Source organism: Pelodiscus sinensis, chromosome 28 (assembly GCF_052426305.1).
Source record: "Pelodiscus sinensis isolate ZL-2025 chromosome 28, ASM5242630v1, whole genome shotgun sequence".
In the NCBI taxonomy this organism is placed as follows: Eukaryota; Metazoa; Chordata; order Testudines; family Trionychidae; genus Pelodiscus; species Pelodiscus sinensis.
In genome coordinates, this window is record NC_143079.1 from 1,263,481 (window position 1) to 1,324,428 (window position 60,948).

At 55.1% G+C, this 60,948-nt stretch overlaps 4 protein-coding genes across 10 annotated transcripts; all 4 read right to left on the reverse strand.

Annotated features, from left to right (window-relative positions):
* Positions 1–4,924: 4,924 nt before the first annotated feature.
* Positions 4,925–18,122, reverse strand: GPAT4 (glycerol-3-phosphate acyltransferase 4). Of its 3 annotated transcripts, none has more exons than XM_075910648.2 (14): positions 17,981–18,122; positions 16,530–16,615; positions 13,753–14,532; positions 11,209–11,278; positions 9,630–9,927; positions 9,240–9,314; positions 8,776–8,865; positions 8,588–8,681; positions 7,963–8,078; positions 7,694–7,749; positions 7,417–7,502; positions 6,962–7,086; positions 6,801–6,880; positions 4,925–5,235 (listed from the first exon to the last, which is right to left on the reverse strand). In XM_075910648.2, the coding sequence occupies exons 3-13, from the start codon at positions 13,915–13,917 to the stop codon at positions 6,844–6,846; spliced, it is 1,212 nt and encodes a 403-aa protein (XP_075766763.1). In that variant the 5' UTR covers positions 13,918–14,532; positions 16,530–16,615; positions 17,981–18,122; the 3' UTR covers positions 4,925–5,235; positions 6,801–6,843. The 3 variants fall into 3 exon arrangements, with proteins under 3 accessions (XP_075766763.1, XP_075766761.1, XP_075766764.1); XM_075910646.2 differs by having other exon boundaries at positions 6,958–7,086; positions 17,981–18,120; XM_075910649.2 differs by lacking the exons at positions 13,753–14,532; positions 16,530–16,615; positions 17,981–18,122 and adding an exon at positions 12,343–12,428 and having other exon boundaries at positions 6,958–7,086.
* Positions 18,123–23,781: 5,659 nt separating this feature from the next.
* LOC102451702 (protein phosphatase 1 regulatory subunit 3C-B-like) lies at positions 23,782–26,358 on the reverse strand. Its single transcript, XM_075910777.2, has 2 exons — positions 26,208–26,358; positions 23,782–25,680 (listed from the first exon to the last, which is right to left on the reverse strand). The coding sequence occupies exons 1-2, from the start codon at positions 26,219–26,221 to the stop codon at positions 24,783–24,785; spliced, it is 912 nt and encodes a 303-aa protein (XP_075766892.2). The 5' UTR covers positions 26,222–26,358; the 3' UTR covers positions 23,782–24,782.
* Positions 26,359–33,278: 6,920 nt separating this feature from the next.
* GINS4 (GINS complex subunit 4) lies at positions 33,279–38,370 on the reverse strand. Of its 2 annotated transcripts, XM_075910932.2 has the most exons (7): positions 38,213–38,370; positions 37,261–37,347; positions 36,475–36,588; positions 35,960–36,057; positions 34,926–35,014; positions 34,362–34,452; positions 33,279–34,068 (listed from the first exon to the last, which is right to left on the reverse strand). In XM_075910932.2, the coding sequence occupies exons 1-7, from the start codon at positions 38,306–38,308 to the stop codon at positions 33,972–33,974; spliced, it is 672 nt and encodes a 223-aa protein (XP_075767047.1). In that variant the 5' UTR covers positions 38,309–38,370; the 3' UTR covers positions 33,279–33,971. The 2 variants fall into 2 exon arrangements, with proteins under 2 accessions (XP_075767047.1, XP_075767048.1); XM_075910933.2 differs by lacking the exon at positions 37,261–37,347 and having other exon boundaries at positions 38,213–38,354.
* Positions 38,371–38,849: 479 nt separating this feature from the next.
* GOLGA7 (golgin A7) lies at positions 38,850–59,243 on the reverse strand. 4 transcript variants are annotated; one of them, XM_006113246.5, is made up of 6 exons: positions 59,112–59,243; positions 58,511–58,643; positions 57,122–57,274; positions 51,403–51,504; positions 50,116–50,179; positions 45,422–46,718 (listed from the first exon to the last, which is right to left on the reverse strand). In XM_006113246.5, the coding sequence occupies exons 2-5, from the start codon at positions 58,619–58,621 to the stop codon at positions 50,132–50,134; spliced, it is 414 nt and encodes a 137-aa protein (XP_006113308.1). In that variant the 5' UTR covers positions 58,622–58,643; positions 59,112–59,243; the 3' UTR covers positions 45,422–46,718; positions 50,116–50,131. The 4 variants fall into 4 exon arrangements, with proteins under 4 accessions (XP_089629940.1, XP_006113308.1, XP_075767051.2 ...); XM_075910936.2 differs by having other exon boundaries at positions 59,054–59,198; XM_075910937.2 differs by having other exon boundaries at positions 58,511–58,638; positions 59,054–59,185.
* Positions 59,244–60,948: the final 1,705 nt, after the last annotated feature.

The following is a 60,948-nucleotide window of genomic DNA, read 5'->3' on the forward strand; positions in this document are numbered from 1 at the left end:
CTCATGACCCCCCCCAATGCCATGGCATGGCCCCCCACATGGCTGCCCTCATGACCCGCCCCCCCCCCCCCCCAATGGCATGGCCCCGCTGCACAATCCCCTCAACACCATGGCATGGCCCCCATGGCACCGCCCAGCCCCACCCCAATACCACCTTGCAGCCCGGCCCCTGAACACCCCCGACTCTGCAGTGACCCCCCCAGAAGCCACAGGCCCTACAATGAGCCCCCCCCACACACACACACAGCCAGGCTCCTGGCAGCACAGGACCCCCCGCCCCCCCCAGCTGAACGATGGGCCAGGCACGCTCTTTACCCGGCACTGGGGGTGGGGCAGCCCCAGGGTCTGCATTGCGGGAGGGCCCCATCAGGGCGCAGGCTGAGGCCGGTGGCAGGGAGACTTAAGGGCCCCCACGAGCCTGGCCCCGGTTGTGCCAAGCCCTGCTCCCCAGGGGCCCCAGAGCGGCTCCCTGGCCTGGAGGAATCCCGCCCCAGCGGGCTCTGGTGCTGGGCGGCTGGCTCCGTGCACGGCGCCCTCGGCGGGGACACAGCCCCGTACAGGAGGCGCGAGATGCCCCGCCCGTTGGCCTGCACCCTCTCCCCCGTCCCCCTGGCACCCCGGCTGCCAGACCCCACAGCCAGGCGACGGGCGGCGAGGGGCCGGCCCTGCCCAGCAGACACGGGGCAGCCATAGCACAGGCCCTCGGCCGGCCCCAGGCTGAGCACAGCTCCTGCCTCTTTACTGGGGTGCCTGGCTGGCTGGAGGCAGCACCCCCTTTCCTTTGTGTGCCAGCTCGGGACCAGGCTTCCCCACAGAATGAAGAGGGGCCGGGGCAGCCCTGGGGCGCAGGTGGGGCCCGCCAAAGAAGTCCCAGTGTGCCCGGGGAGCGGCAGGCCGGCTGGAAGCCTCTTACCAGGGTGCCAAGAGCAGCATCCCGCTCTGGTGCCTAGCCAGGAACACGGGCGCGCTGGTAGGTAGAGAAGCCCCGCCCAGGAATATGGGGCTCCCCTGCAAACCCCTCCAGCCGGCAGGGTCTTGGGGCTCCTGGCCGCCCGGCCAGGAGCTGGGGCTCTGCTCTGCAGAGGACGCCGGCGGGATATTTTTTTTGACATTTTCTAAGCTGGCCGGTGGGCTGACAATTTTTAATGTACTAACTGCCTGGTCCAGTGAGCTGATTAATTGGTGCTGGAGCGATCAATACAAAACAGAAAATTAAAACAATTTTAAAGTGATTAAGTAGTTTAACACCTGTCTGCGGCCACGTCAGCGCTGGGAGACAAATAAAGCAGGTGGCAAAGGGCCTCCTGCAGCCAGGGAGAGTGACAAATAGCAGCTGTAGCCAGCCTGTCCCAGCCCACAGCCTCTGCCTCCGCCCTGCCAGCAGGGCCGGCTCTGCCCCACAGCCCCTGCGCTGCCAGGGAGGGTTCACTCGCCCACCGCCCTGCTCATGTCTCCAAGCCAGGTGGCACGAGGAGGCAGAAACCTGCAAACCCCCTCCCCCCAGACTCCCAGGCATCGACTGGACACTGCCACAGCTGCACCTGGCCTGGCCTGCACCGGGGCGCCAGGGCCAGTCTCCCACCTTGGCACAGGACTCATGGGGCCAGCAAGCGATCCAATGGACGGAGAGTCGCTCCCCTGAAAAACCTAGTCCCCCCTTCTGTTCCCTGGGGCCCTGCTTCCTGTACCATGCACTGCTCGCCCTAGGGAGCTCAGCCTGCTGCCGCCCTGCGCTGCACACTGCCCGGTCCAGCCTGACGCTGACACCCTAGTGCTGTGGGGATGCCTGCCTAGGCACAGACAGGGCACTGCTATGCAGAAGCTCACAGCACTTGCATCTGAGCCAGGCACTGCACTGGGGAAGCTCACAGCAAGCTGCAGGCCTCTCTCCTGGCACTTGCTGGCTCCTCCCGTCCCTCCGGATCCAACGCCGCAGCAGCGTCTGTGCTTGGCCTGCAGCCCTCAGAGCGGGGTGGCAGGACTCAGAGCAGAGCCCTGACCCAGACAGGCCCTGGCCGGCCGGGCTGTGGGTGTACAAGGAGACTGTTTGCGGGTGCTGAGCACGGGCAGGCCGCCCTGGCAGGCAGATGGATGGTGTCTCCACTTCAATTCCACATCCCTTTTCTCCCAGACAAACCCCGTCGGATTTTCATAAATCAAAGCGCCACGCTGTTTAATAAAAATTTATTGACTTACAAGTGATTATTTATCAAAAGGCCATTAATAGCAGCCCCGGGAATGATGTGCTGCGGGGTGGTGCAGGGAGACTAATAGGAAATCAATGCTGGCAGCAGGGCAGAATGCAGACGAGGGGCCGAACGCCCCTGCGCCTGCCTCCCCGCTGCTGCACCAGCCAGAGCCGGCAGCGGCGCCTGGTGGGCCGCCCAGAGCACCCCTGTTTATTTATCGCTTACAAATGAAATGATCGATACTTTTAATCTAGAGCTAAATTTATTAACTTTCCCATCGGAGAGAGACGTATTGACTGGGGCCACGGGCAGGGGGAGCGCGGCAAGATGGATGGAGCCTGGCCCGGACACAGCTCGCCTGCCGGGCCTGCCCAGGCAGCAGGAGGGCACAGCCAGGCCGGCCAAGCGGCTCTCAGCCTGGGCAGACACTGGCAGCAGCGGGGAGCGGAGGGAAGGACCCCCCAACATCGCCCCATCCTGTCCCCTGCTGACCCAAGGGAGAGCCCCTCCCTGTGAGAGCCCATGTGAGCTAGGGGTGGCTGTCAGCGCTGCGGTGCCCGGGAACCGCCTGGCTAAGAGGGCACACTGCAGCTCAGCGGGCCCCAGCGCCCCTCCAGCCGCCCACTGCCCGGCCCAGCTCTACCCAAGAGGAGCAGGAGCCTGCGAGCAGGCACTGGCCCCAGGCCACACCCTGCAGGCCTACCAGACCCAGGCGTGGGCCCCAGGGCTGGAATTGTAGGGGGACAGGCCAGACCGAGGGGTGCAGCTGGGGGGAGCGCAGGCTTTGTTCATCCCCCCCCCTCCTCCCCACCCTGGGGCAGGGCTCTGGCCCTTGGGGAAAGGGCACCCCCTGCAGGCCCTGCCCAGCACAGGCAGCCAAGGGCGAGTGCCTCAGGCAACAAGGCCCGCGAGAGGGTCTTAGGGAAAGAGCCAGTGAGGCTTCTGCTCTGGCAGGCTTGGTGGGGCACCTGTCAGCAGAGGGCCCAAGCAGCCCCCGAGGGCCCTGCCCCTCCCTGTAGTGCAGGGCAGAGCCAGTCCCCATAACCCTCCAGCTACCTGGGCTGTGGCTTACTCCAACCCCCACGACACAGGCAGCTGGATGGGGCAGTGACCAGACATCTGCTAGGAGGGGCTTTGTCTTCCATTCCCCCGCCCAGCCCTGCCAAACCAGCGTCCCGACTGCTCTCACTTGTGGCCCCCTCACCTGAGCTCCTGCTGACCCCTCCTGATGCACAGGCACCCTGGGGACCCCGTACACTGGCTCCAAGGGGGTGGCAGGTGCTCACTCAGAGCCTGGGATGCAGGGCTGGTGCCTAAGCCTCTTTGCCTTGCAGCATGGCAAGAGGGGCTGGAGGAACCCCGCCGAGCCCAAACGCCTGGTGGCTCCCGGGGCTGTTCCTACCCAGCGGTTGCAGCCCCTTGCCTGCAGCAACCTGGTGCCTTCCCTCGTGCAGCGTCCGCCTGGGTGCTGGAGCAGAGCCCTCTCTGCGCTCCATGGAAAGGCCAGAGTGAGGGGGAGGGGCTGGCCCTGGCCCTGGCCCTGGCCCTGGCCCAGCGGGAACCAGCACCCAGCACTGCCCTTGGAGCTCTAGGCCCCCGCTGCCGGTGGTATCACTGCAGGGGCAGAGGGAGGCGAATGGGGCTGTGGGCAGCCTCCCCGGAAGGCCGCTGGTGCAGCACAGCACAAAGGGAGAACAGCCCCCAGGGCGCACAGAGCCAGAGCCCACCCCAAGCTCTCCTGGGGGGCAGAGGGAATGGCTCTAAGGTGCATCCATAGCTCAGAGGACCCGCACCCCCGGGACCAGCCGCTGCAGTGGAGCCAGCACTTCGACCCGTAACTTCCACCTGGCACTTGCCAGCAGCCTCAGCCCAGCGGGGAATTTATCCAGAGCACATGGCCAGGCTGCCAGCTAGGGGGCTGGTGCCTGGTGAGCAGGGCAGCACTTCTTTCCCCCAGGGAGCTGGGCTCCTAGCCGTGCAAGAGGCCCTGTGGCCGGGCAGCCTGGACTGCCCGCTCAGAGCAGAGGGGAAAGGGCTGTAGTACAGCCTGACTGATGGCTCCACAAGCTGGACGTCTGTGCCCACGGTACTCCAGGGAGCAGCCCTCGCCCCCAGCCAGCTGCAGGCTGCTCTCCGCCCCCGGAAGTGCTCATGCCAGCTGGCTCCCAGTTCCACGCCCTTTCCACATGATGCCATGGGCAGTGAAACGCCTGATACACTTGACCCCAGAACTGGTCACGTGTGTGGGGCTGCAAGAGAGGAGGGCAGGAAGGCAGCAGGTACAGGAGACTGGCAGCCCGTGCTCTGGGCGGGGGGTGAGTGTGCACACACCTCCCCTCCCTGCAAGGCCTGGTACAGACACAGGGCCTCAGCCTCACCAGCAGCTTCCCTTCCTGCGCCCCACTGCCCAGGGAAGAAGATACGTGCACCACCCCAGTGCTAGAGCAGGGTCCCTCTCCACCCTGGCTTCCCCCAGAGGTTGGAGTTGGAGGGAGGGCATGGACACACCCTTCAGGGCTCCCCAGGGGATTCCTGGGGGGACCCCACTGTGCAGCACCTGGGCACAGAGCAACGTGCCCAAGCTGGGCAGCTCAGAGACGCCATTCAGGAGCGTCTAAGGGACCAGCATACAAGGTCCCTTCCTGCCGTCAAGGCACCTGTGGGAGCAGGGAGCCTCTCCTGGCAGAAGCCTGGCCCAGAGCGACCCCCCTCATCCCCACACACCACGGCACAACTGTCGGTGTCCGTTTAATGCTGGCCCTGCAACGGGCTGAGCTGTAACAGTAACGAGAAGGCGTCTTTGCCGGCAGCCACTCAGGGCCGCAGGCAGCGCGGTGCCTCTGGGGCAGAGCCAGAGGGTGGAGTAGAGGGCGGAGCAGCCCATGTCCGAGGGTACATGGCTCCCGAGGGCCCGGGGCAGCACTGGAGGCAGAGAGCTCAGGACCGGCTCCGGTTCTCGTGGTTGCCCACGAGCGTCTTGCTGTAAAGTTTCTGCTGCTCCTCCTTGAACGTGTCCTTCACCTTCTCCCTCTTCAGACCCCCGTCCCTGGGGAGAGAGTGGGGTGATCAGACTCAGTCACTGGGTTGCCCCAACCAGGAGTACGTCTCAGACCAGCTGTCCTCACTTTCCAGCCACTCAGCCTCCAGGCTCTGCTGTGCTCGGACCCCACAGCAGCCGAGGGGCCGGGCGGCTCAGCCACTGGCTGAGAGACTTTGGTTCTCAGCCTCTGACGCCCTCCCCGGCAGCACCCAAGGGAGAGTGTGTGTAGCAGCAGGGTGCCCCTGCAAACTGGCATGCGAGAGAAAGCACATACAGCATGACGGGGTACTGCCAGGGCAGGCTCAGCACATAGAATCATAAGACTGGAAGGGACCTCGAGAGGTCATCGAGTCCAGCCCCCTGCCCTCAAGGCAGGACCAAGCTCCGTCTACACCATCCCTGACAGATGTCTATCTAACCTGTTCTTAAATATCTCCAGAGAGGGAGATTCCACCACCTCCCTTGGCAATTTATTCCAATATTTGACCACCCTGACAGTTAGGAATTTTTTCCTAATATCCAATCTAAACCTCCCCTGCTGCACTTTAAGCCCATTACTCCTTGTCCTGTCCTCAGAAACCAAGAGGAACAAATTTTCGCCTTCCTCCTTGTGACACCCTTTTAGATATTTGAAAACCGCGATCATGTCCCCCCTTAATCTTCTTTTTTCCAAACTAAACAAGCCCAGTTCATGAAGCCTGGCTTCATAGGTCATGTTCTCTAGACCTTTAATCATTCTTGTCGCTCTTCTCTGTACCCTTTCCAATTTCTCCACATCTTTCTTGAAATGTGGCGCCCAGAACTGGACACAGTACTCCAGCTGAGGCCTAACTAGTGCAGAGTAGAGCGGCAGAATGACTTCACGAGTTTTGCTTACAACACACCTGTTGATACAACCTAGAATCATATTTGCTTTTTTTGCAACAGCATCACACTGTTGACTCATATTCAACTTGTGGTCCACTATGACCCCTAGATCCCTTTCCGCCATGCTCCTTCCTAGACAGTCGCTTCCCATCTTGTATGTATGGAACTGATTGTTCCTTCCTCAGTGGAGCACTTTGCATTTCTCTTTATTAAACCTCATCCTGTTTACCTCTGACCATTTCTCTAACTTGCTAAGGTCATTTTGAATTATGTCCCTATCCTCCAAAGAAGTCGCAACCCCACCCAGTTTGGTATCATCTGCAAACTTAATAAGCGTACTCTCTATCCCAATATCTACATCATTGATGAAGATATTGAACAGTACGGGTCCCAAAACAGACCCTTGAGGAACTCCACTTGTTATCCCTTTCCAGCAGGATTTAGCACCGTTAACAACAACTCTCTGACTACGGTTATCCAGCCAATTATGCACCCACCTTATCGTGGCCCTATCTAAGTTATATTTGCCTATACATGCTGCTCCAGGCAGGGCTGTGGCCACCTGCCCTTCCCAGGAGCCCCCGAAAACGCTACCACGCCCCTGCAGGGGTCAGCAGACCCGTGTGCCCTCAGCGCCCACCCAATGCACTGCACTTAGGAGCTTAGCCCCTGAACCAGGCAGGGGTGCTCTGCTTCTGACTCACCACAGCAGATCCACAAGGCCTCCCTGCCGGGCGATTGCTGACTTCACCCGGTTGGCAAACTGGACAGCGTCCTCCTCGGGCTGTGGGAGAGCAGAGCTGTTCAGTACAAGCGGCCCAGCCCCCTCCCCACTCCAGGCATGGCACAGCCCTCACCCACCTGCCTGCTCATGGGGGGCAGGTACCAGACGCTGCACACGATGGCCCAGCTGGTCATCATCCGCAGCAGGTAGGTCACCATCCCGTACTTGCTGCTGTTCCAAAAGGCATCTCCAAACTGCGGGTCGTACTGCAGAGGGGGAGAGCCCGTGAGACCCACAGCAAGGCTGGTGGAGGTGTCCCCCTCATGCCTGGCCCCAGGCAGGCCCACACTGCCCAGACTACAGGCACAGCCAGATCTTGGCTTCCCCACACCCAGACTCACCAGGCAAGGCCCAGAGATCCAGGACCTCCTCCCTACTGCCCATGACTCCAAGCTAGACCAGGCCCTGGTGCAGGGAGCTGGGCCTGTGCCCTCTGCCTCCCCCTCAGCCCCCTGGGAAGAGCCTGGTATCCTCAGCACCCAGCAAGGCACCTAGTGGGGTAGGCTACACGCAGCCCAGCCAGGAGCCCCCCTCACCTTGATGGCTACCGGATAGACTGTGGCTCCAATTTCAAAGCTTCCCTTCTTGAACATCATCACGGAGGTGTTGTTGATGCAGGTGCCTGTGGAGAGAGGAGCGTAGCCCCTGTGAGCACACCCCGGAGCCCTGGCTGGGGCTTCTCAAGGACCCTTCCACGGGCTTTCCTGCTGCCCAGCGCCCAGCCCTGGCGAGGGCTCACGCGGCCAGGCTGAGGGTGTGGGCCACTGCCTTGCCCCAGAGGATGGGGTGTGATGCGGCCGGTCTGCAACTCACCTTCTGGGAAGATGAGGATGGGCAGTTTGCTCTTGTCCTGGACGTGCTCCGTCAGCCTGCAGGGAAGACAGTCACCGACTGGCATGGCGCCCTGGGGCCGCCCTGACCAGCCATTAGCCTCCAGGCGGCAGCGTGCGTGAAACGCCCCTGGAATGGGACAGCTCCCAGGCTCCCGAGAGCCACCTGGGAACCCAAGCCCACCCCTGGATAGCTGTCTGGGGCAGGCCCTCCCTCCCCCGCTGGGAGAACGCGCTCAGCCGCTGTCCTACCTTTTGGCCACGAGGTGGCGATCTTTGACCTCAGAGCGTTCGAACCAGACGTGGGGACACGCCTTCACCACAGCCCTCTGGATCATGCCCATGAGGCCCCCGTGGATCTGACCCACCTAAGCCAGAGGAAGACGACTCCTGTTACAGCCTTGGATGCAGGAGTCCAAGCAGCTCCCAGCCAGACCCCCGCTGCCCAGCAGGGTGCCCTGCTCCTCTCCGGGGGCTGTGGGGAAAGCCACCCTGGGGCGGGAGAATGTGCCAAAGTTGCCAGAGGGGGAGTCTGGAAGGATCCCAAACCCCCTCTCACCTTCAGGGCAGCCAGGCTGAGATGGCAACCAGCCCAGCCCCCAGCGCAATGGCCAGTAGCCTGGGGCCTCGGCAAGCTGTGAGCCCCCACACCAGAGCGGTACAGGCCTCAGCAGCTGGGTGCCCCGGGGTGGCCAGTCCCCGCCGGACAATTAGCCAGAGAGGGGCTGTACACAGGCAGCGCTGGGCAGCCAGTGCCAGGCAGTCAGCCAGAGAGGGGCTATGCTGGGCAGCCAGACCCAGGCCCCGACAAGCCCACGCGCTTTGCCAACCCCCACCCCCAGGCAGCACCGTGGCCTGCTCCGGGCCCAGCCCTCACCATGGCGTAGTAGCCGTCACTGGCCAGGATGATCACGTCAATGGGGGAGGTGTGATTAGCCACGCAGATGCCTCCGTTCCGGGGCCTGTTTTCCCTGAACAGAACACAAAGCCAAGACGGACGACATGGAAACAGCCTAGCCCGGCCTAGCCTGAGCCGGGGAGAGCAGTGGCTGGGGAGGCCCTTACCGGTCATGGTAGGTGATGATGGCAGTGAGGGCGCGCACGCAGATCCGGTAGCACATCAGGTGAACGTGCTTGCTCAGGAACTCCTTCCACCTGCCGGGGCAGAACAGAGCTTGTTCCCCAGCCGCACAGACCGTGCAGGTGAGACAGTGCATGTGCTGTGCTGGGGGATCTGGGACACAGGGCGGACAGCGACCTGAGAGCCCTCCACCAGAAGGGCCAGCGACTCCCCCACCCTCTGCCCCCAGGAGCAGAGGCATTTGTAAGCGCTCCAACCCAGTTCCGCTGGCCCCACCCCACCCCATCCGCCAGCCAGCCCCAAGCCAAGAGACAGAGTGAAACTGCTCAGCTAAGCTGGGCCCTGGTCTGCTCCTTTCAGTGAGGCTGCTGCACAGGGGCTGTGCTGTGTGTCCCACAGCCACTGAGGCATACATCTCCCCCGCCTGCCCACAGCCGGGCCAACTCACCTTCCATTGGGCAAATATCCCACCACTGTGGTGCCAACCACCAACAAGCTGATGCCTGTGAAGGCCAGGGCGATCCTGCAGGAGGGAGAGGGATGTTACAGGCTGGCCAATGAGCTCCATGCACCCAGGGATGGAAGCCTTGCCTCTCAATGGAGCCGCTGCAGACTGGGGGTCCCTCTAGGTCCTCGTGCTACCAAGAGGGCCCAGCTGAGACAGCTGCAGAGAGGATGGACTGAAGGGAGTGCAGGGGACTTCCTGGGACCCCCAGCCCCACCACTGCTCTAACCTCTAGGCCCCACTCTTCTCCCAGAGCAGAAGGCAGAGGCCATCAGCGGAAGCAAGCAATGTGCCAGGCAGTGCAGTGCTGGGAGGCCTCTGGGCGCTCCTCACCTGAGTGGCAGCAGGAAGCAGTACCGGATGAGCACGCCCAGCCCCCACAGCACCGTGAGGCGCAGGCTGATGTACTGGAAGTTGTAGTTGGTCCGGCTGAGCAAGTTCCAAGACTCCAGCTCCTCAGCGGAGAACCGCTTGGTCACCTCATCATCCATGATGGTCTCGATGCCCTTGCGGCAGAAGTAGAAGATATCGGAGAGCTCGAACTCGGGCGCGTCCAGGGCTTTGCTGCTGCCGCTCCGGCGGATCTCTTTGATCTCCTCCTCCAGGGACGTGGGCTCCTTTGCAATGATACCTGCGCCACGGGTGGGCAGGGGTTCCAGTGAGGGCAGCTTGACAGGCCTGTCTACCTGCAGGGGGGCCAGCCGACCTGCGCATGGCCCACCCACCCACCGGGGGGCCAGCCGACCTGCCCACGGCCCACTCTCCCATCCATCTGCCCCACCCACCCACCGGGGGGCCAGCCGACCTGCCCACGGCCCACTCTCCCATCCATCTGCCCCACCCACCCACCGGGGGGCCAGCCGACCTGCCCACGGCCCACTCTCCCATCCATCTGCCCTACCCTCCCACCGGGGGCCAGCCGACCTGCCCACGGCCCACTCTCCCATCCATCTGCCCCACCCACCCACCGGGGGGCCAGCCGACCTGCCCACGGCCCACTCTCCCATCCATCTGCCCCACCCACCCACCGGGGGGCCAGCCGACCTGCCCACGGCCCACTCTCCCATCCATCTGCCCTACCCTCCCACCGGGGGCCAGCCGACCTGCCCACGGCCCAACCACCCACTGGGGGGCCAGCCAACCTGCCCACGGCCCACTCTCCCATCCATCTGCCCTACCCTCCCACCCGGGGACCAGCCGACCTGCCCACGGCCCAACCACCCACTGGGGGGCCAGCCAACCTGCCCACGGCCCACTCTCCCATCCATCTGCCCTACCCTCCCACCGGGGGGCCAGCCGACCTGCCCACGACCCACTCTCCCATCCATCTGCCCCACCCTCCCACAGGGGGGCCAGCCAACCTGTCCCCAACCCACTCTCCCACCCACTGGGGGGCCAGCCAACCTGCGCACGGCCCACTCTCCCATCCATCTGCCCCACCCACTCGCCGGGGGGGCCAGCCGACCTGCGCACGGCCCACTCTCCCATCCATCTGCCCCACCCACTCACCGGGGGGGCCAGCCAACCTGCGCACGGCCCACTCTCCCATCCATCTGCCCCACCCACTCACGGGGGGGGCCAGCCGACCTGCGCACGGCCCACTCTCCCATCCATCTGCCCCACCCACTCACCGGGGGGGCCAGCCGACCTGCGCACGGCCCACTCTCCCATCCATCTGCCCCACCCACTCACGGGGGGGCCAGCCGACCTGCCCACTCTCCCATCTATCTGCCCCACCCTCCCACAGGCGGGCCAGCCAACCTGTCACCAACCCACTCTCCCACCCACTGCCCACAGGCAGGATCTGCCCTGGGCTCTGCCCTAGACATGAGACCCCCCCAGACATCCATCCCACCCCCATGTGGCCACAAAGACCCAGAGCTGCTGATGGGAGGGGCTGGCAGGCCCTCACCATTCACATAGGGCTTGTACAATGGGTGTTTCTTCTCCTTGGCGCCACGCTCTATCCGCAGCGTCGCCCACTGAAAGAGACAAGGTGAGCCGATTCTAAGCCCCGGCTGTGGGGACAGAGGGGTACTCCACACAGGCTGGGCAAGCCCCAGGCGGCCAGGCGGGACGGCATTGCCTATGAGAGGGCGCCGGTCACGGTGGCACGGCCAGGCGCAGAGCACGGGGAAGCATTTGCTTTGGGTGCTGGGTTACCGGAGGGACACCCTCAGAGCCGAAGCATTTGAGAGCAGAGCAACCCCTCTCCCGGAGCCGGGTGGTCCGCAGCACCTTGCCCAGCCCGAGAGAGTGGCCTGCTGCTTTCCGGCAGTCCCGGGCACTCTGCTGCTCCCTTAGCAGGGGGCCCTTGGCTGGACTCCATGTGGACTCTGATCACTTGCTCTGGCCGCTGGGCGGGGGTCTCCAGCACAGGGTGAGCAGGTGACCAACCTGGCACAGTCCTCCTGCATCTCATCTCCTCCCTCCTGGGATCAGAGGCTGCATTTCAAGGTTACTGATGCAACCAGCCAGCCAATAGCGCGAGGGGCTGGGACCCCTCCCTCCTCCCTCCTCCCACTAAGCTAACAGCTGCGGCTACTTCTCTGCAGGGCTGCTCATGGCCAACCGGACCGAACAGTCGCCAGGCAGCTGTCTGACAGCTACTGCCAGAGTCAGTGCCCACATCACCCTTATTCACAGAAATCTCCCCCTCGGCTGCTTCCCAAGGGCATCAGACAAACACACAGGCTGGATTTCCAGGCGGTCAGCCTGCCCTCCACGGAGCCGTCTCGATAGCGAGTCTGGGAAGGGTTCGATTCTGCTCCGAATGGCTATTTCACCGCACGCACGCAACCATGGGAAAAATAATCCCACATGTACTGCTAAGCAGAGGAGAAAAGGCTGCTTGAGAGCCTACGAGATTTGCTGTGTAAACTCTGACGTGATACTGACGAGCTGTGTTTGAACCCTTCCAAAGCTCCATCTCAAATCTCTAGTCCACTGTCATTCGGTAACTGGCCCCCGCAATTTTCCATAAGAGTGAACATTTAAATGGAGGCAAATTTAAAAACGCTCAAAAATGAACAGAATTCTCTCCAACCTGTCTCATCCCGGAAAGCAAACTGTGCACACCGACTCCAGGGTCCGTTCCCCTCCCCTCTCTCCCAGCAGGGGCAGGTGCTGGCTACGAGGGGAGCTCCCAGCTATGCCAGCCCCCTCCCGTCTCTCCCACAGGGGAGGAGGCAGGGCTGGCTGTGGGGGGAGCTCCCAATACGCCAGCCCCCCAGCAGGCTGTGAGGAGGGAGGACTGGACAGGAAGTACTGGGATAATGGCAGGAAGTGGTGCTGTGGCAGCCTTTGGAGAGGGTCTGGTCTGAGTTCAATCCTTTTGGCCAAGCTTTGGGGCAGGGCCCTTGCAGAGTTCTGATCGCGCCCACTGAGCTGGCAGCCCTGAACCAGCCCTAGGCCCTGAAGGGCTGGGGGAGAACTTCATGGCCAGGCAGACTCGTCCAAGGGCAGCCTCTGGTCCCAGGAGCTGAATCCTCCCACACAACTGGCTAGTTACATGACAGAGCCCCACCTTCCCCATGCGAGTAAGGGACTGGATGGGCCTGGACAGAGAATGACCTGGCTGCTCCCAGAGCCTGCAGGGCTCACTCTGGAGCCCCGTCGCCCCAGGGCAGCACGGCCACAGAGCTCCGCTTCTCTGCATGGAACGTTGCTACCAAGCAGCCTTGGCCTCCTCCTGGGAGCGCGGCAGAGCCCACGCCTGCACGGATCCTGTCTCGCAGGAGGCCCCAGCCCTAATGCAGCCAAGGGCAGGCAGGAACAATCTAGAAAATTCCACTTGGCATCTGAGGGCTACTGGCTGCCCCTCAGAGGCTGCAGTTCTGGAATCAGCCCCAGCTCCACACTGGCAGCAGGCCCCAGTGCCAGCCTGTTTCCTTGGGTAGGCGAGCAGATGGCAGCACAGACCACAGAGCATGTGGGCCAGGGCCCCTGCACAGCGGAGCGCCCAGCTGACACCCAGCTTCCTTCACTCATCTGTGTGTTCAAGAAGAGATGCTGCTGTTGCTGCCCCAGCCCTCCCCACCCCCAGGAATGAGGCACCTGCTCCTCCCCTGCTCCCCTTGGTCTCCCCCTCCCCGCCCCCCACTGAGATGTTCTTGAGAGGTGCTGACATCATTGACTCACCCAAAGGGGACAGACTGGGGCACTTGTTTACAAGGGCTCTGTCCTCAGCATGGGGGCACTTTGGAATGATCTAGGGAGCTGGATTTGGCTCGATAACGGAGTGTGGCAGATATGCTGGAGCCACTCCAAGGGCCCCTTCCCCCCAGGAGGTTTCTTGCACTACCAACAGCCCAGCCCTCAGTCAGCACCCCACACCAGGGACAGGGACACCCCCTACTCAAAGGCACATGCCCCTGCCAGGGATTTCCCCCAGGCTCATGAACAGGGCTCAGAGCACCCAAACTCCCCCGCAGGACAGCCCAGAGGCAGGACTCACCCGGAAAATCTTTAAGAGTGTTTTCATGTAAATCCTACGGATGCCAAAGGAGACCCCGAAAATGGCTGGCACGATGATGAAAACCAGCAGCAGCGTGAAGAGCACGGTCAAGGAGATCCCCAGCAGGTTAACAACCAGGCTGTCAAAGGGGAGCAGGAGGAACATGATGGAGGGTCCAGGCAGGGCCAAAGCCCAGCGACCCTGAGGCAGGAGAGAAGGGGTCTCCAAAGTGATCAGCCAGTCCTGCTACTCAGCGGCAGTTCCATGCATGCTCCGAGTCCCCAGCTGATCACGGACTCCATTCCAAAGTTCACATCCTTTTCTAGCAGCCCCCGGGAGAGGAATGTGAGGGAACCAAGCAAGGGGACGGTCAGGTGAGACGGCGGCTTGGGGGTCAGCACGGTCTGCGAGTGGCACTGGAACAAGGCAGCTGTGGGACTGGGGACTCCCCTCGGGGCCCACCAAACAAGTCTTGCTGCAGGCCGACCCCTGAGGGGCCTGGCAGCGGAATCCCCTTTGGCTTGCTCAGAGCAGGAAAGGTCTCGTCACAGGGGTGAGGTGGGCTCCATCCCTGCTCCTGCATTGGGGGAGCTCCAGGGTGCCTACTGCCTTTGCCACCGGGTGCCTCTCACGCCGACTGTAACAAGTGTCATTCTGGAGTCCTCTGGCAGCCGCCCACGCTGGAGTCCTCGCGGAAAGGGACGGTGCCTCCGCCCCTGTGAGGGCCCCCAAGCTGCGAGCTGCCTTCTTGGCAAGAGAGCTCCTCACATGCCACCACAGCTAGGGGAGGCAAGAACAAACAGAGTCAGGCCAATCAGGGGTGAGGCGTCAAGGCAGAGGGTCTCCTGAGGTCTGGGAGCAGCAAGGGCAGGGTTCCGGAGCCTGCAGGATCTCACTGCTGCCTCCCACTGGCAGTACAGTGCAAGGCGCTGGGAAGAGCCCTGCATTTCCAGGCCAGATCTGCAATTCAGATCAGCACAGGAGCCTTGCTTGCCCTGGGTCGCTGCAGAAGGCTGGTGTGTCTCCAGAGAACAGGAGCAATTGGAGTGAGGGACAGCCTCCCTGCTGACACAGTTTATCCCTCAGCACCTCCATCCTGAGGGCTCTCCCAGCACTTTATTAGCTGCACTTAGGGCCCACTGCCTCTCCACTGAACCCTGCCTCTTGGGGTGGGGCTTGCCAACTGTTTGACTCAACTGTTGATTACTCAAGTGAAGTAATCCCGCAGAGAGAATTAAAGGAGGCTAAACATGATTATCTGACCTGGAACTGGTCAGGACACTGCAACCAAAACCAAGGTCTGCGTCTTCGCATTACATCTCGCTGAGAGACGTCCCAGGTGTACAGCATCCTTTGTACCACCATGCTGGGGCACCAGCTCCGGTCCCACTCCACTCATCACTGGGGAGTGGTGAGGGAGGTTCCACTCCACCTACCACCCTGGCCTGACCCTGAGATACTCAGCGACTGAGGGGCACCCAGTCAGCTCTGCTGGAGGAATCATTCCCGGCAGCAGGAGAGCCCTCCCTTCCCCTTTCAGGCAACCTCTAGCCCCATCTTGGCTCCCCTGCTGCTTCCCACAGCACACTGGGGGCTCTGGCTGCTGGCCCAGCACCACTGTACCGGGCACAGCTAAGAGCATCCCGAGTGCTTCATGGAAACCACGTGCCAATAAACCCTGCTTCCCAGAGATACTCTGCTCCCCGACACCTGGCTCCCCAGGTCAAACCCCTCATGCACCAAACCCAGGAACCCCACCTGGCAAACTAACCAGTCCCCCAGCCAGCCTACCCACGGCCACGGGAAGGGGCCTGGGATGGAGAAGAGAAAGAATGAATAGGACTTACCCCTGCCCTGGCCTAATGGCCCAGTTCAAGTCAGGCCCTGGCAATAACCAGAAGCACGAGGCACAGCACAAGGCAGCCCTATTCAGCCACATTAATCTCCAGACTAGGGATGCGAGTGGCAGCAAGGTGGGAGGGGAAGCAGGTGCCAGTGCTGGGGGGAGCCAGCTTAAAAGCCGGTTCTCTCCAGCACTGTCTCAGCGGTGCCTAAGGGCGGGGAGGGGAGAAGGGGAGTCAGAGCTGCAGCGGTCCCAGAGCCGGCATGAGCTACTCCCACTGTGGCTCTGCAGTGTACATGTAGTAAAAGGTGGGCTGCCTGTGCACCTGGCTCCTACTACATTTAAAACTGCAGAGCTGTAGCGGGGTTAGTTCCTGGACCTGGCGTGAACTGAGACTGAACGCCTCCCCTTATCGACTGATCGTGTAGTTGATACAAAATGTATCAACTACACGATTAGCCAATTACTCACCTCTTAACATCCTTACTACAGACAGGGCGGTGGCAATGCCACTGGGGTCTCTGTGGTGCAACGCTCCCCCTGGAGAGCCTCCTGCGGAAAGATTATCTCAGAGGTCTGGACCAGAATGCACAGACTGCACAGCCTGAGTGAGCGCCAAGGGTCCATGCCCCATGAGACCAAAACCTACAAAGCCCAGGCTCTCCTCCTCCACCACCTGCAGGGCTGGATGAGGAACTCTTGTCCCAATGACCAGATTTTTCTAGTATAATGTTGTAGAAACCCTGGGCACTAGTCAGGGGAGCAGCATTCTCCCCATTTTACTCACTGGCATAGCTGCACGAAGCAAAGGGACCAGACGCAGAGCATGCTGCAAGTCAGTGAAAAGCTGGCCTTCTACCCAGGACTTCTGCCCTCAGCAGTAAGCAAGGGCAGCATACTACTGTGAGCAAAGTGGTCCTAAGTCGAACCCTACCGAGATCAGCGATCCGTCCCTCAAGAATGGCTCCTCCAGCAGTCACAGGACATCAGGGGGTTGCTCTGGGGAAACGCGGTCTGCCCCTGCGAAGGGAAAGGAGAGTCACGTGCAATCACTGGACACCTCCCACCCACGGCCCAGCAGCAGCTCCGGTTCAGGGGCCTTTGGGGTGCAGGGCCACAGGGCCTTACCGAGCAGCACGGAGCCGGGGGCTCCCTGCTCCACCAACCAGCACCATGGGCCCGCGGCAGCAGGCTGGGGGAGCCCACTGGGCCAGTGCTGGGGGGCTGCAAGGCCCATGCCCAACTCTGGGTCATGGGAGGGAGGGGCGCTGCGCGGGCGGGCCCATGTCACAGAATGGATGGGGGGCGGGCGCGCCCATGTCACAGGAGGGCGGGGGGGGCGATGCGCGGGCGGGCCCATGTCACCGGAGGAAGGGGGGCGGACGGGCCCATGTCACCAGAGGGCCGGGGGGGCGATACGCGGGTGGGCCCATGTCACAGAATGGATGGGGGGCGGGCGCGCCCATGTCACCGGAGGGAGGGGGGGGACGGGCCCATGTCACAGGAGGGCGGGGGGGGGGGGCGATGCGCGGCCGGGCCCATGTCACAGGAGGGGGGGGCGCTGCGCGGGCGGGCCCATGTCACAGGAGGGGGGGGCGCTGCGCGGCCAGGCCCATGTCACAGGAGGGATAGGGGGAGGACGGGCCCATGTCACAGGAGGGAGGGGGCGCTGCGCGGACGGGCCCATGTCACAGGAGGGATGGGGGGGCGGACGGGCCCATGTCTCAGGAGGGATGGGGGGGTCGCTGCGCGGACGGGCCCATGTCACAGGAGGGAGGGGGGGCGGACGGGCCCATGTCACAGGAGGGAGGGGGGGGCGGACGGGCCCATGTCACAGGAGGGAGGGGGGGGCGGACGGGCCCATGTCACAGGAGGGAGGGGGGGCGGACGGGCCCATGTCACAGGAGGGAGGGGGGGCGGGCGGGCCCATGTCACAGGAGGGGGGGGCGGGCGGGCCCATGTCACAGGAGGGAGGGGGGGCGGACGGGCCCATGTCACAGGAGGGAGGGGGGCGGGCGGGCCCATGTCACAGAAGGGAGGGGGGGGGCGGGCCCATGTCACAGGAGGGAGGGGGGGCGGACGGGCCCATGTCACAGGAGGGGGGGGGGGGCGGGCCCATGTCACAGAAGGGGGAGGGGGGGCGGGCCCATGTCACAGGAGGGAGGGGGGGCGGACGGGCCCATGTCACAGGAGGGAGGGGGGCGGACGGGCCCATGTCACAGGAGGGGGGGCGGGCCCATGTCGCATGAAGCCGGGCGGGGGCTGCGCGGACGCCCTGCGGGGGGCTGGGGTAACGGTTTCCCATCCCGGCTCCGGGCGGCGCGGGACTCCCGCCAGGAACCCCCGGGAGGGGGGGCCGAGCCGACCCGGGCCAATGTCACTCACCTGCCGCCGCTGCCGGGCTCCCGCCCCGCCTCCACCACGTACCGGGCCCGCGTCCGCGCTGCCACGTGTGACGTCAGCATGCGACGCCGCGGGGCCGCGCACGCTGACGTGCCAACGCTCTGCGAGCCGCTTGCGTCGGGAGCTCCGCGGGGCGGGCTGAGCAGCTCGAGGGCGTGTCCGACCCCGCCCCCTGAGCCCGCGCCGAGGGGCACGATCACGTGGTCGGAGAGGCGGAGAGCCAGGCCCCGCCCCCCTGCAGGCGCCAGAGAGACGCCTCCGTCCCAGCAGAGGGCGCCACGAGCCCAGGCTGGGGGCGGGGCCGGGACACCCCTCCCCGTGCAACGCGCCCACGTGCCCGGCCCCCTCCCCGTGCAACGCGCCCACGTGCCCGGCCCCCTCCCCGTGCAACGCGCCCACGTGCCCTGCCCGTCCAGGGACACCCCTCCCCGTGCAACGCGCCCACGTGCCCGCCCCCCATCCAGGGACACCCCTCCCCGTGCAACGCGCCCACGTGCCCGCCCCCATCCAGGGACACCCCTCCCCGTGCAACGCGCCCACGTGCCCGCCCCCATCCAGGGACACCCCTCCCTGTGCAACGCGCCCACGTGCCCGCCCCCATCCAGGGACACCCCTCCCCGTGCAACGCGCCCACGTGCCCGCCCCCCATCCAGGGACACCCCTCCCCGTGCAACGCGCCCACGTGCCCGCCCCCATCCAGGGACACCCCTCCCCGTGCAACGCGCCCACGTGCCCGCCCCCCATCCAGGGACACCCCTCCCCGTGCAACGCGCCCACGTGCCCGCCCCCATCCAGGGACACCCCTCCCCGTGCAACGCGCCCACGTGCCCGCCCCCCATCCAGGGACACCCCTCCCCGTGCAACGCGCCCACGTGCCTGCCCCCTATCCAGGGACACCCCTCCCCGTGCAACGCGCCCACGTGCCCGCCCCCATCCAGGGACACCCCTCCCCGTGCAACGCGCCCACGTGCCCGCCCCCCATCCAGGGACACCCCTCCCCGTGCAACGCGCCCACGTGCCCGCCCCCATCCAGGGACACCCCTCCCCATGCAACGCGCCCATGTGCCCGCCCCCCATCCAGGGACACCCCTCCCCGTGCAACGCGCCCACGTGCCTGCCCCCCATCCAGGGACACCCCTCCCCGTGCAACGCGCCCACGTGCCCGCCCCCCATCCAGGGACACCCCTCCCCGTGCAACGCGCCCACGTGCCCGGCCCGTCCAGGGACACCCCTCCCCGTGCAACGTGCCCACGTGCCTGCCCCCCATCCAGGGACACCCCTCCCCATGCAACGCACCCACGTGCCCGCCCCCATCCAGGGACACCCCTCCCCGTGCAACGCGCCCACGTGCCCGCCCCCATCCAGGGACACCCCTCCCCGTGCAACGCGCCCACGTGCCCGGCCCGTCCAGGGACACCCCTCCCCGTGCAACGCGCCCACATGCCCGGCCCGTCCAGGGACACCCCTCCCCGTGCAACGCGCCCACGTGCCCGCCCCCCATCCAGGGACACCCCTCCCCGTGCAACGCGCCCACGTGCCCGCCCCCATCCAGGGACACCCCTCCCCATGCAACGCGCCCACGTGCCCGGCCCGTCCAGGGACACCCCTCCCCGTGCAACACGCCCACATGCCCGGCCCGTCCAGGGACACCCCTCCCTGTGCAACGCGCCCACGTGCCCGGCCCGTCCAGGGACACCCCTCCCTGTGCAACGCGCCCACGTGCCCGGCCCGTCCAGGGACACCCCTCCCCGTGCAACGCGCCCACGTGCCCGCCCCCATCCAGGGACACCCCTCCCCGTGCAATGCGCCCACGTGCCCGGCCCGTCCAGGGACACCCCTCCCCGTGCAATGCGCCCACGTGCCCGCCCCCCATCCAGGGACATCTCTACCTGTGCAACGCGCCCACGTGCCCGCCCCCATCCAGGGAGGCCTCTCCCAGTGATGTTACTGGCATCACCTTCTGCGTCAATTGGGCTCTAAGACCCCTCACCTGTAGGCAGGCCCAGGGTCATCTGGGGCACAGATATTGCTGGGGTGTCGGAGGGTTTTGCTCATGAGGCTTCTGGCTGGCCAGACAGGCAGCTGAAGCGCTCTGGGGGACTGGTTTGTGGCCTGTTTGGGAAGGTCTCCAGTCTGGGGATTGTAAGGAGCCCCACATTTGAGCAATTCGTCCTGAGCGGACGCCCTCGGCTGTGCCCAGACCCGGCCCAGTCTGTCACGGGGGCCCAGGGTACAGCAGGTGTACCTGTTAGTAGAGGCCTGTAAATCCTCCACAGATCTCCACAGCTCATTTTTGCAGATGTAGATACAAATTTTGTATCTAGAACCCCTGCAAATGTGAGGCAATCTGATTTAGATCCGCAGGTGTCTGCATCCACAGCTGTGCGTGCAGATACTCGTGCATCCACAAAGGGCTTTACGTATTAGACACAGGCCTGTGCGCTCTATGGCACCCCATTCTCAGTGGTGTGCCCACCCTGTGTGCACCACAGGAGCTAAGCCTCACTCAGGCAGGGAGTTTGGTGAGCACGGGGCAGATGCTGGCCACTCTCGTTTTGTAAGAAACCAGAATCCAATGCACCATGCCAGGCCCATTGGCATGTGGCCACATGACCAAGCAGCACTGGCCAAAATGACCTGCGAGTGTTTCTCAGGGTAGTTAGGTCCTTTCCATGTGTAGCCCGTGCACCCCAGTCCACTGCCTGCACAGCTAACCTACTCCATTCAGAGGGACGGCAGTGTGACCAGCTAGGTCTGCAGCCTTCGCTCCCTTCCGTGGGCGCAGTGCAAGCCCTGAGCTACAGGTTCCGCCACCATCTTCCTTCTTCGTGCCTCAGTTTCTTCCTGTAGCCTGCGAAAGGGCCGATGGCCGGGCACGGACGCATTGAGGGAAAGGGGGAAATTGTTAGTTCTATGGCGCAACCGAGGGCGCCTAAAAACTGCCCTTAATCCTGAGCTGCAGCCCAGGCCACGGCCCTGGCAGGGGAGAAGCTGTTTGGGACGAGAGAACATGGGTGCTCTGGCCAGCGGTTGGGATTACGGTTGTGCTGGCTGTTTGCCGTGCACCATCTGAACACTTGGGCTTCACTAACCTGCGGCTCACAAGTCACCGGGCTCTTGGTGCTAATCGGAGCCGTGCGTCAGCCTCCAGAGGGGCAGCAATTGACTTACCAAGCTGGCGTGAAGGCGGCAGGTTTTCCAGCCAGGCAGGGGGAGAGCACTGGAGGCAGGAGTAACATGGCTGGTGGTACCAGTTCGCCACGAGTCTGCCATGACTGCAGCCTCTTCCTAGCACCCCCCTCCAACCTAAGCTTGCTGGGCTCCTCCCAGAGGTGCAGGAGCTCGGGCAGTTGCTGGAGGAATGAGGGTGACCTGCTCCGGGAAGGCTTGTTCTGTAATAGGCAGGGTTGCTTTGCCTTCACCAACACAGGCCAAACATTATGCTCAGCAGCATGTGCTGCAAACAGCCCAAGCTGGGGGACCCCTGTAGAGGCCAGCATGCACCTGGCATGCACCTCACCACAGCGGCCAGCCTCTCCGAAGCCCCTGCCAGTTGCAGCAGGATGCAAGGAGCTGAAAGGGGCAGCGGCTGGCTCCGTGCAAGGTGAGTGTCCGGGGACCCATGGGCCTGCCTGGAGCAGTAAGTCACCGCAGCCCAGGGGAGTTATGTGCTGCTGCTGCATGGTGCCCGCTGGGCCACAGTCCAACCAAAGGAGCTTTTGCTTTAATGGACTCAGGAATTAGGAGCTATAGATATCACAGTGTCACCTTCCAAACCCCGCTGCCTGCTAATCACTGGCACTGGACACAGGAGCTAACGGGCTTTCAGTTCCATGACGCAAGCCCCTGAAATCCTAGCTCACCTTGCTGCCTAAGGTGAGGTGGGGAGACGGGCACAAGGCACCCTACACAGAAATGGGTGGGGGGGGGGGGGGACTAGGGCTGCATCCACAGCCGGGCAGAGCCCCCCTGTGTCACTCACTGGTTCCTGGCTGGGGGGGGCATTTCCTCCCCCAGCTGCCCGGGCCTCCAGCGGCCAGCCCTGCACAGAGTGGGGGAGGCAGGGCAGACGGGGGAGAGGAATGGCCAGTGGCGCTGCAGTGACCAGAGGCCCCCAGCAGGGGGTGCTGGGCAGGATGGGAATTAGCAGCTGCCATGATGAGCTCTGTTCTGGGGAGGGGGACAGGAAACCTGGGGGCCTGTCATCCACCTCCCCCAGGCCCAGTCAGGACTCCTGTGAGTCACTGGGGGGGCTGCCTTACAACACCCCCCCCCCGTGTGTGATGTGGGGTCTTTCCAGCCCATTAGCAGCACAGCGGGGGCTGGACCTTTGGCAAAGCCAGTTTCTGCCCCTCAGGTTGGGGGAACGAAGTTAAATTGACACTCCAATTATAAGCCAGTGCCCCCCCCCCCGGCCCTTCCGAACTCACAAACCCACTCGCTCGCCAGAGAGAGAGAGACCCTTCCAGGCCTGCTCACGGCACTAGAAAGCCACCAGCTCTCCAAGCTCTCCCTGCACTGCCAGACACAAGGATGGGCTAATTGCCCCTGTAGTGAGAGCGGGCCCCCCACCCGTTGGCAGCTGGCCTTCCTCTCCTGCTTGTCGAGCTGTAGGTCTGGCAGGGACCTCAAAGCCATCCAGTCCAGAGCGCTGTCCTGAGCCAGGACCTCGGCAGCCTAGCCCGGGCTGTTCTTAAACCCCACCAAGGCTGGGCGACCCGCAGCCTCCTTAAGAGCCTTTTCCAGGTTCCTGCTCTCAGGGGAGCTGGGCTCTCTCATCGTATGGAGCCTCAGCCTCTTTGCTCAGACCAAGCCCATTGGTCCCAGTCCGGCCTTGGGGGAACAGCTGATCCCCAGCCCTTACCAGATCTGAAGACTTGTCTGGTTCCTGCTCAGTCATCCTGTCTCCAGCCTAAACAGGCCCAGTTCTTTAACCTTTCCTCCCATCACCTTCTAATCCTTTTATCATTTTTGCTACTGTCCTCTGGCTCACAGCAATTTCTCTCTCCCCCAAAGTGGGGCACCAATAATAGCCAGTTGCAGCCTGACCTGTGCTAACGCAGCAGGACAATTACCTCCAGTGTCTTGCATCTGACGCTCCTGCTAATACCCCAGACTGATATTAGCCTGTTTAGCAGCTGCATTGCACTGCTGGCTCAGAGCCAATTTGTGATCCTCTAACTCCCAGCACCACAACCACCTCACCAGCTAGCCCCAGTTTGTGCCTGCACGTTGATCTGGATCTGCTCTCCCAGCACATGCAGTTGTTGCCTAGTCCTTCACCTGTCATTCCGGGAGCACGGGCTGTGGCAGCACTCCGCTGTTGCCAGGAGGAGTAGGAAGGAAACCCGTGTTGGGATTTCGCAAGACAGATTCTTTCCTGCCCTGAGCAGAGGTCCAGACTGGGCCCTAAAGCAGGGAGCTCAGAGCCTTAGAAGGCAGCCCATAATCCCCGTGCTGGAAACCACCAGCGCTTGGGCTGCAATCCTACGGAGACAGGCCTGTCTATGGGTCTGCAGCCGCAAGCACAGCAGCAGGGCTGCTCTCGTAACAGAATGAAGCTCAACTTCTGCAACACTTGTTGATGGTCACAAGCTCTGCCACTTTGCCCAGGCGGCTGGCAGGGAAGCTTGAGGGGCGGGAGAATGCAGGGCAAGTGCCCTACGACCAGGCACTGCTCCCCTCTCCCCCCAGGGGCCAGCACAGCCAGTGGAGGATGGGCCTGAGGTGGAGACATGCTGTGCAAGAGGCAGGCGCTGTCCATCGGCCGCAGAGACAGGAGCCAGGTTCATAAAACAGACTTTATTCAGGTTCGGAATCTATTCACAACAGCTACAATGGGAAGGTTTCCCAGTGGCCCTACAGGCGGCGGCAGCAAGCCTGGGACGCACTGACAGCCCGTTTGGCTCGGGCTGCGCCCTGCCCAGGCTGCAGAGACAGACTCAGAGGGAGCCCAGCACATCGCAGTCACTGCACCCCCTGAGGGGAGCCAGGGCCCCAGACAGCGAGCGTGGTCCCCTCCCAAGGAGGGTGGCTGCAGCAAAAGCTGGCGGAGCCAAGGCCAGCCGCTTCCTCTGGTGAGCGCCCCAGTGCACCCCTCAGCAGCAGGCCAGGCCACCCACAGCCAGGTACCCTCAGTGTGAAGAACCTGCCAGCCTCCCCCTCCAGACGTCCCCAGAGCCTTGTCCCCCTGCCTTTTGCAAGGGGACTGAAAGCGACACAGCCCTTGGCTCCCCGTGGGGGGAGGCAGGCACAGCTCACGGTACAAAGACATTTGTGCTGTTATCTGCAGCGCGGGCCAGATGCCTGTTTGTTCCAAGCCCTTCCCCACACAGGGGTCCGGACAATTACAAGGCACATGGGCAGCCTCTCCCTCTCCGGTTTCTGTGCCTAAAGGGGGTGGCCATTCTGCCTCGCACCCCCACTTAGTCCAAAGGCCCTTGGCTGCTAGACCGGCTGGGCAGTTTTCACTGCAGCTTGGGAGCTCAGTTGCTTGAGCCACCCGTAGCCTGAACTTGCCTCTCGCGAATAAGAAAACCACAGGAAGTGCCCCTACCCAGTGTCTCGTAGTGACGCCTTCTGCACGGAGAACCCAGGCCAGGATTCACGCTGAGCTACGGTCACCAGCTTCCACAGCAGGGCCTGGCAACCAGGGTGGACACGGACAAGCTAGTGGAGTAGCGAGCAGTGTGTTCCGCAGCAGGGCCCTTGCAAGGCCTTGCCTCTGCTGGAGGCAGAGAGGAGCCTTTGTACAGCGTGGCAATCACACCCAGAACTCCTGGTACTACCAGTAGGGGCCACGGTTCTCCGAACGCCTCCAGGTCTGCAAGTGAGAGAGGACCAGCATGGCTGCTTTGGAGGAGCCCAGCTCCTCCCCAGCCACACTGGAACCCCGCACCAGCTGGGAGAGGCTGCTGGGCAGGGGTGAGGAACCTGAGTGGCGTATCTTGTAGTTGATCCCCCGGTTGTTGTCCCAGTAGATTTTCTGCCCACACTGGAAGGAAATGCAGAACTCGATGGCTCCGCAGAAGCCGGGTGCTCTGGGCAGGGTGACGTCGAAGGAGAACGTGTCTGCATCAGCGGCGCTGTAGGTGTTGTGCATGTATTGGCAAAGGACATCCCGGAAACTCCTCCAGGAGTCAAAGGTGATGCGGACGTGCACCTTCTTCTCGTAGCCGATGTTCCTGACCTTGATGGTCCCTGACAGCGACTGCTCCTGGATCAGACAGTTCTCCAGGCACACCAGGTTGCTGTGCAGGCGGCTGCGGAAGGCCATGTAGTCAGCAGACGGCTGGGGGAAGTCCAGGGTGTACCTCTTAGTCTCTGGGCGGGGATCTCGCAGCTTGGGCCTCAGGCAGGTCAGGTCAGATAGGGCTTGCTGCAGGTCACACAGGTCCTCCTCGATTTTGGAAAAGAAACGGACGGCTGTCAGCGAAAGCCCCTTCATGTCAGCAAACACTACCCTCTTCTTCTTGTTCCTGCTGCCCTTGGCGCTGTCCCACCGCTCCAGCTCCACACTGGCCTTCTGGTTCAGGCAGGAGCGGAGGGGTTTGCGCCCCCGGCCACTCCGCAGCTCCTCATAGGAGTTCAGCAGCTTGCGGATGGGAGGAGAGCGGGTCAGGCAGAGCCGCATGGCAAAATCCACAGGCATGGCTGGGGGCGGGCTGAACACCTGGAATAGCCTGGAAAGACGACAGATGGAGGTTAAGGGAGCATAGCCTGGATGCAGGGGAGCCAAGAGCAGCAGGAGATATCTGGCAGGTCCAGGGGACATTAAAAGCAGAGTCCAATTAACCCCTAGCAACCTCCCACCCCTCAAATAACCAGCAGTCCCACTGCCAGAGACCTACAGCCATGGCCCAGTGGCTGCTGCTGCCCACCCGCCAGTCAGCAGCCCCCCAGCCTCCTGCAGACTAACTACCCACCCGCCCCACACAGACTGGCAGCCACTTTGCCTGAGAAGCCAAATATCCTACTCCCAGCCCACCAACAGTCCCTGCTAGTGCCCTCAACAGTCCCCCAGGTCCTCTCCGACCATGCCCCCGACCTCCCCTTCAGCCCCCCTCCACCTGCCCCCTCTGTCCCACTGAGCAGCCCCCCTTCACCCACTGACCTGCTTCCCTTCACCCCACCCACCTGACCCCCACTGCCCCCGTCACCCTTCCCCTCCAGCCATCGGCCCCGGCCCCGGCCCCGGCCCGGCGCTCACTCGCTGCAGCTCATGGCTCCGCTCCTCGCCCCACTGCTCCAGCTGAGAGCGCGAGCGGCCGGGACACCCCCAGCCAGCCACGCGGGACACGCCCCCTCAGGGCAGAGCGCCCAATGGGCATGCGGGACTGCCGCTGTCGCCCCGCCCACGGAGCCGGGCCCAGCTGCTGCAGCGTCAGCAGGTCCCGGGGCGCGCGGGGGTGCGGGCTGGGCGGGTCCGGGCTTGCGGGAAGCGTGGGCGGTGCGGGGGGGACGTGGACTGTGCAGATCTCGGGGTGCGGACTGGGCGGGTCCCGGGGGTGCGGGCTGGGCGGGTCCCGGGGGTCCAGGGGGTGCGGGTCTCGGGGTGCGGGCTGGGCGGGTCCCGGGGGTGCGGGTCTCGGGGTGCGGGTCTTGGGGTGCGGGCTGTGCGGGTCCAGGGGGTGCGGGTCTCGGGGTGCGGGTCTCGGGGTGCGGGCTGGGCTGGTTCCGGGGGTGCGGGTCTTGGGGTGCGGCCTGTGCGGGTCCCGGGGGTGCGGGTCTCGGGGTGCGGGCTGGGCGGGTCCAGGGGTGCGGGTCTCGGGGTGCGGGTCTCGGGGTGCGGGCTGTGCGGGTCCAGGGGGTGCGGGTCCCGGGGTGCGGGCTGTGCGGGTCCCGGGGGTGCGGGTCTCGGGGTGCGGGCTGGGCTGGTCCCGGGGGTGCGGGTCCCGGGGGTGCGGGTCCAGGGGGTGCGGGTCTCGGGGTGCAGGCTGGGCGGGTCCCAGAGGGCATGACTTTGAGGTGCCAGCACAGCCCCAGCGGTCCTGACCCCCGAGCCGGCTCCGTGGTCCCCCTGTCCAGACCCCGCACCCCCCGGGATACGTGGTGGGCGCGGGCGCAGGCACAGCCCGGAGCAGCGTGGGGTGAGGAAAGAGGAGGCAGCGTGTCATTGCCCTTCGGGGAAAGGGCCATTGCTTAGCCCCCCCCTCCCCCCCGCCGGCTGGGCAGGGCACGCACAAGGGCAGGGATCAGGAGCAGTTCACTGCCTGATTAGAATTAGCTTGTCTGGGCCCAGCTGCTCATGGCTAATCCTCCCTCCTCTGCTAGCCAAGGGCCCTGCACCACTGGAACCCACTTGATAAGCCTGGGAGCTGGATTTCCAACAGCCCCGACACCGGCTCTGTGGCCAGCTATAGCCCCCAGAGTTGTCAGTGACGCCAGGTAGGGTGACTGGCTGGCACCCAAGTGCAGGGTCTAGAACAGGGCCAGTGGTGGGCATCCTGCGGGCGGCCTGTGGCCCATCGGGGTGCTAGGTGTGGCCCGCGTGGCATTTTGTTACCGTTGCCCACACGTGGGGCTGCCATATTCCTTTGGTTTCTGTCTGTGTCGTTTTTTTCCTCTCAGGATTGCTAAAGTGACATGCAGGCAAAGCAAGGGCACGTGCAGCAAGGTGCGTGCTGATTGCACACAACATGGACTGTGAGGGCCGTGTGCCCCTGCATCCAATCGAAACACAGCGACAGTTCAATTGGCACCTCCTGTCAATTCTAGGGACACAAGCGCAGCCCACTGAGAGGAAGGGAGGCCACTCATGCTGGCCACTCACTAGCCAAGGTTGCCCGTGGCTGATCAGGACTCTTGCACTAACTGCTGGATGCTAGGATGACCCTGCTCATAGCTAAGCACCCTGCAAGCAGGACTGGCTTTTCCCCCACAAGGCCTGGGAAGGTGGGGAAGGGTCCTCATGCTACAGAGGGAGAAGCCAGACCCAGAGCAATGCCTGGAGTTGTCTGAGGTCAGAGTGCCAGAGCCAGGCACTGCTCCATTTGGCTTGACACACTTTTCCAAGCATGCTGCTCTCCAGTCTCTAGCTGGGGCATGTCTGTGTGGGGACACCATGGAACGGGGCAGAACTCCCAGTCCCTTCCCAGCTGAGAGGCCGTGTTGGGAGAGCAGCAGAGGGAGAGGCAGGGAAAGGCAGACTGTGATTTCTGAATATCTCGACTAGGCTCCCAGTGGCTGTACTTCGATAGCTCATGAGAGCAGAGCGGTTCTCACTTCGCTGACCGGGCAAAGGAACGAAGAGTACCCATCTGTGTGAGGCTGGGTTAGCAGGGCAGCAGCCTAAGAGTGGCTCCAGTGTGTATAGTGGAAAAAGCTAAAAGAGTTTGACAGTATCGCCATTTTCTGTTTTAACCACAACCTCAGCACTAGCCCTGGGAAGACCTAGCCCAGGATCCAAAGGTAAGGTGGGGGCCATAGGTTCTAAGGTCTCCATGGCTAGTGGTGATGGATAAAAATGGTGCGCTCTGAGACCCCCCCCTTCCAAGATTTAGTTCTCCAGTGTCTAAACACGGAGATTCAATCTCAAATTCTTTGGAACTGTAAGTCTCCGGTTTCCTGCAAGAGCAGAGAAATGCAGCTGCAACTTGAGCACAGGAGAGAGCCTGAAAACGTGAGAGCCCCTATTAGGCTGTCCAGGGGAAAACATCGATGCTGCACCTCAAGAAAGAACATTCAGGCCCAGCCTTCCTGGGCAGCCCTCACAGAGCTTGCTTGCTGGCAGAAAACATCGACTCCGAAGCAGTTTGCCCCTTCCTGTCTTGCTGGCTAATCTCCCCCTCACACTGTAGCAGTTGGCCTTGGGCACGGGACAGCCAGAAAAAGGTACTTGTGCAAGGTGGCCAGTTCTGGGCAGATGTGGACCAAGTGAAGGCCCAGAGATGTGATGACAGGGCCAGGTGAGGCTCTGGGGCAGGGGTCTCAGGCCACGCCTGTCACTCTGCTCCTGTGACTGGGAAGGGCCTCTGGGAGCAACTCCCTGGAGAGCTGTGGCTGGCTACAGACTGCGCTGTGTCTGCGCTCACGTAGCTCCCTTTCCACCCCGTGGCCGCGTGTCGCTGTCCGGCAGTGACTCAGCCAGCGGATGTCTGCTCTCTCGGTTTCTCCAAATCGCCCTTTCGTCACATCCCCTGTGGTCGCCTCTTCCTGGACCCTGCTTTTGTGGCAAGGCAGATCAGCACTGCTGAGCATTTCCCCAGAAACGCAAGAACCTGCCCCCTCTTCCTGTGGGGAAAGGATCTAGCTCAAACCGGAGGCTGTGGAAATCGGCGCCCTACAGGTGCCCTTGCCCTGGGCTATGAACTCATTGCACAGACCAGCCAGAGCCTCGCTGAGTGGCGGCGAGAGCCAGCCCTGGCCCCAGTGGCAGGGACATTCATTTCCAGGCTCCACTTACTGCTCCGGTGCTCGGCTTCGTCCTGTGCTGTGGCCTGGGTGGCTATGGGAAGTCAAGGAGGGTCCCCATTAGCCTCTGGGGTATGCAAGGGCAGCCAGAGCCCTGACTAGCCCCTCTCCTGGGAAGGCACCAGGCAGTCACATCCTGGCAGTCACATTCCTCCCGGTACCGTGGGGAAACCAAGGCATGGAACGGGGCAGTCACTTGTCCAGGGCAGAGAGCTGCAGGCCCAGCTTTGTGAAGTTAGTTACCCACTTAGTTACAAACTGGCAGCTGAGGGGATTTCAGATGTGCCTAAGTCCATCAGGCATGTGCCTAAGTCCATCAGGCACCTGCCTCACAGCTCTCAAGGGACTTAGGCAGGACAGGTGCTTAGGCCCTTTTGGAAAATCCCAGCAGGTGCCTCCCTGCTTCAACCTCTCAGCATTCTCTGGCTGCAGCTGGGGCAGCGCTGCCCAGTGGGATGCCAGAGCTTTCGTGTGCAAGGGAGGGAGGGTGTGTCTGGCACAGAGTGAGCTGCATTTCCATTGGCAGAAAGAGCCGAGAAGTGGCACCGGCGGAAAGAGCCAGCGTCTCTCTTCTGCCCAGGAACAGGAGTGACGTCCCCTGCTCAGTCCCTGCCGCAACCCGCTGAGACTTGTCAGCTCTAGGGGAAGAACTGCCCAGACAGCTGCTTGATCGAACCCGCAAGGGGAAGAGATCCACTGAAAACGTGCTACCTTGCTTTCCGGGTGTCTCACTTTAGCAATACCAGGAAACAACATGGACAGAATCCAGCAGAACCTGGCAGTCTTGTGCATGGACAATGGTAACGATTTCTTGCAGGCCACACGCACAACCTCAGTGGACCACAGGCAACCCACCGCTGTGCTCAAGAGAAACTCCAGCACGTCTCTTCCACCACCTTCTGATTGTCCAGTGGAAACTCAACAGCTATTTGTCTGGGAGCTGCAGAGCCTGTGGGAGGGTTGTCAGAGGGCTGTTCGTGGGGACAGACCCCCACCGGGGGAGCGGCAGAGCCTGTGGGAGGGTTGTCAGAGGGCTGTTCGTGGGCACAGACCCCCACCGGGGGAGCTGCAGAGCCTGTGGGAGGGTTGTCAGAGGGCTGTTCCTGGGGACAGACCCCCAGTGGGGGAGCTGCAGCAATCTGCCTTTGGGGCCATTTGTTTGGGATTAATCCCAGATTCTTCTTCACCTTTGTGCCTAATGAATCCATTTATGTAACGGAGATTCATTAGGGATGCACACGCAGAGCCGCTACCCTGTGCTGTCCTGCACATGTTGCCCTCATGCCTCCTGCTACCGGGGGGAGCTGAGCTGCTCCCGCCCACCCCCAGAGAGCACATGCAGGGGAGGGCATGGCCTAGAGCAGTGGCCACCCACCAGACGACGGGCTCTAGGGGTAGATCCTGGTGCCTCAGGTGATCCTGATGGGAGGAAATAAGGTTGATTTGACCCAATTTGCTCTTGGCAAATCCACACTGGCGGTTCGTTATTGCCCCACACCGCTCAGGTCCTTAACTCAGTGGAGTTTTGGAAAATAAAATTCAAGTGTCCCTGCTCCATGTCAAGCACTGGTCTGCGTGTGTCGGACGAGGGGCTCAGTTGCAGGCTGGCCGAGGGAGAAAGGACAGCCCCAGCAGCTGGGGGCCAGGCGAGAAGTGGGCAGCCAGGGGACAGAACGCTTGTTTCCCGGCTAGGGTAGGTTCAGGTTTGTCTGCCCCTGCACTCCCCAGCCAGAGTGAGGAATGCAGCACCTGTGCACTTTCCCCACTCCCTGATGAAGGGAGCAGCCAGCAATGTTCCTGTACAAATCGGGGGGAGGGAGCTTCAGCCCCCCCACTCCCTACAGGCCACCTAGCGGGTGGGAGGTGTTCCCCTGAAAGCCCCTTGCACCTGCCTGCTGATTCCGTCTGCTTCTCAAAAACCAATCCTATTCCAGGCACAGCCCGTTTTCCTGGCACAGCCAAACCCTTGCTTTTTAAATAAGAGGAAGCTGCATCCCAATGTGGTGGTCCTGGCTCTTAGCGCTCAGTTCTTGGACAGACCCCCTCAGACATACAGATTGTTCTCCAGGCGCTGTGTGAGCTCCTGGTGGAGACAGGAAGCAGCAGGAAAAGCGGAGGGCTGGAGAAAGAATCAGGGAAGGGAATTTCGGTCTCATTCTCTGGTAGGAAACTATTGACAAGTTACTTTGGGAAAACCACTCCCTGCAGCCAGAGCACCAGCCACTGCAGGCAGAAAAAGCCCCGTTAAGAGGAAGCCACAGGGACTCCCTCAAGCTACTTAGAAAGTGTCCCCAAAGCCCTCCTGACCAGAGCCCACCAGCCAATCACCCAGGCCTTCTCTGTGCACACAATGGGTGGCAGGGAGATCATCTGCTTGCACGGGAACTCCCTTATGAACCCGCGGGAGTGGCTGGGCACCTCCCTCTCCTCTCCGCTCCGCTCCCTGAAACAAGTCAGTACAGACAGAAGCTAAGAGAAGGTTCCGGACCCTGCCCCTATTGGACACTACCAGCTGCAAGTGGCCCCAAAGCAAAGTCATTCAGGATGCCAAGAGGCAAAACTCCAGCCACTAAGTCCTCTGTTAATGGTATTTCTTCGAACACTGGTGCAGCACATGGTCTCTCCATGGAGGGAGATGGCTCGGGGAGCTGGGCCATAAATCTCACCTAGACCAGGCTCTTAGAGACCCTGAAACCTGCAGAAGTGATGGAGGTTCTGGCCCAAACCCCACTGCTCAGCTACTACCACAGGGCCATGCTTCGTCTGTCACAGCCCGTGAAATGTAGACAAGCCTGTAGCCACAGGCATCACTACAGTATAGGGGTGTAACTGTGGCCACTTCCCAGGCTGCTGTCTGCCTTGCAGGGAGCAATCTCCAGTACAGCACCCCATTCACCGAACGAGGTGCTAAGTCAGTTTCCTTTCATCCTCAGCAGCCCTTCCCCATTTGTGCAGAGGTAACCTGGCACTTTGCATGTTTGGAACATTCAGCGATTGCTCCCCACCCCAACAGGGCCTCTCCCACCTCTCCACTACCTGCAGTGGGAATGAATACACAGTGGGTGCACCTAGACTGGCAAGATTTTGCACAAAAGCAGTTGCTTTTGCACAAAAACTTGCCAGCTGTCTACACTGGCCACTCAAATTTGTGCAAGAACACTGACTTTGTAATGTACAAAAATCAGTGCTACTTCCACAAATACTTACACGCTCCTGCTCGGGAAAAAGCTCTCTTGCGCAAGAATACTCACGCAAGAGGGCCAGTGTAGACAGGGAAGAACTGTTTTGCGCAAAAAAGCCCCGATGGCTAAAATGGCGATCGGGGCTTTCTTGCACAAAATCGCGTCTAGACTGGCCGCAGATGCTTTTGCACAAAAGCGAATCTTTTGCGCAAAGGCACTTGCCAATCTAGACACACTTTTGCGGAAATACTTTTAACAGAAAAACTTTTCCGTTAAAAGTATTTCTGCAAAATCATGCCAGTCTAGACGCAGCCAGTGCTTTTTGGGTGAATGGATCACTCCAATATGGGAGGGGGCTGAGAAGTGCTTAAAGTGGAGGTCAGCAGGTCACAAGGGGTCTCACACCTGGCCCAAAAACCTTTAGTCAAGCCAGGATGCATTTTAAACACCACCTTAGCAGAGCTGCTGCTCCCACAGCACGACAGGCACCCCGCTTCCATCAGAACATGGTAAGCACTGGTGCCCCGGGCTGTGCGCTATACGCAAGCGGTACCAGAGCGCTCCCCGGGGAAAGGCTGAGTGTCTCATGCACAGACCTCGCTGCCAGCTCTCAGGAAGAGCGGGGATTGTTTGACGGGCCCCGGGAATACAGCTTTGCTGTCAGGGATGCAGACACCACCTCCTCATCGAGCTAGAGCCAGAGATACGTGGCTGGTTTATTTGAGCCCGGTCGGGCGGATTCTTCTACTTGCCAGTAAGAGCTCCTCCAGGTTCCAAACACGCTCAGCCCCACCCAGGTCCTTTGGAGCTGGCACCTGCTGCAAACCCACACAAGCCCCCATCCCTTGTCTAATCCCCTCCCCACACAACATGAAAGGGTCTCTCCTAACTGAGCTGCACAGGAGGCCTGGTCAGGGTCGTGGGCGGCGGCAGTGGCCCTAGAAAGCAGACTTGGAGAGTTTGGCAGCTGTCTTTGTAAGGCAACTGCTCACACTAGCCCTCGCGCCAACTCATCTCGCCTGACTGTGTGTGGGCTGCCACCTGGCCGCAATATCCAGAGTGTATGCATGGGGGCGGCGCCACCTGCTGGTTCCACACCAGAGCAGCAGCTTTGTAGAGGCGGAAGAGCGGCCTTTCCTCCAGCAGCAGCATCCGCATGCCCCAGACAGGGGCCCTCGCTGATGGCACCTCTCTCTGGCTCTGTGCCTTTCTATCCCCAGCTACATGCACACAGGAACATGGAGCTGCTGGGCCCAGGCGGGGGGGCAGGATGGGCATTCGTAACTGTCCACAGCCGTTGTGCGTCCACACGCCGACCGGCAGGGCAGTGCTCTCAGGTGGCCCTGGCCTTCCCTGCCCCCTTTAAGTCTTGTGACGTTTTAAATGAGCTGAACTGCTCCAGAGGCCACCAGCGGGGCGATGGTTTTGTATCGGATCAGATGCTGCGAGCCCTCCTCCAGGTCGATCACATATTCCCTGAAGGGGGGGGGGGGGAGAGAGAGAGAGAGAGAGAGACAGACAGGGTGAGGGGGAAGGGCAGCAGCAAGCCAAGCACAGCACTGAATGGAAACACACCAGGGAGGAGAGAGGTGGTGCAGTCTCCTGCAATGGCCACATGACTGGATCTGGCCAGTCGGAGGGGTGCTGCTCTCCCCACAGCTGACGACGCCCCTTCGCTCTTCCCAGCAGGAAGCTGCGCGGCGTACAGGGAGGGTGGCATTTCTAAGGCATGTGCATCTCAGGGCACAGCAAAGCAACAGGCCACCTACCTCTGCTCATCTGTCTCTGGCTCCACCAAGATGTTTTCTTGCCTCTCCTGCACCCTCAGGAATACGAAGGCATCCAGGTTGGGTTTGGGAACTGCAAGGAAAGTGACGCACTCAGAGCCCTGACAGCTGGAACAAAAGACTGAGCACCATGCACCACAAGCCACTCCTGTGAACAGTCTGCTCCTCTTCGAGCCCTTCATACTTGGGGACACAGAGCAATGTGGGTCAGCAGCACCAGCAGCGTGGACATCACAGGCAACCAGCTGACCCCCAACACACCAGCCAACACACACTTGAGACGGAAGGAGAGCCAGAACACAGACCAGTGAGAGCAGCCTCGGGAGCCCCCTTGTCACCCATAGGGCATTCTAGGAAAGAACCATGCGAACATAAGCCCACCACCTTCTAAAGGACCAGCAGCATGGAGAGGGCTAAGCTCAGACACCAGCGTCTTTCAAGCACTCGCTGCAAGCTGTCGAGGACTTCAAGGCTCATGCAGGGTGAGCCCCCAGGGAGCTGGTGCTAGAATCCTCATGCCTGGTGCTGCAGCCAGGTTTCTCTTACCCAGTCTCAGGAGATCAACCTTCTGCAGGTTGGGAGGCATGTGTTTCAGGGCCATGTTTTTCAGGTAGGTTTCTGTGTTCGCCATGTACCTGAAACAGACCTTACTGTCAGTGAGATCTTGGCAAAACCTGCTGGGTCACAGCTGACTCCAGCTGCCGTCATAAGACCAAAAGGAAGTCTTTCTTCACATAATGCAGAGACAGCCTGTGGAACTCCTTGCCAGAGGATGCTGTCAAGACCAAGACTGTAACAGGGTTCAAAAAAGAATTAGATACAATCATGGAGGATAGGTCCATCAATGGCTATTAGCCAGGATGGGCAGAGATGGTGTCCCTGGCATGTTTGTCAGGGTTGGGAATGGGCGACAGGAGGGATCACTGAATGATTCCCTGCTTGGTTCACTCCCTCTGGGGCACCTGGCATTGGCCACTGGCAGAAGACAGGACACTTTGGTCTGACCCAGCAGTTCTTAGCCTGCTGCTCCAGGGCAAATCCTTCGGTGCCCCAGGGTACAGCCTATCTCCAGGTGAAGATGACAAAAGGCAGTGAGGTCTCTTCCAACCGGCAGGAGCTCAGGCAGCAGAGGGAGCTTTTCTAGCACAGCTTAGCAGGTGGCTGAAGCGAGACTGCCCGGGCCAATGGCTTGGCCACAAACTGCCAACAGAGGGTGGCCCGGAGCCAGGAGAGGAAGCTCTGCAGCAGGAAGTGGTTCCTTTCACCACTCTGCCTTGCACAGGGAAAGAGGCAGCTGGTTAGACACCAAGATTGATGGAGGCTGAGTGGGGCTCTTTTTTCAACTCCTTCCCAGGGTGTCAGGAACACTCAGGGCCAAACTGCCAGCTTCACTGCAGGCCCAACAGAGAACAAGGAAGGTGTTAGCTGGTCAGTAGAGGACAGGGAGGATCTACATGCAGCCTGTGCAGCAGAAAGGAAGATCCAGAATGTATACAATCCCAGGTCTCCAGGCCTAGCCTGCAAAGTAGACCAAGACTTTGCTCACCCCACTGTCCAGCCCTCCTTCCACATCCACTCACTCTTTAGCAAAGGCAAACTCCTCTGGAGAGAGAATGGAAGGCTCTCCTTCTGCTCGGGACTTCTCCTTCTCCAGGATATGGGGAAAAAACTTCTCGATCTGCCAGGAGAAGAAAATCCCCAAAGAAGCGTCAGCTGGGATTGAAACAGAGTCCTGTTATAGGCAGCTCCTGACCTGTACAGGGCTGTCTGTGCTGGAGAGGCAGGATAACTATGGCATTTCCAGGACCCTGTCCTGACCTTACCTAGGTCGAGGAACATGCTCACCGCATGTGCACTGTGACACTCCCCCCCCCCCCCCCCGTCTCTGAGATACCCTCTCCCCAGAACAAGGTGCTGTGCTTGGCACCAATGAGGAATGAATTCCTCAGGTGAACCTTATGGTCACTCTAGTCTAACCAAACATGTCAAGGGTCTGTGACTCAGAGTCCTGCGCCAAAGCAATCTGCTTTCAGAATACGATGCCTTCAGCCACTCCCGGGAGTCATGTCCCACACATAGCACAGCAAGGTGTTACCTTTGCAAGCCTGCAGCGCAAGTAACTGCTGAGGACATAGCGGATTCTCTCAATCTCCATGCGGTGGATGCTGACCTTCAGATCTCCGTGCTTGGCTCGTTTCAGATTTGACTCCTGCCAAAGGGGCACATTGGGGGAAGTCAGACTGTACACACGCTCAACAGTTAATGGCAGAGAGGCCAATGTCTGCAGAGCTGTGGGGGAAGAGCCAGATTGCAGCTGCCTCTTGCAGATAGAGCCCGGGCACCATGCACGCAGGTTACCATCTCTCTCTGCCACCTGGGGAAGGGAATCCAAAAACCTGACGCCAGATTTTGCAGCATATGTGGGTTTTGGAAAGTAATGGCCAATTTTGTCATCCAGGCACCTGCAAGTCTGTCTGAAGCAGGAGGTTTACGCCCCTCTGGAGCGCACAGTTGAACAAAGAGCCAGGAGATGGTAAGCGGTGCAGCCCCCGCTGGCTGGCATCATGCTACAGGGCTTACAGAATGGCAGATGAGCGGACAGCTACTAGCCTCTGTGACTGACAGCAAAGTGCCAGGAGCATGGGGAGCTCGCAACACATCCACGCCAAACCAACAGCACTTGGGCAGAGCGCAGGGATGCTCGCAACTACCCCCGTCGTGTGGGGGTACTGGGGAGAGGGATGGCTGGAGGAGCACGGGCGGGTGCTTCGGCACAGAGCCCCACATGCTGCCATGCCCGCAGTGGGGAGTTCGGTAAAGCCGGCCCGACTCCGCCCAGCCATTCCCAACCACGGCCCCCTCTGTGCCCCTGGACACGCACCATGTGGTCCAGCTGCTCCATGACACATTCCACGATTTCAGACTTGCTCTCCAGTAGCTCCGGGGCAAACTTCTCATTCAGCCAGGCCTGAGAGCACAGCAGGGCGGTGAGCCACAAGCCGACCTGACAGCCAGCCCCCTGCCCTGACCCACCACCCGCCTGCCCCCCCGTCACCCCCCAGCCGGGAGAGGACCCGGGAATCTGCCCCCCCTCCCCCCAGCCGGGAGAGAACCCGGGAATCTGCCCCCCCCTCCCCCCAGCCGGGAGAGAACCCGGGAATCTGCCCCCCCTCCCCCCAGCCGGGGGAGGAGCCGGGAATCTGCCCCCCCCTCCCCCCAGCCGGGGGAGGAGCTGGGAATCTGCCCCCCCAGCTGGGAGAGGAGCCGGGAATCTGCCCCCCCTCCCCCCAGCCGGGAGAGAACCCGGGAATCTGCCCCCCCAGCTGGGAGAGGAGCCGGGAATCTGCCCCCCCTCCCCCCAGCCGGGAGAGAACCCGGGAATCTGCCCCCCCAGCCGGGAGAGAACCCGGGAATCTGCCCCCCCAGCCGGGAGAGAACCCGGGAATCTGTCCCCCCAGCCGGGAGAGAACCCGGGAATCTGTCCCCCCAGCCGGGAGAGGAGCCGGGAATCTGCCCCCCCCCTCCTCCCCCCAGCCGGGAGAGAACCCGGGAATCTGCCCCCCCAGCCGGGAGAGAACCCGGGAATCTGCCCCCCCAGCCGGGAGAGAACCCGGGAATCTGTCCCCCCAGCCGGGAGAGAACCCGGGAATCTGTCCCCCCAGCCGGGAGAGGAGCCGGGAATCTGCCCCCCCCCTCCTCCCCCCAGCCGGGAGAGAACCCGGGAATCTGCCCCCCCAGCCGGGAGAAGAGCCGGGAATCTGCCCCCCCCCTCCCCCCAGCCGGGAGAGGACCCAGCCGGCTGGCCCCGCCCCCAGCCGGCTGGCCCCGCCCACCTGCTCGAGGCCGCCGAGGAGCTGCGCGGGGGTCAGCACCAGCTCCTCGCTGCTCCCGTCCGAGTCCAGCTCGCGCAGCGCCGGCCCCGCCGCCATCCCGCCCGCGCGCCGCTCCCGCCGAGGCGCTGACGTCAGCACGCTCCGCGTGGCGTTCCGGGCGCCTCCTCATGCATATTCATGACCCCACCTCCTGCAGCGGCTCAAAGGGGTGGAGTCGCCCGGCCAGACTCCTCCCCTCCCTCCCCCGCCCCGCCCCCCCGCGGGCCCCGGGGACCCGCAAGGCCGGGCAAGAGCGCCCGGGGCCGGCCGGAGGGATGGAGGCGCGTGTGGACGGACAGACGGACACGGACAGACACGGGCGGGCGGGCGGGCGGACAGACGGACACAGGGGCGGGCGGACAGATGGATGGACGGGCGGACAGGCGGACACAGACAGACACGTGCGGGCGGGCGGACAGACGGACACAGGGGCGGGCGGACAGATGGATGGACGGGCGGACAGGCGGACACAGACAGACACGTGCGGGCGGGCGGACAGACGGACACAGGGGCGGGCGGACAGATGGATGGACGGGCGGACAGGCGGACACAGACAGACACGTGCGGGCGGGCGGACAGATGGATGGACGGGCGGACAGACGGACACGGACAGACACGTGCGGGCGGGCGGACAGATGGATGGACGGGCGGACAGGCGGACACAGACAGACACGTGCGGGCGGGCGGACAGACGGACACAGGGGCGGGCGGACAGATGGATGGACGGGCGGACAGGCGGACACAGACAGACACGTGCGGGCGGGCGGACAGACGGACACAGACAGACACGTGCGGGCGGGCGGAGAGCCAGATCCCGGCACACACGGACAGCGCGGCACGGCAGGACAGAGGGGCGGGCGGCTGCAGGCTTGGGTGGACAGACACACGGCCAGCGGGGCCAAGGACAGACAGCGGCTCTAGCGATCACACGGGGTAAGTTTTCTGACTCCTCTGTACAGATGCCCCAACACTCCACGTTGATCCCGCCAGCTGCAGGTTTGTTGGCTACAAGCTCCGGGTTCTCCGCAGGGGCCCCAGGAGCAGCCCGAGGACACCCAAGTTGAACGCTCAGACATGCTGCATTCACGCTCAAGCCTCTCCAGGGTGGTTCTGGGCAGGCAGGTGCTCTCAGAGAATAAGAGGCCTGGGCCACTTTGAGTTTAGAGGCCCCAGCCCCTCCCCTGTGTCTAACCTCTCATTCACAGGGTCATCATAAAACCAAAAGAATGTATGAAAATAAACAACTGAAACGTTAATTTATTAACAATTCAATCCTTATACCAGTAGCATGTATATTAAAAATGGCGAGCAGTCCTGTGGCACCTTATAGCCTAACTGAAGTGTAGGAGCATAAGCTTTCGTGGGCAAAGACCCACTTCGTCAGATGCATGTAGTGGAAATTTCCAGAGGCAGGTATAAATATGCAGGCCAGGATCAGGCTGGAGATGAGGAGGTGGATCCAATCAGGGAGGATGAGGCCCACTTCTAGCAGCTGATCTGAAGGTGTGAATTCCAAGAGAGCAGAAGCTGCTTTTGTAGTTAGCAAGCCATTAACAGTCTTTGTTTAATCCAGAGCTGATTGTGTCAAACTTGAAGATGAACTGTAGCTCAGCAGTTTCTCTTTGAAGTCTGGTCCTGAAGTTTTTTTGCTGCAGGATGGCTACCTTTAGATCTGCAATTGTGTGTCCAGGAAGATTGAAGTGATCCCCTACAGGTTTTTGTATGTTGCCATTCCTAATATCTGATTTGTGTCCATTGATTCTTTTACGTAGGGACTGTCCAGTCTGGCCGATGTATATAGCAGTGGGGCATTGTTGGCACATGATGGCATATATTACGTTGGTAGATGTGCAGGAGAACGTACCAGTGACAGTATGGCTGATCTGGTTAGGTCCTGTGATGGTGTTGCTGGTGTATATATGTGGGCAGAGTTCGCACCGAGGTTTGTTGCAAGGATTGGTTCCTGAGTTCGAGTTATTATGGTGCGGTGTGTAGTTGCTGGTGAGAATATGCTTCAGGTTGGCGGCTTGTCTGTGGGCAAGGACCGGCCTACCCCCCAAGGCCTGTGAAAGCGAGGGATCATTGTCCAGGATGGGTTGTAGATCACTAAGGATGCGTTGGAGAGGTTTTAGCTGGGGACTGTAGGTGATGGCCAGTGGTGTTCTGTTGGTTTCTTTCTTGGGCTTGTCCCGTAGCAGGAGGCTTCTGGGTACACTTCTGGCTCTGTCAATCTGTCTCCTCACTTCCTCGTGTGGGTATCGCAGTTTACAGAATGCTTGTTGAAGATCTTGTAGGTGTAGGTCACTGTCTGAGGGTTTGGAGCATATGCGGTTGTACCTCAGTGCTTGGCTGTAAACAATGGATCGTGTGGTGTGTCCAGGATGGAAGTTGGAGGCATGCAGGTAAGTGTAGCGGTCGGTAGGTTTTCGGTATAGGGTGGTATTGATGTGACCGTCACTTATTTGTACCGTGGTGTCCAGGAAATGGACCTCCCGTGTAGATTGATCCATGCTGAGATTGATGGTGGGGTGGAAGCTGTTGAAATCATGGTGAAATTCTTCCAGAGTCTCCTTCCCCTGGGTCCAGATGATGAAGATGTCATCGATGTAGCATAGGTAGAGAAGGGGTGTAAGTGGACGGGAGCTGAGGAAGCGTTGTTCCAGGTCAGCCATAAAAATGTTGGCATATTGTGGGGCCATGCGGGTGCCCATAGCAGTGCCACTGGTCTGGAGGTATATGTTGTCACCAAATCTGAAATAGTTGTGTGTCAGGATAAATTCACAGAGTTCAGCCACCAGTTGTGCTGTGGCATCATCAGGGATACTGTTCCTGACAGCTTGTACTCCATCTGCATGTGGGATGTTTGTGTAGAGAGCCGCTACATCCATGGTGGCTAGGATGGTGTTTTCTGGAAGATCACCAATGCATTGTAGTTTCCTCAGGAAATCAGTAGTGTCACAGAGGTAACTGGGAGTGCTGGTGGCGTAGGGTCTGAGCAGAGAGTCCACATAGCCAGACAGTCCTTCAGTGACAGTGCCAATGCCCGAGATGATGGGGCGTCTGGGATTTCCAGGTTTGTGGATCTTGGGTAATAGATACAACAACCCTGGTTGGGGCTCTAAGGGTGTGTCGATTTGTTCCTGTGTTTGTGTAGGGAGGGTCCTGAGCAGATGGTGCAGTTTCTTAGTGTATTCCTTAGTGGGATCTGAGGAAAGAGGCCTGTAGAATTTGGTATTGGAGAGTTGTCTGACAGCCTCCTTTAGGTAGTCAGACCTGTTCATGATGACAACAGCACCTCCTTTGTCAGCCTCTTTGATTCTAATGTCAGAATTGTTCCGGAGGCTGTGGATGGCATTGCGTTCTGCACGACTGAGGTTACCAGACAAGCGATGCTGTTTTTCCACAATTTCTGTCTGTGCACGTCGGCGGAAGCATTTTATGTAGAGGTCCAGACTGTCATTTCGGCCCTCAGGAGTCCATGTGGAGTTCTTCTTCTTGTGCTGTTGGTGGGAAGGTATCTGTGTGTCAGTGCACTGTTCAGTGTTGTGTTGGAAGTATTCCTTGAGACGGAGACGGTGAAAGTAGGCTTCCAGATCACCGCCTGGTATATTAAAAATGGCTACCCCTCTGGTATATTAAAAATGTAACTAATTGTGAGTTTCCACTGCAAACAAAACTCTTCATTTTAGGAATGTTTTTTTGGTTTTATTGTGAGCAAACTTGTTTATAATTGAAGAAAAATCTAATGTATGTGCAACATCACTATTAATGTTAAGCACTGCGAGCCCAATTCAAATGCTCATCTCATTGTAGAATGATGGTAGTTCTTTACTTGGTGTAACATGTTGAATGTGCATTCACCTGAAGCCACTGATTCAGGGAGACTGATAAAAATATGTAATGCAATTGTGATATTAGGCTGAGATTGAACATTTCTTGAAGCATCTATTTTGGCTTGCAGTTGATGGAATGCATATGATTTAAAGTTAGTGGAATGTATGTTTCAGGAAGACTCTGTCATCACAGAGATCTCTTGAAATTCCATTGTTGTACCTTCGTTGAAACTGTTCAACTGCTGAATATAGATCTTCATCACTTCATTCTTGGAACTACCAAAGGAATCCCAAAAGGGTACAAATTTGTTGCAGTGACTCAAATCGACATGTAAGACCAGATTTGATGGGACTCAATAACAAAAAAAATTTGGCTTAATAGTGCCTTTCTGCATCAGACTGAGATGTTAGACTGCAATTCGTGGAAAACTCAGATGAAAAGTTAATAGCCTGTGCTACTGATTTGGACTCAGAAAGGATTGCATCACTTTGATCATGAATCTTTTGAGTATCTTTAAGAAATCATTCAGTGTTATCCCTCTCAACATCTAATGTAGCATTGTGTGCTTCAATTTCAAGATTAGTTTCATGGATCATTTTTAGCAGCTTCATCCACATGGACAACATTAAAATGCATTCAGATTTGGATGTATACTTCTGAATTGACTTACAGCACAGACTTGCCCTGAGTTTAAGAGATTCAAGCTCACTTAAAGCTTCTCAGAGTCCAAATGCTGTGCAACTGACTTAATGCCATCAATTCGTGTTAATCATCTCGTTGTCAAAATGACGTGAAGCAAAACAGGCAGATGCTGCTTCAGAATTTCCCACTTTCAAGGACTGCTACTAAAGAAGTTGTACAATTGCTGGATTGTTCCAAAATATGTGATTGCTTCCTTGCATGATTCAGTGCAATCAGTGCTGACAAGATTTAGGGTATGTCTTCCCCAAGATGCTGCTCTGTCCTGCTCTTTCTCTCTGGGCTTTGAGGCCAGGCTCTCCACACAGCCTGTGCCTGGTTCTTCAAAGTTTGGTAGCCATTTGTGGCTAGTCTTGTCTCTGGGCCTGAGCCAGGTTTAAAGTTCAGCTTGCACTTGGAGCTGTCCGAGGTGCTGTTGTCCTCCCAACCTAAGCCTGGCTAGGTCAAGCTCCAGTGAGGAACTGCCAGGCCCTGGCCCAGCAGCTTCTTTATATCAGCCTGCTGGGCCCTGATTGGCTGCAGCAGAAACAGCTAGTCTATCCTGCTTGGAGGACCTCTCTTATGCTCTTCTCCATGGGGCAAGGTGGGGCAAGGCCTCCAGCAGAGAGCATCAGGCCCAGTGCACCCCGTCACAAGTCCCTATAGCCTTATTTCAAAGTCTTGAAATTTTAACATGTTCCCACTATTAAATTCCTCTAATAACTGGTGCATTATGAATATGAACATGGGGCAATTGCCAGACTAAGTATAAAGTTTATTAAACAACTAGAATTAAAAGTTTATTATACCAAAAAAAGCCTTTAAAGATTAATCTAAAACTGGACAAAGAGGTAGCTTACAGCTGACCTGATGTGGTTATTGTATACAAAGACACATAAGAAAAAACAGGAATACAAAAAAAATCTCCTACAGAGATAAACATCTAATTTAAAGGTTAAACTCACTCTCAGACCAAGTAAAAATCACTTCATAGGAACAATTAATTACAACTTTCAAAACCTCTAAACTATGTAAAGCCTATTAACAGCATTTCATAATGTAGACCCACTAATCTCAGAGGCTACTCCCATCTCCAGTCATGCAGATGAAAACTCAGATGTGACTGAAAAATTGGTGAAGACCCAAGATCCCACAATGATTTAAATAATTTTTTGCAGTTTATTTTTATATATATAGCGCTTCTTTTGTTGTCTGTTATAACTTCAAGGTGTATAATAAATGGAAATAACTTGATAAAAAATGTCAACATTTCAGTTGTCTCCTGAGGCCCAGGCCAAATGGCTCTCTTGCCGCCACTCCCCGCCCCCGCCCCATAGGGCCTGTGGGTAGGTCATCATAGCAAACATTCTGTTTTTTGACCTGTCTTCCATACAGGGAGGGGCTTTGCTATCTTCTAGAAACCTTCACACAAAACCAAGAAATGGTCATGCAGCACCTGAGAGAGTAACAAAAATGTTGAAGGTATCATGAGCTTTCATGGTCACACCCCACTTCTTCAGATTCAGACTTTTAAGTTACATACTAACATGGCTAAACGCTATTCAGAGAGAAACCTATTTATGATTTCTGGATTGTAAAATATCCAACCTATCATTTATTCAGACATACAGAACAATTTTTACATTTGCTGAACTCCCTTGCTGTTCCTACTTTTAGGGAACAAACGTCACAAACTCTTGGAACTGCATCCAAAATTTGTAAATATCATCCAGTTGTAAGCAGTCTTATATAAAATACATTGATGTGCCCAGCCTGAGCTACAGTCAGCTCAGACATAGAAACATGTTGATTGAAACCTACATGGGCTCAACATGAGGTCATAAGAATGGCCATACTGGGTCAGACCAAAGGGCCAACTAGCCCAGTGTCTGGTCTTCTGATAGTGGCCAATGCCAGTTGTCCCAGAGGCAATGAACAGAACAGGAAATTATCAAGTGATTCCTTCCTTGTTACCCATTCCCAGCTTCTAACAGTCTAAGGACACTCTCTCTGCATCCTGGCTAATAGCCATTAACGGACCTATCCTCCACAGCATTATCTAGTTTTTTTGAACCCCATTAAAGTCCTGATCTTCACAACATCCCCGGCAAGGAATTTCACAGGTTGACTCTGCATTTCATGAAGAAATACTTTGTTTTAAACCTGATACCTATGAATTTCATCTGATGACCCCTAGTTCTTATGGGAACAAGTAAATAACTTTTCCTTATTTACTCTCTCAACATCAGTCATGATTTTATAGACCTCTATCAACTCCCCCCAGTATCTTTTCTAAGCTGAAAAGTCCCAGGCTTTTTAATCTCCCCTCATGTGGCAGCTGTTTTAAACCCCTAATAGTATGTGCTGCCCTTTTCTGAACTTTTTCCAATGCCAAGATATCTTTGAGATGAGGCGACCACATCTGTAAAGGTCTGATCACTAGTATTGCTGATAACATTTTATTTGTACAGAAACAAAAATCTGATGCTTTAACAGAAAGTAGCAAGTCCACCCTCATAATGCATAACATTCATTAGATTAATAAGGTAGCTGTGTAAGGGTATGCATCTTTTAGAATCTTGATGAGCAGCCACCTGTTTTACTGAGGGAGTTATTACTTGATTCATGTCAGTACAACAAAGTACAACGCAGACACAGTTTATTTAAGAAAAATTTACTAATCCATTAATATTTCTTCAAAATTATTGCAACAGGTCTGAAAAAGCAAACACACTGTTACAGCTTAGAAAAACAAGTATTTGTACAGTTAAAATATTAAACAAGACTCCAGGAAAAATAATCAGTGTATGAGGAAATTAGATCTGGAAGCTTTGACCCAGTATTAGCACCTACAGTACCACTGAAAGCAGAATACTCTGTTCTGGACAGTTGTCTTGTTTTGTAAATCCCTTAATTCCTTCCACAGGAAAGGATGATAGCTCTTAAAACAGAAGGACTCTGCTAATTTATGGCAAGGCTAGATAGAGAGTTCCCTCTAATAAGGGAGAAGGAAACAACAGAAAATTACACCAACTTGATTTGTAGGAAGTTTTACTCAGAAGATGCCCAAGTTATTTTAGCAGATGTTGCCAAGGAATGTTAATGCACAGGAAATACGACATACTGCAAAGGTTTACTCTTCAGCAGTTTGCCAGTGACTATCTTATATACTGCCTAGTACTTTGTCAAATCAAGTGTTCCTATAAATTATTTTAATAAAACAAGAAAGTTTATTACACTTCACATATTAAACATTAAGGGATAGTCGGGATGGTTACACGTATTGGTTCAGCATTCATTTTATTGTGCTTACACAGCTTAATGAAACAAGCGATAGAGCATTTCCTCTTAGGAATTTAGGACAATGCAATAACAATAGATTCTCACAGCAGCAGCAAAGCACCCAGCACTAATGTTAGCTTAGGAATAACCAGAATATGAAAACAGAAAGCATTTGCATAATTCCCAGAGCATCACCTCTGAAAACTTAAAATGCGCTATGCCTCAAGTCACTTCCTGCCAGGCAGAGGCACTCTGTACAACGGACATATCTACCCGCTTCCCTCCCCAAAAGGCTTTATGTGGAGTGAAGAATTTGTTTTTGAAAATGCCTGTGCCCCTAAAGTCAGACTTGTTGCTTTCTAAAGTGTCTGATGTGCATGAAAGCCCAAGAGGCTGGGGAGGAACAGTACTGCTCTCACATTGCTGATTTGCCAGCTAATTTGAAGGGCACTGCCTTTTCCTTGGGAGTTAAGATAATCCCATCACCTGAAGCTTGCCATAAAGACACAAAATGGATGCTGACCGGCCAGAGGGTCACCCCATGTGGAGTAGAATTCTAGGAAATTAGTCCTTTGGTGGATGGCACCATGGATCTGGCAACAGAGAGGAATGATGCTCTAGACAGGAGGTAGGTGAACCTTCTGGTACAGCAAGTCCACCACTAAGCTGGGTGCTAGAAAACAAGACAGAACAAGTTAAACTTCTGCTATGGCATCTACAAGCAATCAGCCACCCAATGATGCAAGGCAGCCAGGAGAGTTTAATTTAAGGAACAAGATTAAAGAGATTTGGAACCATCACATGGTGAAACAGCTACCTCTGTGGTCACAAGATTTCCCTTCCATTATCACAGCATTCTTCAGCAGCCCTGCAAATTATCAGCTACACCCAATGAGGCTTTACCCATTGGTTCTGGGCTCCATTTAATGTCCAGATGTCCACACACTCTCAAAAAGGTAAACAAAGTTTCCAGGTAAGGCTTCCTTCTGCAGGTCACTGTTCCTTCCTTAAGCTTCCCTAGCCACGCACACTCAGAACCACTGGCTGGTTTTACTCACTCCCTTCCCAGGGCTGGCTGTTCCCAAGCCTCTGACCCTTAAAGGGCAGCCCCTATTACACCTCCCTATTTCCCTTGTAACTCTCTTGGAGCAGGGGACGTCTGTACTTTTTTGTATGGCACTTTGGCTCTACCACAAAACAAAATAATGTGTCCAGGTTTAAGGAATGGCTGTAAAGTGTTTTGGAAGCCAGTAAGGATTCCAATTATGTGTTTTTAAAATCAATGCAAATTAATCCAATTTTCATAATTGAACACTGACTATTTTCAGCAGCTTTGGGGAAAGACACCTGGATAGTTTGGGTATGCAGAGTGGGACGACACGACCACACTTTGCTGGGGAAGGTTACTGTGGCACAAAGAACAGATAGGCACTTAATTTCACTTCCCTTTTGTGCCTCCGAAAACGTGCCCAAGAGGCCTGCAAGAAGATTCAGAAGCACCAGTCAGGAATCTGTCAGATCATGGCCTCTCCAGTCAAAACAGTAATTAATGCTAATGTGTCTAGACAGTTGGAGTAGTCAGTGTGTACTGGTAAGAGTTACTGACAATTTGCATCTCTACTCCTAGCACTGGCATGTAACATGCAAGCTGCTGGGAGTTACTAGCTAGCAGGACTGCAATAAAGCAACTGATATTGATTGTGGAGTAAGTTCAGAGTTGGACTCCCTGCCCAATGAATTTCGATGGACCATGGAATCAGCATTCCAATAGCAGCAATACTTGTGAGTTATTCTGAATTTACAGCGTGTTGCTGAAATCACACTGACCTAAAGTGCATTCTGTTTTCAATCAGAGGCATATTCCCTGCTGTTCTAGATTCTTTTACTAAACTATGTAGCCCACATGCACTACTCAGACTGCTTAGGAGACTTTGCAGGCTACAGGTTGGGGGTGCTGTTGGTTTAAATTTGGGAAGACAGATAATTAATAAAGCCTTTGTTCTACATTGGGCATGCTCCTGATACATGGCTTCAAAAACAAAGTTATGCTGAACAAAAATATTTGCAATTCATGAAACTATCCAGAAGTTCCCACTGTAAATCTTTTCCCATTTTAGAAATTTCACAGTTGTTTTAACTTTGATAGAGTAGGCTCTTGTGTGTAATTGCTCAAACCCCATACCACCTAGGAAAAACATTCTGTTTAGCAATAATAGTTGTGAAATGAGTCATGACAAATGGATTGTGCCAAGTAGATGCAGCTGCAATTGATAAAACACCAACTTATTCCCAATGGCAGAAACAAAAACCACATAGTATATCAGGCCCCAGAGTGCTAATAACTAGAGCAATTGGTGTGGACATTCTAAATCGGAAGTCATCTCTAAGAAACACATTGTTACAGTGCTACTCCAGTATTCCACAGCTTATTCTTTTAGCTGCACAATATTCAGCCTCCTGCTCTAGGAAAGTTTCCTGTCACGGTGTGGTGAGCCTCTCAGGGCTTTGTCTACACATACAGCACTGCGGCAGCATAGATGCAGTTGTGTTGCTGTAGTCTTAGTGGAGATGCTACCTAAGCTGTGGCGTAGATATTCCACCTCCCTGAAAGGCAGTAGCTATGTCAACATTTGAAGCCCTCCCATCAATATAGCACTGTCTATATCAGGACTTCAGTCACTATAACAGTATTACTTGGGGTGTAGATTTTCTATACCCCTAGTGATGTAGTTATACTAACATAAGCCTGTAGAGTAGATCGAGACCCAGGGTTTGTCTTTGTAGTGCTTAGTGCCCATTAGAGGGGTATGATTTGCAGAGAGCTCTAACATGCTGTAGATTCTGCTGCGGAAACTGAACGATATCCAGACTATGTTAATGCAAATGAGGTTACCTCATAGTTCATACTGGCAGAGTTTCCATGGGGCATGTTACTCACATGTGATGTGTAAAGCTCCAATATGCTTTATATACAGTGTTGACAAGCCTCAGTGGAGAAAGCCCTGTAGGCAGAGGTCATTCCCTAGAGGCTCCCAGCAAAGCAAAGGAGGGAAGAGCACTGGGGGAATTTCGCATCACATAGAATTTGGTTTCTGCTCAGGATAACATACTTTGCACTGAGACAGTGCCTCCCACCTAAGGATCTCAAAGTGCATTACAAAGCTGTGATGTGTCACAACTATGTGTGTGCATGCGTGACTTCAACCAGTCCTGAACACAGCCATGGTAGCAGTGGACAGGAACTGAATACCCCAGGCCAGTTGGAACTAAAGGGTGACACTAATGAAGGTGAGGTGTCACTGCTCCACTTGGAATCCAAGTCAGCATACTGGGCTCAATATCTTGACTCCTACGAAAAGTGCCAGAGGAAGCTTTAAGCAGAAGATGGCAGCTCCAGCCACAGTGTCCCTACTCTTACGCTATGGCTTTGGTTCCACACGGACTCAGGGTAGCAAGCAGCACCACAGCATTGACTAAACCCTCAATAGCACATCTTGCAGCACCTGGGTTTTCCTTAGTCATCTCCCACTCAAGTACTGATCTTGGCTGACACTGCAGTCACACGAAGCTAAGTCGTAGGGTGATTGGCATGTTAGACTGAATGGGAGTCCCACATCACCTTAGGCCATCCATAAGAGTCACTTTGAAATCCAGAATAGCCATTTAAACAGTGATTAATTCAACTGTTGCTTTTTAAACAGGATTGTTCAAGTTCTGCACTGTTCAGAAGAACTGTGATCTATCAAACCTGAAAGATAATGATTTTTGATGCATTATGGCATAAATTACATTTAAGTTTACGCAAGTAATTAAATCTGGATTTCATCAGGGTTAAATGTAGTGTCATCTGAAATACATTATCATTCAGGGCATACTGCCAAGTATTGATGTTTTTACAACTTCCACTGGGATTTAAAAATCTAACCCACGCATAAGATGTATTTAAAAAGCCTCATGATTACAGGCAGTGGTTGGATAAACATTCAGTCTCAGCAGGGGAAAAGACCTGCCTCTTCTGAATGTACAGAAGCAGGTCATGGACCTAACATCTATGCAAAGTTAACAGTTACCTTAGACGCCTTTGTTTTATCTTCCACTGTTCATACTTCTGTCTTCGTAAATGGTAATTTCAATCTGCACAGCATGGCTGTTAAGAAAACATGCTATAAAAAAATCATGGAGCTAAAATAGGCAAGTCAAACAAAGCAAGGCAGTGGAGCATTTGATCTTTCAGCCTAACATCTGCCATTAAGAAAGAGAATTTTGCTAAATTTCTGAACTACAGAAAGCAAAACAGTCTTTGTGGCTTTTGGCTCTGCATTCTGGCCTGTGTTATAACTTCCCTTTAGACAAAAACGCCTGTTTGGAGGCATACAGACTTTGTAATATTGCAGTGAAGTTGTTAACAGTCTTATGAACAAACAGCTTGGCCCATTACACACATTTTTGTTTTGCACTCTTCTACTGTTCAATCATTAATCCAATCTCCAAATTAAAATCACTATTTATATGCCTGTTTACCAAATACAAGTAATTTTTCTGTATTTACGGAAAATACGGCACATCAAGGGTAATGAAATTACACAACTGACAACTAAGTTATTTAGGCAACTATTCAGATAAGCCCAAGAGACTGCAGTTAGTTAGGACGACAACTCACCACACACTATGAGTCTATGCATTGCAAAGGGGCTTCAAGTTCAGAACTCTTGACAGATGAAATGCATTACTCATACTTCCCCTTTTATTGCTACAAGATGCCCTCTCAACCACCAAGAAAAATGGTAATTAGAATGCTAAGCCATTTGCACTGAGGTCCACAGCCCAGAAGAAAAGTTGTAGAGAGAACAGCTGTAGCCAAGAACAAACTCCAGTGTGACAGACCTCACTTCTCAGGCAGGTGGTGGTTGAAATTTTACCATAGGCACCAGGTGGGAGCAACAATGTATTGTTCCTAAGCCAAGATCAACATTTAAAATATTTCTACAGAGCATTTACGTTCCATGTTTTATTTCTGTTAGGAAGACCGTTAGCCTTTCTAAATGGCTAAGTTGCATCTTCCAGAGGTAGCAGAGTTTGAAGGAAGATAACAGCACCTTTCTAAGAAAGATTTTTAAATAAAATATGATGAATGTGATAAGAGACTTTCTAAACAGATAGTAATTTTATCCTAAAAGCCTGGGAGGAACGGCTGGGTACGTTACATACCAGATGTTATAACACCCAAGGAGTGTTCATTTTATAAAGTCACAGAATCAGAGTGCCTGCAGCGTGTCATGCAGCCTCTGAGGTAAGATGCACTATTACTGCTTTGAGGAGAGAATTCATAAGAGGATTAAGAATCCATAAAAAGATACAACTCTTAGTCCTCTCTCAATGGGATCCGTCAAGAGGAGGCCCTGGGGTGCGTAGATCTTCTCATTCTGTTCCTGAATGAATTTGGCAATTTTCTTAAGAACCTGGTGACAGAACACACAGACTTTACAGTTTCTGTTTGAGTTTCCACATCAACCTTCCTTTAAAAGCCCCCATCTATACTACAAACACAGCCAGGTCAGGCAAGACCTAACTACACAGGTCCACTAGAATGTAACTGGGATTACCGCCCCCTGCATAACCAGGCTATTATTTTTCATCCCCCCTCCCACGCCCTAGGAGTGGGAGGGAAGAATACATGGATGGTATTTGTCTATACCAGCACTGAAACTATATTGCAACTAGGTCATGAAACAGCTGTAATGTAACAAGACTCTCTGATGGTTCATTTGTATAAGAGTTGAATATAGGTTATAGCACTATGCAGGTCTCTTTTCCAGGCTATGAAAATATGCTGTTTAAATTACCGCACAAGCCATTTGCTTACTGTATGTCATGGTGTGACTCAGAGAGAAGAGGCCCCTTTCAATGTCTATTTCCATTAATAACAGACTGCAAATACAAAGTGCTGATCTTAACTACTCCAAAAATAAGCCCCCCCCCCCCCCCATGCTGCTTCTACAGTGTCAGAAAGTTCAAGGCCAGAGAGACAATTAAATCACGTAGGCAGACTTGTGTCTCACAGGACATTAAATTTCACCCAGTTACCCCTGTGTAGAGCTAACAACTTTGTATCTGGCTAAAGCATAACTTCCTGAAAGGCACCTAGATGTGAAGACTCCAGCATTTCACATGGTAGTTTGTTCCGGTGGTTAATCATCCTCACTGCTAAGCCTTATTTCTAAATTTAATTTGTCTGGTTTCAGCTTCCAGAAAGTGGTTCCTGTGATCTATTTCTTCACTATATTAAGGAACCCTTTAGCACATAGTATTTTCTCCCCAAGAATATACTTAACACACTAATCAAGTTCTCTCTCAATCTTCTTTTGTGACAAGGTAGTTTAAACTCTTATGTTTCTTACCATAAGGAATTTTTGCCAGTCCTCAAATCATTTTTGCTGATCTTTTCTGCATCTGCTCCAATTTTTCAACATGCCTTTAAAAGCTGACATTAGACCTGTACATAGCATTCTAGTATCAGACTTACCAGTGCCACATTCAGAGATAAAGAAATCACCTCTGTGCTCTTATTTACTACACCCCTCTTCATACATCCAAGGGACCACGTTAGCCCCCTTTGTCAGAGCACTGCACTGCAAGACTCATGTTCAGTTGCCTGTCCATTATGGAGTCATTTCCTTCCAGAATACAGCCCCTCCTGCATGCAGGGATGGCTTGCATTCCTTATTCCTAGATGCATTTAAACTATAATAAAAATTCAAAGTTATGTATTTTGTTTGAATGGGCCGAGGTTACTAAGTGATACAGATCATGCTGTGGGACTGCTCTGTACTCAATTTAATATGCCATCAATCTGTGTGTCATCCACACCTTGGATCAGTAGTGTTTGCGTTTTCTTCTAGATTACTAATGAAAATACTGTAAAGCATCAGTCCTTCGTTGAGCCATTTGTTCTACTCTGCCAGTCCAACAACAGTCTATTTACTGGCTAGTATTCGTCTCCCCCATCCTCAGCAATAGCATCTTTGAGCTTTTGTCTCCTAATCCAACAAGTACTGCTGCATTACACATGTGGGAAGACATTACACATGTATGAGGGAGGGCAGTTTTGAAGGTGTTGAATTCTGCTGGTTGCTGGGTGGGATGTCAAACTTCTATTTGAGTCTACATTTTGTTCTAACAAGTTAGGATACCTGTTGCCTTGGATGTCTGCTTTATTTCTGTAAAAGTCCAAACAAAACATGTCCTCTGATGAACAATGTAGCTATCACTTTTCCTTGGATGAATGTCACCTTTGTGATGTACCAGTTGTCACCTGTTTGAACAGCATGACTCCCAAGTCATTATTCCCTTTAAATGAATTCTGCACATTAGCACAGAGCTCTGCTCCAGTGAAATATTGTCTGGGGCAAGTGCCAACTTGAGTATCTGGCCTATGTGTAAGCAAGGCAAACAGACTGCATTAGCTTTATATAGCACAATTTCCAAATGCTTTGATCCAAATAGTTCATACATTGATTACTAAAGTCAAAACAGAACGAACACACACACACACACTTCTTGCTTTGTACATGTTCAGTCTACTTTGCTGCAAGATCGGACACTGAGAAGTTAGGGGACAGGCTCTCTGGCAGATAGTGATGCTTTCGTCACTCCCAAATTTATTTCTATAGTGAAAACTAACTTCATATACATAATCCACTGAAAGCTATTTGATTAAAAAAAAAAAAAAAAAAAAAAAGATCAAAGCCAGCTTTTGCAGGTGACTAAGCTCCAACATTACTAGTCCTACCAGCTTTCTGGTATTTCCGCCACTGCTGAGTCATGCACCTATTTAAATACTTCAGAAACCTTAGGAAGAAAGGTGGGAAAATAAACTGAGGGAAGGGCTTGAACATAAAAATACCAGAGTGGAAATCCTCAGCCTGCATATATATATTGGGTCAAGAAAAGTTTAAATACTTTGAGATGTCAGATCTTATAGTCACCAGCAGGGATCATTAGATAATCTAGTTTGACTTCCTGTCTTACATAGGCCACAGAATTTCACCCAGTTACTTATGAATGGAGCCCTATAACTTGCGTTTGACTAAAAGCATAACTTCCAGAAAGACATCCAGATTAGGACCAAAGGAAGTAAATTCACCGAGGTCACATTAATATAAAGGTCTGCAAAATGCAGCTTACTTCTGGAAATTCAGATTATATGTTTGTATAAAGCAAGGAGTATCTTGTTTTAAGAGAACAGACTATGCACAGTAACAGCAGAAAGCCAATACAACCTCCAAAACAGTCTTAGTTGAGTGACTTTTATATTTTATTAGCAGTGTGAAGTTTCACTTTGGTCTCTCTTACACACTGCTCCTTCAGATTTATCGGAACCTCCCGACGTTTCAGTTCAGGAAGCTTTTACTAGTCAGAGTTTTGTTTCTTATCTCTGAATGGGTACCTGTCAGCCCTCTTCAAACAAATAATGGAAGCAAGTAAGCCATAAAGATATCCAGCTCAGATCTCTTCAACACTCCCATTTCCTACTCAGTCAAGCTGCAAGAAGTGGAAACTAGAGATGTCATATCCATCTCCACAATCCATTACTATTTGAGTTTGTCACAAAATGACTGCATGACTGATTTCAAATAAAGAATTCCTGAAATGCAGCCATCTATAAATCTACTAAAGGGTTACTACAAGAGACACACCAGTTCAGTTTAATCAAATTTAAGTTTTGATGGATGAGCTTTCTGGCGAGGTTTTAGCTGCAATATTATGTATTTAGAATGCTATTCTGATTAAAGAAAATGACAAGATGATTACATTATGGAAATCTACCTTATCTTGAGAGTGTCAAAAATTATTTATAAAAATAACTAGATATTCAAACAAGTTACAGAGTATAGTGCAATAAGTCACAAGTCAAGAAAGAGTGAGTCATAAGAATTAATCATCTCTTTGAACTGTTCTCATTAGCATGACCATAAATGCTGCATTTTCCAATGAGATTTGAAGTTATCTGCCTTGCCATCCCTACTCTATCTAGTTCAGTTATAAAAAGACATTTCAGCTGGTGTCAGCCCAATCTTCAAAAAAAAAAAAAAAAAAAGAAAAAAAAATCACTCTTCTTACATAAGGTGAGCCAAAGATATCTAGCTAAATAAAATACTGCAAACCAGCACTATTTATCACCCTGCTCAGAAGGGATGATAAAGGGTTCTGTTAATATATAATTACAGCAGTAATCTTGAGCAGAATTGTTTGAAACATGTTTTTATTTCAAGTCAGTAATATTAAATCAGACTTCTTTACACTCATTTAATCCAAAGGAATGATGAATGTATTCACATATTGACTTGGCTATCTACTCATTGGCTTTGTAAACACAAAGGCTGTGTCTAGACTGGCAAGTTTTTCCGCAAAATCATCTGCTTTTGTGGAAAAACTTGCCAGCTGTCTACACTGGCCGCTTGAATTTCCGGAAAAGCACTGACGATCTCATGTAAGATCGTCAGTGCTTTTCCGGAAATACTATGCTGCTCCCGTTCGGGCAAAAGTCTTTTTCCGAAAGACTTTTGCGCAAAAGGGCCAGTGTAGACAGTACAGTAGTTTTCTGCAAAAAAGCCCCGATCGCGAAAATGGCAATTGGGGCTTTTTTGCGGAAAACCGCGTCTAGATTGGCCACGGACGCTTTTCCGCAAAAAGTGCTTTTGCGGAAAAGCATCCTGCCAATCTAGATGTGCTTTTCCGAAAATGCTTTTAACGGAAAAGTTTTCCGTTAAAAGTGTTTTCGGAAAATCATGCCAGTGTAGACGTAGCCAAAGAGCACAAAATAAAGAAGAACTGACAGTATTAAATACAGACTACATATGTAAGTGTGTACACATGGAGGTGTGACAAGTATGTATGACTTCTAGCTCTTCAAGCTAGTATGTCATGGTGTTTAAAAATGAAGCTCTTCATTTTTAAAGAGAAACTATCAGAACAACATTTTTATAATTTTAGAATGATCTCGTGGTTCACCAAAAGACTGGAAATCAGCAGTTCTGCATGAGACAAACCTATACTTGATTTGACCTAAATAATGGGCATAATATTGATTTCACAAGAAGGGCAAATGGACTAATCTGATGCTCATGAAGAAACTGGGTTTTATTTGGAAATATTTGCATGGGTGTTAGATTGTTCCCTTAGTGAATGCTTACCTGGAGCTTGGAAAAGTCTCAAATAGAGGGTACTGTATAGATATGTGCGAGAGGTAGATTTGGAGTAGTTATAGCCCACCATTCTCTAGCTTAACATCTCACCTAAACCCAAACATAAAGAAGACAAGCAGTAAAATGGTAAGATGCAGCAGAAGATGCTGAAAGGTAGGGTAAGATGCAGCAGAAGATGCTGAAAGGTAGGCTAAGAGCAGCCTGAACTCCTGAGGATTTGTGGAAGCAAATGGAACACAGGGACTAGTATTTAGTAGGGAATCAGGAATCTTTCTTGAGCTACAGAGCTGTGAAGCAACTCTCTTGATTATTAATCTCTTATGGGATTAAATTGCTGAAAATTTGGTGTAAAACTCGCCAGTTTAGTGATTGCCTAATGGATTTTAAAAATGAAACATAATTGGATTTAGAAACAGTCCTACCAACTTGACACTATATGACTGATTAGTCAAAGATATATTTTTCAACTAATTAATTCTTTGACTAAAACGGCACACTATTTTTCTATGGTTATGTATAGTTTACCCTAGCAGCAGGTGATCACTTCCCGCATCTGGAAAATGACATATTTCTTTGTTACTCTCCAACCAGTGACTGAAGCTGGCATTTATTTCAAATATATGCTTATAATTCTCAGGTAGCTGAGTCTGTGCTCTCACTGATATGTCCCAGTATTTTCAGGAAGCTAGGCTAGCAGGTGAAAGCTTATTCTGTATTTGTACTATAGTAATGAACGAGGCTGTCATAAGAGAAAACCTTAGAAATAAAGTTAGAAGCTAAAGCACCTCTGCTGATGTACATAAAAAGTTATGATCCAACATTGTGATTTTCATTTGCTTTAAGTTAATTGCATGAAAGGTAACAGGCTCACCTTTTCATAATGTGTCTCCATGCACAAAAAGATAGTGTAAGCAGTCAGACAGGCCAAACATCCTTCAAGATAAGATTGACCCCCAAGCTTCTCAGCTTCTGCATAAAGGTTATTTAGAGTTTGAACTGTCTCTTCAAACTGCTGCCTATCGATCTGCAAAAGATTGACAGTAAATTGCTTAGTCAGAACTCAATCCCTAAAGCAAAGATGTACCTTCTGTGTAGAACATTCTTAATCACCAGTGTATCACCTACATCCAATTAGCTTCAAGCACAACATGGAGAACCAAGGTTGTGTTCTGGTACAGAAGGACCTCTGTGTATCATAGCTGCTATTTAACCCACTGCTAAGTGATTTAAAGTTACTAGATCAAATGTGTATTCCCATATTACACATTTACAGCCCTTATTTAAGCTGTGTTGTGTGTACAGTATTAGATTCAAAGTACAACCTACTTGGAAACTGTTGACCTGGAGTAGGGATACAAAAGTGTAACCATTTAAATGATTAGCCTACAAACTTCATCTTATTGGTTTTGGTTAGAGTTACACACAGGCTTCTTGGGAGATTCTGCAATGCATGCCACTGGTGTAACCACTAGGATTTTTAGCTGTTACATGGTTATGTTTTTAAACGAGTTTTTACATTCCTAATCTGGAGGGTGAGGTCCTCTAGATTTCAAAAATAAATTATTCGCAGGGGACATGGGTTAAACTAAACCTCATATGCTCTGACTAAGGCCTTGACTATTTTGCATTATTATGACAGAGTTGATCACTAATAACATTAACAAGGAAAGCTAAGGTGATTAGTGTTCCATACAGGACAGGCAAGAAGCAAAAAGCCCCAGAAGTGACATTTACTAGCCATAGAAGACAAGCACAACTGGCAAGAAGCATTTTCTTTCTAGCTTAATAAAATATCACAATTGCCAGCAACACAATGAAAGGAAGCACTTGTAAAGCCATGTAAATGCAAGTTCAACAAAAGAGTCCTCTCACCATCAGACAGGACTGTGGTAGAGAATACATACTTTTTCACTGACATAAGAGATGTAATTGATGATACAGTTAAAAGGGACACCTTTCCTCAGGATTACAGAGAGCATAAAAAACAAATGACTTCTAAACATGGTCAATAACAAAAGAGAGGAGCAGATAAGTCAGAATTTATACAAATGAACCACATTTTCACTTCTTTATAAAAAATAAACATGCCTTTGATGTGCTTTAAAAAAAAAGTTATGTTCCTTTGCGTGCTAAAGACCACAAATCTCAGGTACACAGCAGGTAAGCTCTCAGGTCAGCCATGTGCAGCTAGCTCAGGACTTCAATCATTCCTAATTCAATCATTCATACAATCCCAGATAAATTAAAACAAAGCTTTTACCCTGTTTTCTAACTCTGGGGGAAACTTGGTCTGGAACTGGCACCTGGTGCCGCTACTGTAGTCTCTCTGGACAAACACTTTACCAGAAACAGGTGCCTGCTGCGGCCGCATCGCACAGCTAGAACTGGCTGTTCTAGGAGAAGAAACAGAGTCGAATGCATTATATGATCACCAGAAGCACCCTACAGCTCAGAAATACACCAAACTGCCCCCACACCTGAAGCCCCTCCATAGCTTCAAGGCAGCTGTTAGACTGTCACAGCTTGACCCTGGCCCAGGGCTCACTCTGGGTATCCCATCCCCACAGCCCGCCCGAGACACCAACTCCCCCCACCCCCAGAACTCCCCACGCCCACGGACCCACCCCATCCCAAACTCCCCCCCCCCACATTTCACCCACACTCCCCCCCGTCCCAGCCTCCGCCCCACCGCCAGGATCCAGCCCACCCCGCCCCAACCCCCCGGGCCGGACATCCCCGCCCACGCACTCCCGCCCCCGGCTTCAACGCCCTTCCTGAGGCGCTTCCCGGCCCCCACCCTTACAGACAAAGCCAGGCCCCTGCTCCCTCCGCTTCAGCGGCCGTCGAGCTCCCTCCCTTACGACTGCCGTAAAAGCACCACCCCAGTTTCGCTGAAAGCCGTAAGTGAGCAGCGAAGCCACTTAGAGGAGTCATGCGCATGCGCTGCTGCCAGGTCGCGCGACAGGCGAGTACGTTGGCCTATTGTGCGCGTGCGTCAGTTTCTGCGCCGGGAAAAGATTCTGCACATGCGCTATTCTGCTCAGGGGCGGGGGTCTTCGTGCTGACGAGGCCCGCAGGGCCCGTTTGGCGCCTCAGGGCTCACGCGGCAGCAGAGCTCCTTGTCATGGCACGGTCAGAGGTACGGCCCGGTCTGTGGTACTGCCGCCTCGTGGCAGAGCCCCCCCACGGCACGGTCTGTGGTGTGGTCTCCCTCCCTGTGCCACACCCCGGTCTGTGCTGTGCCCCCCCTTTTCTGTGCTATGGCCCCTCCTCCTGGTACAGCCCTTCCCCCCCCCCGCGGCATGATCAATGGTACCATCTCTGTGGCATGGCCTCCCACAGCAAAGTTAGTGGTACAGTCCCCCTGTCCTGTGGCGTGACCCCCCCCCATTGCATGGTCAGTGGTTCAGCCCCCCCCCCCCCCCCATGGCACAGTCTGTGGCATGGCCTTTCCCATCTGTGCACAGCCCAGTGGCACGGTCTCTGCTGGCTCGCTCTTCCCGTGGCTCGTTCCGTGGCAGTGCCCCTTACCCAGACAAAAGGCAGGACCATGCAGCACTTTAACGACTAACAAGATGGTTATTAGGTGAGGAGCTTTCGTGGGCCAGACCCACTTCCTCAGAGCCCACGAAAGCTCATCACCTAATAACCGTCTTGTTAGTCGTTAAAGTGCTGCATGGTCCTGTCTTGGCTGCATCTCTAGCACTACCTTACCTGAGAGTCATTTGAAAGGTGAATGCAGACTGATATTGTGGTATTTAGCTGGATGTCTCCATTCCCTCCTCTGATTTTGATCAAATTCTATTTTTGCTCTGGCAAGAAATTTAGTAAGCATTCAGAAATTTAGTACTCTTTTTTTTCAAAGTGCAGTGGAAACAGAGGCCGCAGTTCACAACAGTGTGAAAGAATCATATTTGATCATAATATTTAATTTCTTACTGTTTTATTGTCATTGATTGTGACTGATTTTTAACAAAGGCTTTAGATGTGATACTGGCAATTACAGGCTGGTAAGCTTAAACCTCAGCTTGGAGAAAATTGGTTGAAACTATAGTGAAACAATAGTAAATATCATAATGACACTGCCTAATTCTGTGAGAACATGCCGGTCGCCCCATCTAATATATATATATATTAGAACTGGAAAAAGTGCGGAGAAGGATATCAAAAGTGATAAGGAGAATGATCCTACACGTAGATTAATACAATTTGTTGCGGAAGAGTCAACATGGCTTTTGTAAAGGGAAATCATGTCTCACCAATCGGTTAAAATTCTTTGAGGGATTAGCAGTCATGGACAAGTGAGAATCAGTGGATATAGTTTGTACTTGGATTTTCAGAGAACCATTGACGAGGTCTCTTGCCAAAGGCTCTTAAGCAAAGTAAGTAATCATTGGAAAAGAGGGAAGGTACTGTCATGGATTAGTTATTGGTTAAAATTGTATGAGAACATGCTTGCATTACTTGGGGGAGAGAGCTTTGTGCAATGGGGGTGAAAAGGGAGCAGATTGGAGGCAGGGCATTGGGGAAGGGGTGGAATGGGGCCTTTTTGAGTCTGTAGAGTCACATTTTTTCACTTTTCTCTGCAACCATAAGATCTGGATACTATTTTTTCAATGAAAGTGGAGGCTCTCCCATAATTATGTAACGCTAGGAGCTGGGAATTTAAATCATCAAATGTTGTGAGATTTGTAATAA

What these genes read in the sequence shown, in the direction of transcription:
- GINS4 (XM_075910932.2), bottom strand. Translation starts at nt 38,308, where the DNA reads ATGGCGGCGGGGCCGGCGCTGCGCGAGCTGGACTCGGACGGGAGCAGC. An exon ending in GGTTGATCTCCTGAGACTGG is followed by an intron (nt 34,453 to 34,925) that starts GTAAGAGAAACC and finishes CTTTCCTTGCAG; the next exon opens with TTCCCAAACCCAACCTGGAT. An exon ending in CCAGAGACAGATGAGCAGAG is followed by an intron (nt 34,069 to 34,361) that starts GTAGGTGGCCTG and finishes CCCCCCCTTCAG; the next exon opens with GGAATATGTGATCGACCTGG.
- GPAT4 (XM_075910646.2), bottom strand. Translation starts at nt 13,917, where the DNA reads ATGTTCCTCCTGCTCCCCTTTGACAGCCTGGTTGTTAACCTGCTGGGG. An exon ending in GTGACGGCTACTACGCCATG is followed by an intron (nt 8,079 to 8,587) that starts GTGAGGGCTGGG and finishes CCTCTGGCTTAG; the next exon opens with GTGGGTCAGATCCACGGGGG. An exon ending in GGCCTTGTGGATCTGCTGTG is followed by an intron (nt 5,236 to 6,800) that starts GTGAGTCAGAAG and finishes CTCTCTCCCCAG; the next exon opens with GGACGGGGGTCTGAAGAGGG.
- GOLGA7 (XM_089773814.1), bottom strand. Translation starts at nt 41,532, where the DNA reads ATGAACAGGTCTGACTACCTAAAGGAGGCTGTCAGACAACTCTCCAAT.